At 43.9% G+C, this 60948-nt stretch overlaps 1 protein-coding gene across 1 annotated transcript; it reads left to right on the top strand.

The window, feature by feature from the left end:
- Positions 1-283: 283 nt before the first annotated feature.
- LOC132892154 (NXPE family member 3-like) lies at positions 284-37141 on the top strand. Its single transcript, XM_060930548.1, has 8 exons — positions 284-297; positions 546-840; positions 30919-31501; positions 32463-32652; positions 33843-33913; positions 35539-35662; positions 36366-36436; positions 36588-37141. Exons 1-8 carry the CDS (start codon positions 284-286, stop codon positions 37139-37141), a joined length of 1902 nt encoding a protein of 633 aa, XP_060786531.1.
- Positions 37142-60948: the final 23807 nt, after the last annotated feature.

Here is a 60948-nt window from a genome sequence, read left to right as displayed (position 1 = left end):
AAAACGTGAAAACAGCAAAAGCGGTGCTACTGGGGCGTCGTGGTTCAGGTGGCTAAGGCGCCATACCATAAATCCGGGGACCCGGGTTCGATTCCGACCTGAAGTCATTTTCCGATCCCTCCCCGTCTCTCTCTCCCGATAATTTCCTGTCCTGTCTCTACACTCTCCTATCCAATAAAAGTGAAAAAGCCCCCCCAAAAAATCTTTAAAAATGGTGCTACTGGAAGCTGTCAGAAGACGATTTGCTGACGTTGATATACAGAAGCTATATGCAATTGCAACAATGCTTGATCCAAGGTAAGAGAAACTTACTAGACCCATCACTTAGGCTATAGTCTTAGGCCTACTACCTCTTTCTTTTAAATAGGCTAATTATGCTTTGTCTATATTTGAAGGACAGCTTACAGTAACCTAAAATATTTTTTTAATCATATTTAGAAATACTGTATTTTTTTCAATGCTAACTAACCTGACAAATGGATGTGTGTGGCGTGCAAGGCAAAACAACTGATTTCACATTGTTTTCATTTTTACATCTATTTCAGGTACAAAGACAAATACTTTCCAGAGGCACTCAAACCAACTTTACGTGATCTGTTTCGGGACACTGTGGCAGCCCATAGCCACACTGAATTGCCAAGTACAAGCAGTGTGGAGGTACCCAGTTCCAGCGGGTCAACAAATAGCCCACCAGCTTGCTCTTTGCAGGCAATGTTTACTGAGCTGGTGGAGGAGGATACAGGACACAATCAACAAGAAACCACAATCATCTCGCAGATCAACCACTATCTAGCAGAACCCGTAATGCTACGCAGTGGACAGCCACTTGCCTATTGGCAGGTGAATAAAGGCCGCTTCCCAGCATATCTTTGTTCACCGTGCACAAGTGTGGATAGTGAGAGACTATTTAGCACAGCTGCAAACGTTATTGATGACAAAAGAAACCGGCTCACCTCAAAAAATGCAGAGATGCTCATAGTAATCAAGAGAAACTTGCCATTTATGATTGGAATCTAAAGGATTTTGTCCTCTGTGGTAGTAGGCCGAGCACATTTTGGTTTTAAACGTTTTGTGTTTATTTTAATTTAATCAATATATTAAAAAGGCTAAGTTTCCAAGTAGCTTGGGCCTAAATGTGACTAATCGATTAGATCAACTTGAGATGGGATCAATGTGTGTTGGTAACTATCTGCTTGGTCTTGTTATGTTCTTTATTAATATTATGAAGGATGGCATTGGCATTTATTATTTATTTTTTGGATAAACAATTGGTTGTCGGGTGGCACGGTGGTGTAGTGGTTAGCGCTGTCGTCTCACAGCAAGAAGGTCCTGGGTTCGAGCCCCGGGGCCGGCGAGGGTCCTTCTGTGTGGAGTTTGCATGTTCTCCCTGTGTCCGCGTGGGTTTCCTCCGGGTGCTCCGGTTTCCCCCACAGTCCAAAGACATGCAGGTTAGGTTAACTGGTGACTCTAAATTGACCGTAGGTGTGAGTGTGAATGGTTGTCTGTGTCTATGTGTCAGCCCTGTGATGACCTGGCGACTTGTCCAGGGTGTACCCCGCCTTTCGCCCGTAGTCAGCTGGGATAGGCTCCAGCTTGCCTGCGACCCTGTAGAAGGATAAAGCGGCTAGAGATAATGAGATGAGAATGAATTGGTTGTTCCTCAACATCAGACATTCATAATGGTAGCAGAAAAGTTTGCCATAATTTTCAGTGGCCAGTTTTGGTGTTTTACATTTTGCTGCCAATTATTTAATTGTATTCAGTGAGAGGCTACAATTTCCAAGTATGCCTTAGTGTAACTTCATCCCATCCCATTAAGCTGATCTTATGTGTGTTGGTCTTCCTGACCCCTCTTGTTTTATGTTTCTCTGCCTTATTTGGGAAAGATGGCCTAGAGTAGCCTTAAGTTGTCTAATTTTATATCAGAAAATAAAACCAGTTGGTGGTTCTTCAAGATCTTGACTGTATTTCTACTGTTGTTTTTCAAGACAGTTAATTCATAGTTTCATTTCTACACATTGTGCACACACTGCTAGATTATATATAAAAGATATGGAAGAGTCAGATTCACCTGCCATTCTATGATCGGCCGTGATCGGCAATCGGCAGATCATGATTTTGGCGATCGGTGATCGGGCCCAAAAATGGTGATCGGAGCATCACTATTCATAAGATAGCCCTGTTGCTAACTGTAGCTGGCCGATCCGCTGTGGATGTGTACAACACATTTGTGTTCACAGCAGATGAGAAAGTCAAGTTTCGTACGGTTCTGGAGAAGTTTGAAGACTACTGCACGCCCAGAAAGAATGAAACATGCGAACGGTATGTTTTCAGAAGCAGAATGCAGAAAGGCAAGTTCTCTGCATTCCTGGAGAAATTTGAAGACTACTGCACACCCAAAAAGAATGAAACATACAAACAGTATGTATTTAGAAGCAGAATGTAGAAAGACAAGTTTCCCTTGGTCCTGATGATGATGATGATGATGATGCCCTTTATTGTCACTAGTCACATGTACCAGCAAAATTAGCCATCAACCTGTCCTTACATATACAACATACAATTGACATAGGGTAGACAGGACAGGAAGACAGGGATAAAGATAAAAAGGAAACACAACATGAGGAGAGATAAGGAAAAAAAAGAACACCCCCCCCCCCCCCCCCCCCCCACTATGCTCCTGTCAGGAGTACAGTGTGGGAACATTTACAAAACCTTTGCATAAGCACACAACAACACAAGTACACTTTAAACACGGGACTTGAGGGGGGGAATCAGGGGTAAGGGGGGGAGGTAATCCAGCGCAAGCAAGCAGCCGTCCACTCCTGCAGCCATGAAGGCGCTGGTCACGCACCCGCTTGTCACACTGGGGGTAAAAATGGCGACCGCAGAGAGTTAGAGAGGAATGCGAGGAATGAGAGTGTCTCCCGGCAGTGACCTTCAGGGGGAAATGTTTCCTCAGCAATGGCCTGAACCAAGGCCGGTGCTGTCTCAGGGCGCCAAATGTCAATAAGATATGAATTGTTTGGTCTTTCCAGACGCAGTCTTTGCACGTCCATACCACTCGTCCATATCTGTCTATTCCGTCAATTCTATTCAAATTGATATCCGAAAAATGTATTCCTTGCAAAGCTGAAAGCTGCTCCGAGATAACACCATTTTGTGGTTAAAGTTCTGAATGTCCACAGTCTGAGTGCCAACAGCTTTGCCCACCACTCCAATCATATCGGGCAGCTTTGTGGGGCTTTGAACATCTGTCACCATTGTCTGATTTCCTCGATATACCAGGGCAATGCCTAATCCAATCAGCAAAAGTCCTGTAATCATGGTTCCGAATAGGTAGATATCTTCAATGTCCTCCACAGAAAGAATCGCCAGGCACACGACCCGCCACCACTCCCACGCGTCCATCGTGTAACCAGCCGCAAACGTTCCGGCAGGACAAACGGGTTCCCCCGAACCCAAACTTCTCATCGAGAAAACTGTCAATTTCATTAGGAGACCAGTTTATCAATTCCATGCGTTTTTTAGTTTAGAAAGAAATGCAGGAAGAGTCTCTTCAAAAAGTACAGCAGACGAGACAAGACACAGAAGCACAAGCAGGGAAAAAAGGAGGGAGAGGGAGAGCAGAAAATGCGACCGCCATCCGTGGAAGCACAGAGAGAAAAAAAATCAATATATTAAAAACGCTAAGTTTCCTGGAGAAATTTGAGGACTACTGCATGCCCAGAAAGAACAAAACATCAGAATGGTATGTTTTCAGAAGCAGAATGCAAAGAGAAGGTGAGTCCATGGAAAGTTATGTGACAGACCTGTGTCTCAAGAGCCAGTCCTGTAACTTCGGCACACTGTGCGATTCTATGACCTCATAAGAGACCAAATTGTCATGGGGGCGTGGGACGAGAGTAAGGCTATGCTTATTAAAGGAAACGGACCTTACTCTCGAAAAGGCAGTTCAGATTTGCTGGGCTTCTGAAAGCACAAAGCTGCAACTAAAGTCCTTTGACAATAACAGTGAAACAACGATAAAGTCTGTTGATGCAGTGCAAAAGTACAAGGAGAAATATGAAAATTCACAGTCACAGAAAATTAAATAGAAATGACATGAACAAAGGCAGGCGGCATGGTGGTGTAGTGGTTAGCGCTGTCGCCTCACAGCAAGAAGGTCCGGGTTCGAGCCCCGTGGCCGACGAGGGCCTTTCTGTGTGGAGTTTGCATGTTCTCCCCGTGTCCGCGTGGGTTTCCTCCGGGTGCTCCGGTTTCCCCCACAGTCCAAAAACATGCAGGTTAGGTTAACTGGTGACTCTAAATTGACCGTAGGTGTGAATGTGAGTGTGAATGGTTGTCTGTGTCTATGTGTCAGCCCTGTGATGACCTGGTGACTTGTCCAGGGTGTACCCCGCCTTTCGCCCGTAGTCAGCTGGGATAGGCTCCAGCTTGCCTGCGACCCTGTAGAAGGATAAAGCGGCGAGAGATAATGAGATGAGATGAACAAAGGCAATCAAAACAATATGGCAAAGACTCTGAAAGGTGTGGAAGTACACATGCGCCAAACAAGTGCCCAGCATATGGCAAAGAGTGTCAGAAATGTAAAGGTAAAAATCATTTTGCTAGGACATGTTTTGCAAAGAAAAAGGTGCATGTAGTGGGACAGACAAAAGAGGCAAGTGACAGTGATGATGATCATGTACTGTATGTAGAGACAGTATCATTCGTGGACAACGATGGCAATGCAGTTGAATGGATAGCCAACTTGGAAGTGGATAATGTAACAGTACCAATGAAGATTGATTCAGGGGCCTATGTTAAGATAAGATTAGATTAGATTAAACTTTACTGATCCCTTTGGGAGGGTTCCCTCAGGGAAATTAAGATTCCAGCAGCATCATTACAGATGAACAGAGAAAAGAAATATAGAGAACTTCTAGATAAGTTAAAATAAATTAAGTATTTACAGATACAAATATAAAAGAATAAGATATGGGGAAGAGAGGAAGGGGGGAAGGGGGGCACAGCTGGAAAGATATTGCACTTTATATTGCACATTATATTGCACATTGTCCGGTATTGCTTATTGTTAGACTAGGCTACTGCTCCTTCCCGTCCTCTGTCCTCCTGTTACCCCTCCTCCCCCCCAGAGAGGAGTTGTACTGTCTGATGGCATGAGGGACAAAGGAGTTTTTGAGTCTGTTCGTCCTGCACTTGGGAAGGAGCATTCTGTCACTGAACAGGCTCCTCTGGTTGCTGATGACGGTGTGCAGAGGGTGACTGGCATCATCCATGATGTTCAATAGTTTGTCCTTAGACCTAATCTCTGCCACCATAACCAGAGAGTCCAGCTTCATGCCAACAACAGAGCTGGCCCGCCTGATCAGTTTGTCCAGCCTGGATGTGTCCTTCTTGGATGTGCTGCCCCCCCCCAGCACACCACGGTGTAAAACAGGACACTGGTGACCACAGACTTATAGAACATCCACAGGAGTTTCCTGCAGATGTTACAGGACCGCAGCCTCCTAAGGAAGTATAGCCTGCTCTGTCCCTTCCTGTACAAGTGATTGCAAGTCCAGTCCAGCTGGCTGTCCAGCCACGGCCCGAGGTACCTGTAGGAATCCACAGCTTCCACCTCGACTCCCTCAATCAGAACTGGTCGTGACCTTGGTCTGGACCTCCCAAAGTCAATGACCAGCTCCTTGGTCTTCGAGGTGTTGAGCTGCAGATGGTTCCTGTTGCACCACACAGCAAAGTCCCTCACCAGGCTCCTATACTCCTCCTCTCTGTTGTCACTGATACACCCAATGATGGCTGTGTCATCGGCAAACTTCTGAATGTGACACAGTTCCGAGTTGTAGCAGAAGTCCGCAGTGTACAGGGTGAAGAGAAGAGGGGCCAGCACCGTGCCCTGGGGTGCTCCGGTGCTGCTAATTACAGTGTCAGACGTGATGTCCTTCAGCGTGACGTACTGCGGCCTGTCAGCGAGGTAGCTGGAGATCCAGGTGACCAGGCAGGGGTCCACTCGCATCCTGTTCAGTTTGTCCTGAAGCAATAGGGGCTGGATGGTGTTGAAGGCACTCGAGAAGTCCAAGAAGAGGATCCTCACCAGGGCTCGAAATTCGCGGTGGTCTGGTTGCCCGAGGCGACTTAATTTGTCATTTGGCGGGTAATTCCTGTCACTAGCCAGCCTGGCTGGCTAGTTGAAAATAAAAAATATATATGAAGCGAAGATTCAGACACACTGTCAACTAAAGCCGCCACATATTAAGCATGTGCCGTGTCTGTGTTAATCGATGTGTTTGTTGGCAAGACGGAAACTACCGAAGAATTCCGAATCATATCGTGTATGAGTCAGGCTGTCGTTTTTTTCACTACTGCGCATGCATATAACGTGTCTCGTTGAATATCGCGGTAATCACGTGTAGTATTGGACCAGGTGGGTGGAGCACAGAAGCACTGCAGGCCAGAATTGAGTTCTCAATAAACTATTTATTGCTAGCTTACACACGTATTCTGGTTGGGGAGAGAGCTCTCTTTCTCTGCTCTCCTCTCCTTTTAAAGGGTGCGGTCACTGGGGAAGACACACAAACACAGGTTAATCCCCATCAGGTGCAATGATTCCACCACTTACCTTCCCTGACTCCGCCCTCCATTCACAGACCGACGCTTGACCACGCCCCCGCTGCCACATTACATTATCAAATTCAATAGATGTGGCCACATTATCCCCCATTTAAACACGCGTGTTGTTTTTTTTCTGTTGTTGTTGTTTACATCTACATCTGCCAAAGCTATGTTGCAATGTGGAATTTTCTGAAAGGTGTACAGAAACCACCAGAGACGGGGACAAAGCAACCTCGGTCTGAAGAGGAGAAAAAGGCCGCCAATAAAGCATACAAGAAGGAGAAATGACAAAGGACTTATAAGCAAACGTGGGAGCAGGGTAGGCCTTGGCTGCGGTAAGATTTTTATGGAATAATTAATTTTTTTCAAGTTGATTCCTAGTCGATATGAAGCTCCTAATGCTTTCTCTCTCATAAATGGTTAAATACAGAAACCATGTTGGACATATTTTGGGTGCTATAGTCATGATAGTAAGTATATTTGTTTTCAATACTCATACACCAAGTTTTCCAATATATTATTATTATTATTGGGGCGGCACGGTGGTGTAGTGGTTAGCGCTGTCGCCTCACAGCAAGAAGGTCCTGGGTTCGAGCCCCGGGGCCGGCGAGGGCCTTTCTGTGTGGAGTTTGCATGTTCTCCCCGTGTCCGCGTGGGTTTCCTCCGGGTGCTCCGGTTTCCCCCACAGTCCAAAGACATGCAGGTTAGGTTAACTGGTGACTCTAAATTGACCGTAGGTGTGAATGTGAGTGTGAATGGTTGTCTGTGTCAGCCCTGTGATGACCTGGCGACTTGTCCAGGGTGTACCCCGCCTTTCGCCCGTAGTCAGCTGGGATAGGCTCCAGCTTGCCTGCGACCCTGTCGAAGGATAAAGCAGCTAGAGATAATGAGATGAGATGAGACAACAGTATCAAAATACTCGGGTCTTGAAATAAATGCACATTAGTCATGAACAATGATAACTACTCTCTTGTCTGTTATTTTTGACAGAAGTAAAATTCACACATGAACAAATTTTGGCGAGTTGATTTTCTGTTTGGCTAGTTACTTTGGAAGGTAACTAGTCCGGCTGGCTGGTAAAAAAATATATGAATTTCTAGGCCTGCTCACTGTGCCATTTCCCTTATCCAGATGCAAATGGGCTCGGTGTAGCAGGTAGAGGATGGCGTCTTCCACACCAACACCTGCCCGGTACGCAAACTGCAGACAGTCCTGGGCATGTTGTACCTGGGGTCTGAGGAGGCTGAGGAAGAGCCGCTCCAATGTCTTCATCAGGTGTGAAGTGAGTGCCACCGGTCGGAAGTCGTTCAGCTCGCTGGGCCGATTCTTTTTGGGAACTGGAACAATACATGATGTCTTCCAGAGGGTTGGCACTCTCCCCAGCTGCAGGCTGAGGTTGAAGACATGTTAGAGTGGTTCACCCAGTTCAGCAGCACAGGTCTTCAGTAGTTGTGAACACACCTTGTCTGGGCCTGCTGCTTTCCTGGGGTGAAGCTTCCTCAGGTGACCTCTGACCTGGTCTGCAGTAATGCATGGAGGAGTCTGTGTTGAGGAGGGGGAGGAGGGGGCTGCTGTGATACTGGGGGGAGCTGTGTTGAGGGAAGAAGGAGAGATGGCTGCAGTGAGGGAGAGGGTGGGGGGACGTGGGCTGGTTGAACCGATTGAAGATGTCATTTAACTCATTCATCCTCTCCACTTTCCCCTCAACGACTCTGGTCTTTGTATTGTGGCCTGTGATGGTTTTCACACCTTCCCAGACCTCCCTCATGCTGTTCTCCTTCAGCTTCTACTCCACCTTTCTCCTGTAGCTGTCCTTAGCTTCCCTCATGCAGCGTTTCACCTCCTGCGGTGCTGCTGTCATCGCCTCCCTATCCCTGCTCCTGAAGGCGGCCTTCTTCCTGTTGAGGACAGCTTTGACTTCCTGTGTTACCCATGGCTTGTTATTAGGGTAACACCGTACAGTCTTAGCGGGGGAGACCACGTCTGCACAGAAGTTGAGGTAATCTGTCAGACAGTGTGTCAGCCCCTCTATGTCCTCACAGTGTGGGCTAAACAGTACATCCCAGTCCGTGATGTCATAGCAGTCTCTGAGGGCATCTTCCATTTCAGGGGACCACCTCCTGATGGAGCTAGTTGTTGCAGGCTGCCTTTGAACCAGGGGGGTGTACTTCGGCTGTAGAAGAACCAGGTTGTGGTCAGACTTCCCTAGTGGGGAAAGGGGTGTGACTCTGTATGCATCCCTCACATTAGCATACAGCAAGTCAATTGTCCTGTTGTTCCTTGTTGGATAATCCACAGCCTGGTAAAAAGCAGCCAAAGTAGAGTCCAAAGTAGCATGATTAAAGTCCCCAGAAATGATCATAAATGCCTCAGGGTGCTGTGTCTGCAGCCTTGCTGTGACAGAGTGAATCCTCTCACATGCAGCGGCTGCATCTGCCTTCGGAGGGATGTAAACACAGATGGTGATCACGTGACTGATCTCTCTCGGCCGATAATATGGCCGCAGGCTAACGGCTAGCAGCTCCAAGTCCAGGCAACATAAAACTGTCTTTACGGAGATATGTCCCGGGTTACACCAGCGGTTGTTAACATAAATGATGAGTCCCCCACCTTTGCTTTTCCCGCATGTGTTAGTGTCTCTGTCGCTAAAAACTACAGAGCTACTGAAGAGGCAGCCGTCTCACACAGCGCCCATAGCTAGAAAAAAAAATATCCTACCCATGAAATACTTCAAGACACTGAAGGTAAAGCCCAAAGTGAGACCTAAGAAAATGAACTTAAGAGCATATAACGATGTGCCAATACCATCAAAGGGTGTGTTTAGGGCTACTCTGTCAAGTGAGGGGCGCTCTTTTAGTGCACTGTTTGTCCTAGTAGAGGAGGATAGACAGCCCATGTTAGGTCTGAAAGCAAGTGAAAGGCTGGGGCTTATCAAAAGGGTCTATGTCATAGATAGCACTCTAGTGACCCCCAGAAGCAGTGCAGGGGAGCACATAAACAAAAGCTCCACAGCAGAGATCGTGAGAGAGTACGAAGATATCTTTCACAGGATTGCTCGCTTACCAAATAAGTATAAAATCCAGTTAAAAGAAGGTGCTGAGCTTGTAATACATGCAGCTAGGAGAGTACCAGTAGCACTGAGAAAAGAATTGCAGTCTCTGATCGACAAAGGCATAATAAGAAAAATAGAAGAACCTACAGAATGGGTTAATTCTCTTGTTATAGAGAAGGAAAATGGTGCTTTAAGGCTATGCTTAGATCCAAAAGATCTGAATCAGTGGATCAAGAGAGAGCACTTTAACCTACCAACAAAGTCAGACATTACAAGTGCAATGGCAGGTGCACAGTTTTTCTCTAAACTCGATGCATCCTCAGGCTTCTACCAGCTTCAGCTAGATGAGGAGCGTGCAGAATTGTGCACATTTAACACACCTTTTGGTAGGCACTGTTTCCTCCGCATGCCCTTCGGTATAGCCTCCCCTCCAGAGATTTTCCACAGAAATATCCAGCAGCTGTTTGATGGCATGGAGGGAGTTAGGTGTGTTTTTGGATGACATTATCATTTGGGGAAATTCAAAGTCTGAGCATGATGAGAGGCTAAGAAAAGTGTTGGCAAAGGCAAAAGAGTCAGGACTGAAGCTGAATGAACAAAAATGGCAGTTTGGGGTGCGTGAAATAACTTGCCTGGGAGACAAGCTATCCGCAGCAGGGATACACACAGACCCTGAAAAGATAAGAGCAATTAAAGATGTGCCTCCACCAAAAGAGAAAACTGAGCTACAACGTGCCCTGTTTAGGTGTGACTGTCAGGTGTCCACAAACCTTTGGCCAGATACTGTATGTACATGAACAAATATGACAATGCTCATCCAAAACTTTGCATATAAAAAAATGTCTTTGTTTCTGAGCAGACCGCACTGTTGGAGAACTGGGCCAAAGAGGAATGGGTCCAAATCTTGGTGCCCCTGTTAACAAGAGACGGGCCTTCACTCTTTTACCCCGACATCAGCTGACTAACAGCTCCTCAAGGAGGAAAAGAAGCTTGGGACATGGATATGAAAGCTCCAGCTACCCCAGCCCAAATGGTGGCGGCTTAAGAGTGTGCCCTCACAACCAAGGGCAGTGCTTGCCTTTCCTGACACTGGGTGTGAATGATCAGAATCAGTGGAACAGTGGGTGTTCTTTTTACAGTATGTATGCAACTTTCTATTCCTAGCCTGAAGAATAACGTGCACACATTCTAAAAAAAAAAAAAAAGGTGTGGTTGTTTTTTCAAGCCAAATGCTGGGTTGAGGCTGTTTTCATAGAAGAGTTATTTCTCATCAAGTGTTCTCTACATAGATGGAGCGTAAGCACTGATCAGAGTGAGATAATTCTCATTCTGCAGATCTACAGTATGCGACATGTCATGAGTCGATCACTGACAGGAAGAGGATTAATATTCTTGAACTTATTAGACACAGCAAAACCTACACCAGTTGTTTTATCATGACCACCACTCCAGAAGATTGTATGACTTCTCTCAACAATATTGCCTGAGTATGTCCTTCTGACTGCCGTTAGCGCACATACAACCCCGATTCCAAAAAAGTTGGGACAAAGTACAAATTGTAAATAAAAACGGAATGCAATAATTTACAAATCTCAAAAACTGATATTGTATTCACAATAGAACATAGACAACATATCAAATGTCAAAAGTGAGACATTTTGAAATTTCATGCCAAATATTGGCTCATTTGAAATTTCATGACAGCAACACATCTCAAAAAACTTGGGACAGGGGCAATAAAAGGCTGGAAAAGTTAAAGGTACAAAAAAGGAACAGCTGGAGGACCAAATTCCAACTCATTAGGTCAATTGGCAATAGGTCATTAACGTGACTGGGTATAAAAAGAGCATCTTGGAGTGGCAGCAGCTCTCAGAAGTAAAGATGGGAAGAGGATCACCAATCCCCCTAATTCTGCACTGACAAATAGTGGAGCAATATCAGAAAGGAGTTCGACAGTGTAAAATTGCAAAGAGTTTGAACATATCATCTACAGTGCATAATATCATCAAAAGACTCAGAGAATCTGGAAGAATCTCTGTGCATAAGGGTCAAGGCCGGAAAACCATACTGGGTGCCCGTGATCTTCGGGCCCTTAGACGGCACTGCATCACATATAGGCATGCTTCTGTATTGGAAATCACAAAATGGGCTCAGGAATATTTCCAGAGAACATTATCTGTGAGCACAATTCACCATGCCATCCGCCGTTGCCAGCTAAAACTCTATAGTTCAAAGAAGAAGCCGTATCTAAACATGATCCAGAAGCGCAGACGTCTTCTCTGGGCCAAGGCTCATTTAAAATGGACTGTGGCAAAGTGGAAAACTGTTCTGTGGTCAGACAAATCAAAATTTGAAGTTCTTTATGGAAATCGGGGACGCCGTGTCATTCGGACTAAAGAGGGGAAGGACGACCCAAGTTGTTATCAGCGCTCAGTTCAGAAGCCTGCATCTCTGATGGTATGGGGTTGCATTAGTGCGTGTGGCATGGGCGGCTTACACATCTGGAAAGACACCATCAATGCTGAAAGATATATTCAGGTTCTAGAGCAACATATGCTCCCATCCAGATGACATCTCTTTCAGGGAAGACCTTGCATTTTCCAACATGGCAATGCCAAACCACATACTGCATCAATTACATGGCTGCGTAGAAGAAGGGTCCGGGTACTGAACTGGCCAGCCTGCAGTCCAGATCTTTCACCCATAGAAAACATTTGGCGCATCATAAAACGGAAGATACGACAAAAAAGACCTAAGACAGTTGAGCAACTAGAATCCTACATTAGACAAGAATGGGTTAACATTCCTATCCCTAAACTTGAGCAACTTGTCTCCTCAGTCCCCAGACGTTTACAGACTGTTGTAAAGAGAAAAGGGGATGTCTCACAGTGGTAAACATGGCCTTGTCCCAACGTTTTTGAGATGTGGTGTTGTCATGAAATTTAAAATCACCTAATTTTTCTCTTTAAATGATACATTTTTTCAGTTTAAACATTTGATATGTCATCTATGTTCTATTCTGAATAAAATATGGAATTTTGAAACTTCCACATCATTGCATTCCGTTTTTATTTACATTTTGTACTTTGTCCCAACTTTTTTGGAATCGGGGTTGTATATCTATTTCTGCTTTCTCAAGTTACACTTTTCCAATGTCCACTGTGAGCCATATTTATCTATCCAAGATGGCACCTCGGACAGTTGCCTCTGTACTTCGCTCTCTTGTACTTTCTACATTTTTGTGTATTTGTTGTGTTTCTTGCGTTTCTTCGCTTGTCACATACTCTAGAGAAGAACTCATAAACATTGGATTAACCACCAGTAAAGTTCTTTCATCAGCTTTCCTCAATCTGGAAAGTTTTTCAGATTTACTTGTCGGGGGAGCAGCAGCTCTCTATGGATTACGCCGAGGTCGCTGGAGACACCAGGGGAAGCGAGCCGGCGCACTCGTCAGACTGAGGCAGCGGGGTTTTCGCACTGCGCTCCCATCTATTCACCTGGCTAATGTCCGCTCTCTGGCCAATAAGATGGACAAGCTGCTGCTCCTCAACACAATCAACACAGATTTTAACAGATCTGCTGCCTTGTGCTTCACCAAAACCTGGCTTGGTGAGCACATCCCGGATACTTCTCTCCACCTGCCTGGATTTCACCTGCACCAAGCGGACCGCGAAACGGAGCTCACGGGGAAAACGAGGGGAGGCGGAGTCTGCTTTTATATTCACGAAGGTTGGTGTACTGATGTCACAGTTCTAAATAAATCATGCAGTCCTCATCTGAAGACATTATTCATAAACTGCAAACCGTTTCATGCTCCGCGATAGTTTTCCTCGTTTATTCTGGTTGGAGTTTACATTCCCCCTCAGGTGTGTATTAATGAGGCATTACAACACCTGGCTGACCAGATAAACAATGTGGAGAAAAACCACCCGGACTCTTTGCTCATTGTTTTGGGGGACTTTAACAGAGCAAACCTCAGCCACGAACTGCCAAAATATAAACAGCACATTAAGTGTCCCACCAGGGACTCCAACACTCTGGACCACTGTTACACTGTTTTAAAGGACTCATACCACTCTGTCCCCTGTGCAGCCTTGGGACTATCTGATCACTGTATGGTTCATCTTATCCTGTCCTACAGGCAGAAGCTGAAATCTGCTAAGCCTGTAGTTAAGACGGTGAGGAGGTCTGATGAGGCCAAAGTGGAACTACAAGCCTGCTTTGACTGCACTGATTGGAGTGTTTTTGAGGCTGCAGCTTCAGACCTGCATGAACAGACTGATACTGTGACATCTTACATCAGTTTTTGTGAGGATATGTGTGTGCCCACCAAGACCTTCCGCGCATACAATAACAAACCCTGGTTCACCACAAAACTCAGACAGCTTCGCCAGGCCAAGGAGGAGGCCTACAGAAGTGGGGACAGAGTCCTGTACAAACAGGCCAGAAACACACTGACGAAAGAGATGAAATCAGCTAAGAGGAGCTACAGTGGGGCAAAAAAGTATTTAGTCAGTCACCAATTGTGCAAGTTCTCCCACTTAAAAAGATGAGAGAGGCCTGTAATTTTCATCATAGGTATACCTCAACTATGAGACAAAATGAGAAAAAAATCCAGAAAATCAAATTGTCTGTCTGATTTTTAAAGAATTTATTTGCAAATTATGGTGGAAAATAAGTATTTGGTCAATAACAAAAGTTCATCTTAATACTTTGTTATATACCCTTTGTTGGCAATGACAGAAGTCAAACGTTTTCTGTAAGTCTTCACAAGGTGAAGTTACACACTGTTGCTGGTATTTTGGCCCATTCCTCCATGCAGATCTCCTCTAGAGCAGTGATGTTTTGGGGCTGTTGCTGGGCAACACGGACTTTCAACTCCCTCCAAAGATTTTCTATGGGGTTGAGATCTGGAGACTGGCTAGGCCACTCCAGGACCTTGAAATGCAATATACAATGACCATTGAAATTCTAAGTTGAAGCTTGTAGTACAAGACATTGAGTCTCTCTGTGCAAAATTTTAGGTTTCTATCTTGCATAATAAAGATTATATTGCACTTTGAAATATGTATGTTTTGAGCAAAAAACAAAAAAATTGAAAAATTCAAATATCTGTATCTCTGAAACTATTGGTGATAGGAAGCTCAAGTTTTGGGGATTAACTTCTTTTAATAGTATCTCTGAGCCCTCCAAATTTCATTGAAATCTGAGATGGTCGAGCATAACCTCTTGTTGATTTGGCATGGAATGACCCATAAAAGCATTACTGTAAGTGTCCAGAGCATTTTCCAAGTGTGACTTTCAACTGTCCATATGGGGCCATCCTCCACGCAAGCGATGTGATGAGACTCCAGCCAGACATAGGGCTTCAGGATGGATCAGGCAGGTCCGAGGAGCAGAAGAGGTCAGTATCTCGATCTCAGGATTGACCTGTAACTCAGAGGGATGGGGGGGGGGAGAAAGAGAGAGAAAATAGGTTGTTAGGTATGCCCAATGTCACCTGATGAGAAGGAACAGTATACATTTTGTACTGAGTGCAAGCAGGGACTCTGGCAAAACTAACTATGACAGCATAACTAAAAGGGGAGAGCCAGAAGGTAACACAGACATGAAGGCGCCCCGAGACATAAAGCAGCCAGCCGCTACACCATCAACAAACTCGAGTGAGTGAGGGACTGACAGCATCCATACATCCCAGCTTACCAAAACACTCTATGCCTGAGGACCCTCCAGATCAACTCCTTTACCTAATAAAGTTAACAAAAGGCTTGACTAAATAGAAATGTTTTCAGCCTAGACTTAAATGCTGAGACTGTGTCTGAGTCCTGAACACTACTTGGAAGGCTGTTCCATAACTGTGGGGCTTTGTAAGAAAAGGCTCTGCCCCCTGATGTAGCCTTCACTATACGAGGTACCAGCAGATAGCCTGCATCTTTTGATCTAAGTTGGTGTGGTGGGTCATAAAGGACCAGAGGTTCACTCAGGTACTGTGGCGCGAGACCATTCAGTGCTTTTAAAGGAACAGTCCACCGTATTTCCATAATGAAATATGCTCTTATCTGAATTGAGACGAGCTGCTCCGTACCTATCCGAGCTTTGCGCGACCTCCCAGTCAGTCAGATGCAGTCAGACGCGCTGTCACTCCTGTTAGCAATGTAGCTAGGCTCAGTATGGCCAACGGTATTTTTGGGGCTGTAGTTAGATGCGACCAAACTCTTCCGCGTTTTTCCTGTTTACATAGGTTTATATGACCAGTGATATGAAACAAGTTCAGTTACACAAATTGAAACATAGCAATTTTCTATGCTATGGAAAGTCCGCACTATAATGACAGGCGTACTAACACCTTCTGCGCGCTTCGCTCGCCTTGATACGGAGCTCAGATATCAATGCGCTGCCGAAGCGCGCAGAAGGTGTTAGTATGCCTGTCATTATAGTGCGGACTTTCCATAGCATAGAAAATCGCTATGTTTCAATTTGTGTAACTGAACTTGTTTCATATCACTGGTCATATAAACCTATGTAAACAGGAAAAACGCGGAAGAGTTTGGTCGCATCTAACTACAGCCCCAAAAATACCGTTGGCCATACTGAGCCTAGCTACATTGCTAACAGGAGTGACAGCGCGTCTGACTGCGTCTGACTGACTGGGAGGTCGCGCCTGTACAACAAGGGTACGCGCCTCAGGGAGTTTGCACCGGGAGATAAAGTGCTCGTACTGTTGCCCACATCGAGCTCCAAATTAGTCGCCAAGTGGCAAGAACCCTTTGAGGTCACACGGCGAGTCGGGGACGTTGACTATGAGGTGAGGCGAATGGACAGGGGTGGGGCATTACAAGTTTATCACCTCAATCTGCTCAAACTCTGGAACGAGGAGGTCCCCGTGGCATTGGTGTCGGTGGTTCCGGAGAAGGCGGAGCTGGGGCCAGAGGTTCAAAAGGGAACATTGGCATCGCGTACCTCTCCGGTCCCCTGTGGAGACCACCTCTCCCCGACCCAACTCGCGGAGGTTGCCCAGTTGCAGACCGAGTTTTCGGATGTATTCTCGCCCCTGCCCAGCCGCACCAACCTCATAGAACACCACATTGAGACGCCCCCGGGGGTGGTAGTGCGTAGCCTCCCTTACAGGCTATCTGAACACAAGAAAAAAGTGGTTCGGGAAGAACTCGAGGCCATGCTCGAAATGGGCATCGTTGAGGAGTCCCACAGTGACTGGAGCAGCCCGGTGGTCTTGGTACCCAAGGCTGACGGGTTGGTCCGGTTCTGTGTAGACTATAGGAAAGTCAACGTGGTGTCTAAATTCGATGCGTACCCAATGCCTCGTATTGATGAGTTGCTCGATCGGCTAGGCACAGCTCGCTTTTACTCGACACTGGATTTAACAAAGGGTTATTGGCAGATCCCCTTGACTCCATTATCCTGAGAAAAAATGGCCTTTTCCACACTGTTTGGCTTACACCAGTTCGTCACACTTCCTTTTGGGGCGCCCGCGACGTTTCAGCAGCTGATGGATAGGGTCCTCCGCCCCCACGCCACCTATGCTGCTGCGTACCTTGATGACATCATTATTTATAGTAATGACTGGCCGTGGCACCTACAACACCTGAGGGCCGTCCTTAGGTCACTGAGGCGGGCGGGTCTCACAGCCAACCCGAAGAAGTGTGCGATTGGGCGGGTGGAAGTACGGTATCTGGGCTTCCACTTGGGCAATGGGCAAGTGTGTCCCCAAATCAACAAGACTGCAGCGATTGCGGCCTGCCCGAGGCCCAAGACCAAAAAGGGGGTGAGACAGTTCCTGGGGCTGGCTGGCTATTATCGTAGGTTTATACCTAATTATTCGGACATCACCAGCCCGCTGACTGATCTCACTAAAAAGGGGGCACCAGATCCGGTCCAGTGGACGGAGCAATGCCAGCGGGCTTTTTCTGGGGTAAAGGCTGCACTGTGTGGGGGGCCACTGTTACACTCCCCTGACTTTTCTCTCCCTTTTATTTTGCAGACGGACGTGTCGGACAGAGGGCTGGGGGCTGTTTTGTCCCAGGAGGTGGAAGGGGAGGATCACCCAGTGCTGTATATTAGTCGGAAGCTGTCAGTGTGTGAGGGGCGCTACAGCAGCATAGAGAAGGAGTGCCTGGCCATCAAGTGGGCGGTCCTCGCCCTCCGTTACTACCTGCTGGGGCGCCCTTTCACCCTCTGTTCAGACCACACGCCCCTCCAGTGGCTCCACCGCATGAAGGATGCGAACACGCGGATCACCCATTGGTATCTGGCACTCCAACCCTTTAACTTCAAGGTGGTCCACAGGCCGGGGCGCAGATGGTTGTGGCGGACTTCCTCTCCCGTCAAGGGGGGGGGGGGGGGAGTCGGCTGCGGGCCGGACGGCTGCCCGGCCTGAGTCGGGCGGTGGGGGTATGTGGCAGTGGGGGCATGTGGCAGTGGGGGCGTGGCCAAGCGTCGGTCTGTGACCGGAGGGTGGAGTCGGGGAAGGTAAGTGGCAGAATCACTACACCTGAGGTTGATTAATGTGTTTGTGTGTCTTCCCCAGTGACGGCGCCCTATTTAAGGAAGAGAGCGAGAGCAGAAAGGGTTCGCTCCCCAACCAGACGACTGGTGTGTGTGTGTGTGTGTGTGTATGTCCAAGTATAGTTAAGGCTGAAAAGCTATAATAAACGTGTTTGTGAACTCAGTTCTCGCCTGCCGTCCTTCTGTGCTCCACCCACCCATCCGAGTTGCTACAGTAGTATTTTATAAACAAGTTTCTAGTTCTAGTAAGGACTCTTGCTGCTGCATTTTGAACTAACTGGAGCTTGTTTACGTACTTATTGGAACATCCAGACAGTAAGGCATTACAGTAATCCAACCTGGAGATAACAAAAGCATGAAATAGGTTTTTCTGTGTCGTGTAGTGACATTACATTTTTTATCTTAGTAATATTTCTGAGATGAAAGAAAGCTTTCCGGGTAATGTTATCGATATGAGTTTCAAATGAAAGACTGGGGTCAATAATCACCCCGAGGTCTTTTACTGCTGCACGTGAAGAAACAGAAAGGCCATCCAGAGTTACTGTGTAATCAGAACACCTACTTCTAGCTGCATGCGGTCCGAGTACAACTACTTCTGTCTTATCAGAGTTAAGCAGAAGGAAGTTAATATGCATCCAGTGTCTAATGTCCTTTACACATTCCTCAATTCTATTAAGCTGGTGTCTCATCTGATTTTGCAGAAATGTACAACTGTGTATCATCAGGATAACAGTGAAAATAAAATACCATGCTTATGAATAATATCACCAAGAGGTAACATATATAAAGAAAAAACTAGTGTGCTCAAGACAGAAGCTTGTGGAACAACAAACTTTACTTCAGTATGTCTAGAAAAATCACCATTTATATCAACATACTGATAGTGGTCAGTTAAATAAGAGCTGAGCCAGGAGAGGGCCATTCCCTTAACTCCCACAACATTTTTCTAGTCTATCCAAAAGAATGGAATGATCAATGGTATCAAATGCTACACTAAGATCAAGCAACACAAGCAGCGAGACATAGCCCTGATCAGATGCCAACAGTCAGTCATTTACTACTTTCACCAGTGCTGTCTAAGTGCTATGATGAGGTCTAAATCTTGACCGATGCATTTCATGGATGTTATTCCTATGTAAATATGAGCATAACTGCTGTGCCACAGCTTTTTCTAGGATCTTGGAAATAAAGGGGAGGTTTGATATTGGCCGATAATTGGACAGCTGACAGGGATCAAGGTCAGGATTTTTAATCAGGGGTTTCATCACTGCAAGTTTAAAGGATTTGGGTACATGGCCGATCCTAAGAGAAGAATTTATTATTTTTAGAAGTGGTTCAATTACTTCAGGTATTATCTGTTTGATTTGACATGTAGGTAAGGGATCTAGTACACAAGTTGAGGATTTTGATGTGGAGATTAATGAAAGTAGTTCAATTTCTCTAAGTGGAGTAAAACATTCTAATTGCTGATCTGATACATTTATATTGTTAACTACAGGGTCACTTAAATTGTCACTCAAGTTGTCTGACCTTAAATTAGTAGTTTGAATTTTTTTGTCAGATATTTTCAATCTTGTCATTGAAAAAAATTCATGAAGTCGTTGCTCCTGCACACTGCAGGTGTGCATGTGTCTATAGTGGTCTTATTCCTGGTTAATTTTCCAACAGTATTAAATAGGAATCTAGGATTATTTTTGTTATCTTCTATTAGGGAGGACAGAGATGTTGATCTAGCAGCACTAAGAGATTTTCTATGCTTCAGGAAGCTCTCCTTCCAAGCTAATTTGAACGCTACAAATTTTGTTTGACGCCATTTACGCTCCAATTTTCAAGTGGTCTGTTTTAAAGTGCGAGTGTCATCATTATACCAGGGTGCTACTTTTTTCTCTCATCATTTTTCCTTTTAAGAGGAGCTACATTATCTAAAGTATAGCGGAATGTTGACTCTAAGCATTCAGTTGCCTGATCAAGTTCTGCGGGGGCTGAAAGTGACCCAATCAAAGTTGATAACTCTGGGAGATCATTTTATAAAACTGTGCAGTAGCTGACATGAATGTATGTTTAAGACAGTAGCGTGGTGAGGCGCATATATTATTACTCATGCATATTTTGAATGAGATGAGATAATGATCTGAGAACTTCAGATTGTGGAAGTGTGACTGACTATATTTTCTATGTTTAACCCGAATATTAGTATTAGATCGAGAGTGTGACCACCATTATGGGTCGGTCCTAGGACACTCTGATTAACCCCTACTGAAACTAAAATGGACACAAACGCTGTTTTCAAAGGGTCTTCTGGGTAATCGAAGTCAATATTAAAATCTCCGACAACTAAAGATTTGTCTAAGGAAATAACCAGGTCTGAGATAAAATCTGCAAATTCAGAAAGAATCTCAGAATATGGCCCCGGAGGCCTGTAAAAAAATAATTAACGGAATTAACTGGGTAGACTTGTTTTTCGAGGCTACATACATTATATTAGTATGAAGAACTTCAAAAGTATTAAATTTATAACCAGGTTTTTGTGTTACACCTAGGTAATCTTTATAAAGAAACGTGACGTCTCTTCCTCTGCCAGTTAGACGAGGCTGGTGTATATAACTGTATCCAGGAGGACTAGCTTCATTGAAACCTATATATTCATTTGGCTTAATCCAGGTTTCTGTTAAACACAGTACATTAAACTCCTGATCAGTAATAAATTCATTAACAATTAGCGCTTTAGATGTAAGAGATCTAATATTTAATAGCCCTACCTTTAGATCAAAGGTGCTGGCAGCGGCTGTACAGTCAGTATGATCTAATTTTATATAGATAGTTTTCACTGACATCACAGCATTCCGGGGAACGCCCCCCAGCCACCATCTTGTGGGGCAAACAAAATGGACCATTGCCATTACCGGCTACGTTATCTCGGACAAAATTTATGAAGTTATATAGTCAGTTTTCTAAAATAAAGATCAATGTCGGCAAAATCAAGCAAACGGAAGTATATAGATACATTGGACAACATCTCACGACAACGGTATGCAGCCAAACTGGCCTTGATTGGGGGAATTGACCCCTATGAAGTGGACAAAGATGCATTTTCAAGTGACTATGCAGGGCTGCCATCCATATCGTACCCTGATATTGTGAACTATTTCGTGAATAGTAAAAGTGCCTACACACTTGACGACCTCAAAGCATACAAGTCGCTGGAGCCATACAATTATTTTGTCTGTGGCTGGGTCCGTGAAATCCACCATATACAGTGGGGCAAAAAAGTATTTAGTCAGCCACCAATTGTGCAAGTTCTCCCACTTAAAAAGATGAGAGAGGCCTGTAATTTTCATCATAGGTACACTTCAACTATGAGAGACAGAATGGGGGGAAAGAATCCAGGAAATCACATTGTAGGATTTTTAATGAATTAATTGGTAAATTCCTTGGTAAAATAAGTATTTGGTCACCTACAAAAAAGCAAGATTTCTGGCTCTCACAGACCTGTAACAACTTCTTTAAGAGGCTCCTCTGTCCTCCACTCGTTACCTGTATTAATGGCACCTGTTTGAACTCGTTATCGGTATAAAAGACACCTGTCCACAACCTCAAACAGTCACACTCCAAACTCCACTATGGCCAAGACTAAAGAGCTGTCAAAGGACACCAGAAACACAATTGTAGACCTGCACCAGGCTGGGAAGACTGAATCTGCAATAGGTAAGAGGCTTGGTGTGAAGAAATCAACTGTGGGAGCAATTATTAGCAAATGGAAGACATACAAGACCACTGATAATCTCCCTCGATCTGGGGCTCCACACAAGATCTCACCCCGTGGGGTCAAAATGATCACAAGAACGGTGAGCAAAAATCCCAGAACCACACGGGGGGACCTAGTGAATGACCTGCAGAGAGCTGGGACCAAAGTAACAAAGGCTACCATCAGTAACACACTATGCCGCCAGCGACTCAAATCCTGCAGTGCCAGACGTGTCCCCCTGCTTAAGCCAGTGCATGTCCAGGCCCATCTGAAGTTTGCTAGAGAGCATTTGGATGATCCAGAAGAGGATTGGGAGAATGTCATATGGTCAGATGAAATCAAAATAGAACTTTTTGGTAAAAACTCAACTTGTCGTGTTTGGAGGAGAAAGAATGCTGAGTTGCATCCAAAGAGCACCATACCTACTGTGAAGCATGGGGGTGGAAACATCATGCTTTGGGGCTGTTTTTCTGCAAAGGGACCAGGACGACTGATCTGTGTAAAGGAAAGAATGAATGGGGCCATGTATCGTGAGATTTTGAGTGAAAACCTCCTTCCATCAGCAAGGGCATTGAAGATGAAACGTGGCTGGGTCTTTCAGCATGACAATGATCCCAAACACACTGCCTGGGCAACGAAGGAGTGGCTTCGTAAGAAGCATTTCAAGTTCCTGGAGTGGCCTAGCCAGTCTCCAGATCTCAACCCCATAGAAAATCTTTGGAGGGAGTTGAAAGTCCGTGTTGCCCAGCGACAGCGCCAAAACATCACTGCTCTAGAGGAGATCTGCATGGAGGAATGGGTCAAAATACCAGCAACAGTGTGTGAAAACCTTGTGAAGACTTACAGAAAACGTTTGACCTCTGTCATTGCCAACAAAGGGTATATAACAAAGTATTGAGATGAACTTTTGTTATTGACCAAATACTTATTTTTCACCATAATTTGCAAATAAATTCTTTAAAAATCAGACAGACAATGTGATTTTCTGGATTTTTTTTCTCATTTTGTCTCTCATAGTTGAGGTATACCGATGATAATTACAGGCCTCTCTCATCTTTTTAAGTGGGAGAACTTGTACAATTGGTGACTGACTAAATACTTTTTTGTCCCACTGTAAAAACAAGTGACAGTCGTGTCCTAATTACAGCCAAGGTATGTAAACATTGGAATTTTAGAGCTCTCAACACTGCATATACTGTAAATATGTGTGTATAATATCGAGTTGATTTAAGACAAATTTTACATCCATTAGTGGTATTACAGTACCATGTCAGTGTACAATGTAAACGTACACTCAGCGGTTCCAGTTAGGCATTCTCCAGAGATTGTTTCCACGATGTTTTGGTTTCCAAAAACAAACTTAAACACAATTGATTGTTTATTTAAAGAACTTACTGTACCACTTATAAAATGATCAGAGCAGACTTTGCTGTGTTTGGAAGGCTGATAATCCTTGCGGTTGATTCTCACAAGCCATAAATTTCTCCTTTGTATGCTGAGTTTCTTTGTTTGCTCACCTTCGTGCTCCCGTACAGTGGGAATTCCATAAAAGCTCTGCTTGACGTCATCATCTTACCTATTACGACAGCCGTGAATACAACAGGTGTGCACCATTGCTAGCTTTAAATAGTAATAATGTAATTATAAATGTAAATAATATATAAATAAATGTAACTCGCGCGTTACAATGTGTGCTCAGTGACCCGTACGGTAAGCTTGCCCCACAAGATGGCCGCCACTAGGGAATCCCCGACTCTGTGACGTCATGTGAAAACTATCTATTGATTAGGTTACTGAAACAAACTCTGAGTATTTCTACTTTGTTGTTTAGCTCGGAGAAAAGACACAGTCTAGATGTAGTGGACCCTGAGTGACAACTCTGTGCAGCTAGCAGACCATCTGTTTAGCCTGTTTGTCTACTCCCTGGCCTTGGCTCTGGATTGTCAGAAGTTAACTAGGCCTGTTCTGAGACTATGCTGCAAGAAATGAGAGCAGCACCTTCCCGAGTGGGATGGATACCGTCCCGCCCTAACAGACCAGCAGTGTCCTCAAAATTAGTCCAAATTATTAGAGATGCACCGATACCACATTTGTGAAAACCGATACGAGTATGAGTACTATCATTTCAGTACTTGCCGATACCGAGTACTACCGATACCGATACTGTTGATGTTATTAAAATATAGGCTACCTACATATCTATAATCTAACACCCGCGGGCCGCCGCAATGCGAAAAAAATTAACGAAAAATAAATCATATTTATGAACTCACGTTTCTGTCATGTGTGATGTACGAACCCCTGATGCCCGAGTTGGCTTAGCCTGGGTCTCTCCTTCTACGGGCGTGCCCTCCGTAGGTGGCTGGTGTAGCCTAGTGGTGCTAAGTCTCCACTCTGGAAATTTTGGAATTTGAATTGAACACATATTTATAAACACACGCAGGCCATTTACGATATAGGGTTTGTTAAAAAAAACATTTTTTCAAAAATTGCAGCATTTGAATATTTAATAGGCCTACTTTATCTATTTCCCGTGAATGTTGTTTTCTAACTGGAGTGATCATGCACACGGGTTCACATTGACAATCTCCGCTGCTCCAGAAGCGCAGAGTAGCCTTGAGTCCATGTCACACAGCCAGACAGCGCCTCTTCACGGTAGCGCTTATCTTTTGCAACATTGTTACAATAATGTTGCAAAACCTAAGCGCTGCTGCGCTAGGCCTACTAGGCCTACATAATGTTGCAAAAGAAGCGCTACCGTGAAATGAAGAGGCGCTGTCTGCTGGCAGTGTAACGTGGACTACAAGGCTATCTGCGCTTCCGTGTGCAACCTCTCTCGATTGTCACGCAACATTCACTCCCAGAAAACTACACTCATTGCAAATAGCCTACACAAAGAATTAAATATTTAGCTGCTGCAATTTCTGAAAAAGGCTGCTATTTATTTGGATTAGATTACAATGTCCAACTTTCGAAGTCAAGAAAGACTTGCACTCTTGCAACATGTAAGACCGATTGTTGATGAAGGGAGGAGAGAGCAGTGAGTTACCACATGCAGCGTGATCATTTCACTCCGCTGGTCACTTACCCCCTCTATCATCGGCCTTCCGCAACATTGCGGTCTTGGTTGACTTAAGGGTTGTTCTGGTGGTGCGCTTAAACTACTCCAATTACATTTAGCAACAAGACAAGGGCGTGAAAGGGAGGAGCAGTGACCATCGCAACATCACAGAGAGCACACAAGATAACAGTGGCGGCTGGCGACGATGTATTATTTAATTTCCATCGCCAGTAATGCAGACTAAAATATGCCCCCCCCCCCCTCCTCTCATGTGCATGTGCGCACATCCTGCTGTGTGCTGCAGGAGAGTTGAATGCCTCGAGCACGCTCTTGTTCAGTCGCAGAACTTGTTAGGCAGACACTGTTGCTGTCCATTCGCAACATCGCGTCCCGTGCTCGTGGAGCTCCATACCTGTAGATGGGATGTCAATTTCCTTGGTCTTAGCGTTGCCCTCAACTGAAACAAGTTGGAAAACTCAATCAGCCATTTCTTAAAGCTCTCTCTCTCACTCTTCACTCTTAAACTCTCCCGGTTGGACTCGTACTTAAAAACTCTGCTGGTTGGATTCACCTATACAAAAATCCGATTTTCATTTGTTTGTTAGTGAGTAGCCTGTCCTACAAAACCCTTACCTAGGCGAATAGCCAACATTAAAAAAGGACAACGTTGGGGATCTTAGCGTAGGCCTATCTGCGTATGGCAGCGAAAGGGAGTGGAGTGTGGAGAGATGTTTAAAATGACAGTGTTGGGGAAAGATGTTGTGACGGCACTGTTTCATGACTACGCAAACACATCTTCGTCATGGAAAAATGGGTTGTTGTCGAACAATTTTTTTTGTCTTCTGACGAAATTAGCCTACGCTCAATGCTTGAGATTTACAATTTTTTTCCTGGGAGAGGCTTTTTTTTCCTCGAACGGACGCTGGCAAAAGGCGCTTCACGGAACACTATCGGCGCATGGTATAGCCTATCATATTATGCTCAAGCCTGAGCTCAACAATGCTTCAGTTTTTTTTTCTCTCTCGAATGGAACAAAAAGCGCTGCGGGGAACATTGGTATCGGCGCATGGGATCGGCACTGGTATCGGTTCATGGTATCGGCAACTATTTGACAAGTATGAGTATGAGTATATTAGTGGAGTATCGGGGCCGATGCCGATGCCAGTATCGGTATCGGTGCATGCTTACAAATTATCTATAAAGCCCACACTGTTTTCAGAGCACCACCTGGACAACCAGCAGTTCAGCAACCATAACTTGCTGTAAGCTACCAGTATATCGCCACATCACATTGGGATGGGGCCAGAGCATATTACAGCATTGGACATCGCCTTCACTAATTTAAACATCCCTACAAAGTTACTCTTAGTAACCTCAGACTGGGGAAGGCGTATATCATTAGCTCCTACATGAATAACTATTTTTGAGAACCTGTGCCTGGCTAGGACCCTAAGCTTACCTACTATGTCCGGCGCCCTGGCTCCCAGTATACACCTGAATAAAACTGCTGGTGCCCCTAAAGGCCTAGCTAATTTCACGTGCTGTATGATAGAGTCCCCTATAGCCAGAGCTCTTTCAGGTGTAATGGAAACTTCTAATAAACACTTCAGAACACTTAGCAGTTGTCTTTTCAGTTATTTATTATAGTAGATCATATAAAACAGGAAAGGAAAAAAGAAGAAGAAGAGAAGAAGACACCACCTCCGGTGATGCTGAGAGTACGCAGTCCGAGTTGTGTCTTAGTGGCTGTTATCTATTATACTCTAAAGCTGTTCGCTCACTGCTCGCGTCTTCATGTGATTGGCTCAAGACTTTCTATGAAGCTTTGTTAAAGCGTGCACCTGGCGTGCTCTGGGATGTGCAGGTGGATGCATGGTTAGGGAGAACTCAGACACCCTGCTCATCACCAGCCAAGGGCACAAAAAGGCGATTACAGCATGTGGAAAAACAACTTTTCTCAGTACACTAGGCCACTTGAGCTCAACACACAGAAACACAGAGAATAGGAATGTTCATTCACTAAATTTCCTTCACACAGGTTTCTCAGCAGGTGTATCACTGAGGAGGGCAAAACTGCTTGACACGTGAAGCAGAGAGGAGTGATGCTCCTATGGGTGAGCCTCAGCGGTAGCTTTGGCTCTATGCTTATGCCGCCGAATCATCACCCATTCGCCCCGCTGTGAGGGCTCTTATGCCGGAGTTGGGGGATTACTAACTCCACCCAGGGCATCCAGACTTTCCCCTGCAGAAACTACACTGCTCTCATTCTCACTAGCCCTCTTTAAAGTCTGGATACACACTTCTAAACCTGCAATCTTCTCCGTCAGAGAGCTAACTAATCTGCACTTATCACAAATAAAGCTATCACTAGCGACAGAGGAAGAATGACTAACATCCTGCACTCAGCACACTGAACAAGCCAAAGGTGTGCCATGATGAAAGGATTCACGTACCTTAATTGAGGATCTGTTAATGTTAAAGCAGATCTGATGTGGATGGCCTCTGCTTGTGGTTTTTACACAGGAGGAGAAAAACCAGAAAGCTTCCGGTCTTGGCATTCTTCTGAAATTTTTTTTTAAATGTGGAAAAAGGAAAGCGAAAGTGAAAGTACAATAAAAAATAAAAAGGATACTGGAAAATTATTTGTCGAGAAAATAAAAAAAGATTAGTGATTAATGCCAACACTCATGGAAAAAAGACTCATCGCAAACAACTCGGAAACCTGGAAGTACATCGCACAGAATGCGCATGCACCAACTCTCGACACATTCTCAAAAATTGACCTCACATTCTCTTTTGGGGACAGAGGAGACAGGCACCCTCTTCTTCCATAGTCATGCCTTTGCGTGTGCAGAATGTGGTTTTGCATTGTCTTGTTGAAATATCCCTGGAAAAGATGCCGGCTTGAAGGCAGCACATGCTCTTCCAAAATCTCAATGTAGTTTTCTGCATTAATGCTGCCTTTCAAAGAATTATAAGTTACCTTTGCCAAGGCTACTGACAAAACCCCAGACCATAACAGACCCTGGCTTTTGGACTTGTTGCTGGCAACAGTCTGGATGGTCCTTTTTGTCTTTGATCCGGATCACACAGCATCCATTTATTCCAAAATTGACCTGGAATACTGATTTGTCTGACTACAATACACATTTCCACTGTGTGATGGTCCATCCCAGATGCCTCATAGGCCAAAGAAATTGATGGTTCTTCTGGACATAGCAAACATAAGGCTACCTTTGTGCACTGTAAAGTTTTAACTGGCATTTGTGGATGTAACTCCATATTGTACTGCTTGACAAAGGTTTGGCAGAGTAATCCTGAGCGCATGTGGTTATATCAGCAATAGAGGGATGACGGATCTTGATGCAGTGCTGTATGAGGGATCATGGGTGCTCAACTTGGGCTTGTGCCCTTGCCCTTTATACATCAACATTCCTCCAGGTTCCTTGAATCATTTAATATTATGCAACACAGAGTGAAATATTCAAATACCTTCCTGTTTTTCTTTGAGGAACATTATATTTGATCATTTCAATAACTTTCTTCCATGTTTGTTAACAAACTGGAGATCCCCTACCCACCTTTGCTCCTCACAGACCAGGCCTTTCCTGGACACTGCTTTTGTACCAAATCATGATTCCAATCACCTGTTGACATCACCTGTTTCAAATCAGATTATTATTTAATTGTTTTCCCTCATTACTAGCTCTAATTTGTCCCTGTCTATTTATTTATTTATTTATTTAGTAACATGTTGCAGGCTTGACACACAGGAATGGATGTATATTAGCAAATGAAATGAAGTTGACCAGACAAAACATGAAGTATCTTGGCTTCATACTGTCAGCAATGAACTATAAATCAAAGTAAATTTTAAAATAAATTGCTTTCCATTTTTTAATTTGCATTTTCCATATCATCCCAACTTTTTCTGATTTGGGGTTGGAGTATGTTGTAGTTTAGTATATTCATTAAGTTGTGGACACAAATTTAGTCTTCTGTGCATGATATAAAATTTAATAAATACAACTGGAAATTATGGGATATGCTGGATTGGCATGGTGGAAATGTAGCAGTGCCATTATACTAAATATCAGCGCTCTTGGAATGCTACTTGACCAATCAATTTGGTGAACGAGAAGTAAGTGTTGTATAAACTGTATTATACAATAAAATTACAATCACTGTGGTACAAGTAGAATTCTGCACTTCCTTCCATGCTGTTATACAAAAATAATAATGCACTTCAGGGTGGTAAGACTGCAACGGGCCATAGCACATCACCCTGGCCTTACATATTGCATTTTTCATGACCAAGATACCACAGCTATTTAGCAAAGCATTCTGAAATATATGGGTTTTTTAAAAACAGATTTTTAATGCTAACATTCTCATTAACCATATAAAATATATTAGCACATCTCAAAAATGAGAATATTGTGAAAATGTTCATTTTTTTCCATCATTTAATTAAAACGGTAAATTTTCCTATATTCTAAATTCATTACACATAAAGTGAAATATTTCAAGACTTTTTGATTTTGATGATTATGGCTTATAGCTCATGAAAATCAGAAATCCAGCATCTCAACATATTAGAATATTTCATTTCGAGTTTGAGTAAAACAGTATAAATTACAGTGTACCTCTCAGTCTGGTTCAGTACATGCAACCGCAATCATGGGGAAGACTGGTGACTTGTCCAGAAAACAACCATCATCAGCCTAAGAAGGTCATTGCTGAAAAGGCTGGTTGGAAAAGGTGCACAAGCAACAGGGATGACTGCAGCCTTGAGAAAATTGAAAAGAAAAGTCAATTCAAGAACTTGGGGGGAAAACTTCACAAAGAGAGGACTGATGCTGATGTCAGTGCATCAAAAGCCACCATGCACAGACATCTTCAGGAAAGGGACTACAACTGTCACATTCCTAATATCAAGCCACTTACCTAATATCAAGTCAGAAGCAGCTTACCTAGGCTAAAGAGAGAAAGAACTGGACTATTGCTCAGTGGTCCAAAGTCCTCTTTTCAGATGACAGTAAATTTTGCAATGCATTTGGAAATCAAGGTCCTGGAGTCTGGAGGAAGAGTGGAAAGGCACAGAATCCAAGGTGTTGCAAATCCAGTGTGGTTTCCACAGTCTGTGATGATTCGGGGTGCCATCTGTTGGTATTGGTCCGCTGTGTTTTATCAAGTCCAAAGTCAACACAATGTCTACCAGGAAATTTTAGAGCACTTCATGCTTCCATCTGCTGGCAAGCTTTATGGAGTTGCCAATTTTCTTTTCCAACAGGACTTGGCACCTACCCACAGTGCCAAAACTACTACGTACCACATGGTTTGCTGACCATGATATCACTGTGCTTGATTGGCCTCCACCATCCAAAGACATGCAGTTAGATTAATTGGCTACTCTAAATTGCCAATAGGTTTAAATGTGTGTGAATGGTCGAGACAAGGAAACCTCTATAATAATCCAGTAGAAACCAATGGGAAACCACTACTGTAATTTTTCCCTCAAAACTTTGTTGGCTTGAGTCGTCAAAGCAGTCACGTCACTGTAGTGATATGCCAGATCGATAAATGAGCCTTAATCATCAGAACAAACAAAAAAGCCTTGAAATATTTCAATTTACATGTAATGAATAGAGAATATATGAAAGTTTACCTTCTTGATTTGCATATATCAAAAAAATAACTTTTTTTCATAATATTCTAATTTTTTGAGATGCACTAGTCCATACCCAAGTAAATCTTCCTCATAAACAGTGGTACTAGCCTGTGTTTAAAAATAATTTATATAAAGTTGATTATTAAAAATTTGGAGCCTACAATTAGAGCAGAGAAGATCTCAGATTTGTGATGACTGCTTTGTGTGCTGGACTGAAAAAAATGCTCTCTTTTTTTTTCTTTTTTTTTTAGACTGTCATATTTGATCAGGGAATTTTCAAAGTCCAGCAAATACAGAGCAGTAACCACACAGTCTTTAAGCCTACTGAAACCTTGAGGCCGCTGGACATAAACAACACTTATTGTGCACGCTTTGGCCAGAAGCCCACGGCAGAAGAGGCCAAAGAAGAGCGAGATGTGCTCAACTCCATAGCATGGCCAGGTCCCTTGGTGCAAGGCCTTCCTATGGAGCTCAGCAGCGACCCTGCCAAGAGTTACTTTGTGATTCAGGGCTCATCAAAACAACGATTAGGTGGTCAGCTTCTAGTCAATGTCCATGTGCAGAACTTCTTGGGTCTGCCTAAGGATCATGGAGGAGATTTCCTGATAGCCTGGCTGCATTCACCTGAGCTGGGCGCCGGTGTTGGAGGGAAAGTGCATGACCACCAAAATGGCACCTATACAGTGCTGTTCCCACTGCTGTGGGCTGGTGTAGCACGGGTGAAAATCACCATGATGCACCCAAGTGAGGCAGTGGTGGTGCTTAAGAGATTGCAGGAGGAGCAATCTGACAGAATGGTTTTTAAAAGCCTGTTCAAATCTGGTGCTGTCTCAAGCCCTGTCCACACGGCAACGGATTCAGGTGACTCTGATACAATTGCTTATCGTTTAGGCCTGGCGTTCACACGGCACCGGCGTTTTGGGTGCCCAAAACGCAATCTTTTTGAGAACGGGTTCCAGAGTGGAAAGATCTGGCAACGTTGCCGTTGTGAAGTTGTCTGGATGAGTAGAACGGATTTGTTTACGATGATGTCACAACCACATGACTGTCAGTGCTTCACGCTGGGTAGAAGTGTAATGAACTCGATGCGAGTTGTCAACAAATCCTATAACTTGGTTCATGAAACGCGCTTACAAAATATTTTCACTGTGAATATTTATTGTGTAATGGTGCAAAGTGAGAGAGAGCGAGAGAGAGAGAGAGAGACTCTGCCCTTAGGGCAGAGTCAATCCCGCCAGCAAAAACAGGGAAAAAAAAAGGAGCGATCTCACCACTTCAGATGTGGGTTTAAGTCCTACAATACATTCCTCAAAAAGGGCGTAAAAGAGCAAATTAATCCATCAACGTGTATCATTCAATTTATTCTGGACCATTAAAGACGCCACCTTCCGCATAGAATCATACGTCATCCTCGCCGCCATATTGGACAGGTCAAAGCGGAGAATAAAGATTCATGTGCTGCGTTTAACTGTACCAACAGGTTTGCCATCCAAACGAGATCACGTGGGATTACCTTTCACAGGTGAGACTGGAAAAATACTTTTCATTGTATTTGGTCATTATAATGTAATTTTACGAACAGATTTTCCTGACTTTGTGGCTAATATGAAGTCTCGCGCATAATAGTTTATGCGCATGCATCCTTACTTCTTCTATTGTTCTGGTGTCTCCGAAGGGACCGTCTTACAGCGCCCCTAGAGGTGTGGCATGTGTATTGCATCGTTTTCAGCAAGCGTTGCGTTGCCATATGGACCTGATATTTTACTGATCGTTGCCCATTTGGACGCGATATCAGAGACCACTGTGTGCAACCTGTGTCTGCTGCTCAACCAGAAACCACTCTGCAACTACGCTGACCCTTTAACTGGAGAACCCTGGTACTGCTACAAACCTGAAAAGCTTGGATGTGACAAACGAATAAATCACTATAAAGGGGGCTGCAAGAATGATCTTCTCAGTGCATATGAAGCCCAGTTCTTCCAGAGGTGAGGTGGTACCTGGTGTCTATTTGGGCAAATCTTTTTAGATAACTACTTCTTGTGTGTGTGTGTGTGTGTGTGTGTGTGTGTGTGTGTGTGTGTGTGTGTGTGTGCGCGCGCACATCCAAATTGGGAGAATGCTGTAGGAGATACAGCAAGTTTTATGTGGTCCTACACTATTTAATGGACCAAAAGGGATTAAATTAAATTATTTTTGATACTTGGTTGCAAATCCATTTTAAGGACTCTTTCAAGAATTTACAAGAGAATTTCCAAGCTCAGGCTGATTAAAATAAAATGTCTGTCAGGATGATTTCTCTGCCCTCACAACCACTGAAATTTATTTATTTATTTACTTATTTATTTATTGTATTGAACATCTCATCTCATTATCTCTAGCCACTTTATCCTGTTCCACAGGGTCGCAGGCAAGCTGGAGCCTATCCCAGCTGACAATGGGCGAAAGGCGGGGTACACCCTGGACAAGTTGCCAGGTCATCACAGGGCTGACACATAGACACAGACAACCATTCACACTCACATTCACACCTACGGTCAATTTAGAGTCACCAGTTAACCTAACCTGCATGTCTTTGGACTGTGGGGGAAACCGGAGCACCCGGAGGAAACCCACACAGACACGGGGAGAACATGCAAACTCCGCACAGAAAGGCCCTCGCCGGCCACAGGGCTCGAACCCGGACCTTCTTGCTGTGAGGCGACAGCGCTAACCACTACACCACCGTCCCACCCCTGTATTGAACATTTCTTTCATAATATCTCATGATAGTAAATTACTTAATAACTGCAACAGTCTCTTGATGTACAAAGCACATGCATTTGCTATGGCTGTTGAAAAAGCATTCTTGTTTCCAGCTCTTTTGAAATTGCTCCTTCTCACGATTAATTTTGCATTTTTTGTCTGTAGCTATGACTAAATATCCTTCAATAAATTGATTTGCAGGTGTAGTCAGAGGAAAAAATACAGTTATTAACCTGGATTTCAGCTAACTGTGTTAACAGTCTGCTGCCACTAACGGTTGAAAGGAAAAATTGCAACCTGCTGTTTGACTGGTCACCTATCACAGTTTAAAAGAGATAAAATAATGCTATGAAGCAAAAACAAGATCAAATTGTTCAGTAGCTACTAAACAATGTTTTGAGGATAGTCATGCATTTCTACATATTTTTTTCAGTGATGTAAATATCAAAATTCCTATACCTGCATCAGCGATGGACAAAGTGATTGTATTACCTACAGAAGAAGGTAAGTTTTATATTATAGTTCATTCAGTGCTTTAAATTTCAGCCCTACATTGCTCTTTAGAATTTTTTTTCAAATATAGTTATGAAATCTAAAGTTATTTGTGAAAACACTGGAAAATATGTGCTGCAGCCTAGTGAATAGTTATTAAATGTATTAAAGCCGATGTAAATCCTTGCAACTTGGCTTACTGAAAATGTAGCCACTTCATTTGTGTGTTTTACTGTGAAAATATTTGAAAATTTTTGATGCATTTTCCTTTATTCTATAAAGAGTATACCAAGGCCCTCATTTATCATTGCTGTACAAAAGATTCACAGTTGTTTCTTGTGCATAAAGGTCTTGTTAAAAAAAATAGTTTATGGATAAAAATTTGAATATCTACAATAAAATAGCCTACGTCATCTGCACACATGATGATTTCATGATCGCGACTTCATATCTCGTGACTATATTAAGTTGTTCACATAATGAACTTTCAGTGCAGGCTATATTTATTCATTAATTTATCTTGTGTAGCCACTTTGTCTGCTCAGAGTTGCAGTGAATCTGTAGCCTATTACAAGAACACTGGGTGCAAGGCGGGAATAAACCATGGATTGTACGCAAGTCCATTGCAGGGCACAATGGACACACTGTGTTAATGTCATTTGCACCTAATTCCGGGTAATTAATCCACCTACCAGAAGAGGAAGGATACAAGAGAAACCTTTGTACAGCTACTTGGATGCAAAGAGAACATGCAAAACTCCATACAATCATAAACCTGAGGTCATCAAGTCTACTCACTGTACCACTGTACACAATATAAAAATAAAATGCTGTACAATAAGATGAGTTGGATCAACTGTATTTTATAAGCTGCAGCAATATACTGGCTCATATCTGAAATGTCTCTGAATGCTTGCCATCATCTTGAGTCTTGGAAACCTGTACTCAAAATCTTATTAACGTCACAGTAGTGGGGCGGCACGGTGGCGCAGTGGTTAGCACTGTCGCCTCACCCCAAGGAGGTTCCGTGTTTGAACATCTCGGCCGATGGGGGCCTTCCTGTGTGGAGTGTCCATCTTCTCCCCGTGTTTGCATGGATTTCCTCCGAGTGCTCTGGTTTCCCCCACAGTTCAAAGACATGCAGATTAGGTAAAATACCCAGCCACTGGGGTTGCACAAGCTAGTGCATACGTAGTGCCTGTCCCAAGCCCGTATAGATTGGAGAGAATTGCATCAGGAAGGGCATCCGGTGTAAAACCTAGGCCAAATCAAATATGCAGAACAGATCTGCCGTGGCAACTCTTAATGGGAGCAGCTGAAAGAAAAAGAAGAAACATGAACTACACACATTACTTATATACACAGCTCTGAATATAAGTAACTTTCCCAGCATAACAAAATGTAGGCATTGCTTCAAACAGTACTTAAAACAGTCTCCAACTTTATGGGCTAATCATGACTATGAACACAAATTGAAACAAACTCTGATCAATCCCTCGCATCATTGTAAAATATTCATACATGGGTTTTTGCGCACAAATACTATTGACAAATGAGGACCTGTACTGAGTTCTGACCAACAAAGTCAAACAGTATATTCTGTTATGATGAGGATTGTTAATTTTTCTCCCTCAAAGGACAAGCCAAAGTAAAAAATAGTTACATTCCTGCTGGCTACTACTTTCATGATACCTGGATGCCTTTGAATGGTGCAGTTATTCAGCAGTTTAATGATTCTTCAGCCATAACACATTGTCTTAGGCCAAGTTTACATTAGACCATATCAGCAGATCATCAGATTAACGTTTTTAAAACGATTAGTGTGCACACAGCAACGCCAATACACGATTCGCGTGCACATAGCAACGCCAATACACGGATATGCTCGGCTCCGCAGGCATCCTGCGCTCCAAATCACTCCGCCCTGAACAGCGAGTGCCCTCTGGAGGGTGCGCACTCCGGCCATGCGCAGCTCACAGAGCGCGCGAGTGAAGTGCACAAGCAGTTATTCGGGACTGAGCCGCTGTGTGTGTGATCCCAGCGCATATCACTTACCACTTGCAAGTGGAAGGATGGCAAGCCTAAAGACAATCATAACTACACAATGGGCAGTATTTGCATCAGTATTTGCAATATTTTCATACTTTTATACTCTTTAATGAAAGGTGATACAAGGCGGAAGTCCGCGCCGTTTTTCAGCAGTCGCGTCACATGACCAACGCCAGCGAATCAGGAAGGTGGATGTCACAGTGACGTTGTCCAATGACGACGCCAGCTAGAGCTCAGCACAGCGTATCCGCGTATCTCAATGTTTACACAGCACCGGACCAGACACGATCTGGATTGAATACGTGGACGCTGGCGGATTCCTGTTTCCCGGCGTTTGCAGGCGTTTTAATGTAAACGGACAGTGCATCCGCGAAGAAAACGAGACAGATACAGTCTAATGTAAACTTGGCCTTAGAGGGAAGGCTGTCTACATGTTTGGAGACTCCACTGTACGGCAATGGTTTGAGTACCTCGCTGATGTTCCGAGTAAGAGCAAGTCATTGGACTATTGATGATCTCTTTTTGAGCAACCTTTCTCATTTATTTTGTGCATTACTTTTATTTTTAAGCTAAATTGCTCATTCATTCATGTTTTATACCTTTTTCTCACATCATGCCCATTTTCTGTGTTCTAAAGACCTCCGACAGTTAATTCCTTATCGTCCAAAAAATCCGGGGCCGTTCATGGCTGTGGACAAGAGGAACAACATTCTGGTAAGCTACCGCTGCCATGGGCCGCCGATCCGCTTCAGACCAGTGCTTTCCTCTCAGCTACGCTATGTAGCAAATGAGCTAGACAAGATCCAGGGTGGGCCAGACACAGTCGTTCTTGTGAGTGTGTGGGCTCACTTCAGCACCTACCCTGTTGAAATATATATACGGCGCCTCCGACACATCCGCAGGGCTGTGGTACGGCTGCTGAACTGTGAGCCAGCTACATTGGTGGTAATCCGTACTGCCAACCTACAGAAGCTTAGCTCAGAGAACAGCATGGTCAACAGCGACTGGTTCTCTGTGCGGAGGGATGCTGTGCTACGTACCATGTTCAGAGGACTCCGTGTGCAACTGCTGGATGCCTGGGAAATGACGCTGGCCCACCACCTGCCACATGACATACACCCACCCCCTTCCATCATCAAAAACACAATTGATCTGATCCTCTCCTATGTCTGTCCAGTTGGGAAAATATAGTGTGAAAATTTTTTGTGAAACTAATGGGAATGAATTAGCATTGACTTTTGAAAGTAATTTGTAGGATAAATTCTCATAACATTATTATCCAGTTGAAGTTAAAAGAATTAATTTAAAGGGCTGATGACACGAACATGACTCTATGCAATTTCTTAAATAAACTATACAACATGGCAAACATGTTAGATTTCTGTTATAATTATGTGAAAAGAAGCTGTTGTTACGCAAATATCCAACTTTTAATTGCACAGCGCAAGAAAACTGGGTCCGTGGCTCGCGGCCATGTTGTGACGTCAACGGAAGAACACGCTGCGGTTCACTGGCTGTTCTACTCTGGTTCTACTCAATGGAAATGGCGCATGAAAATGCCGGTGAACTCTCTAGTGCTAGCTCTTCCTCTTCTGGGAGTCTAGAATTGTGTTGATCTCTTCCGAATAGGATCTATGATAGCCTACCCTCTTTACCCTTTGCCTCTCATTGCTAGGTGGCAGTTACATGAAAGCCGCAAGCTTTCACAAGCAAATACATGACTGATATCACGCCGACTTTATGATTACATTTATGATTATCATGTAAAATCTATAGCTCTACGTACCTTTATCTTATGTCGTTTCACAACACATGTTCTGACAGGAGGACTGTCTTTGGATCCGGCATAGCTACTAGTAGACCCCCTCCGGAATACTGGCAGTGTTGCCAGATTGGGAGGTGTCCCGCCCAGTTGGGCGGGTTCAAGTGCATTTTGGTGGGTTTTGAACATATTTTGGGCTGGAAAACGTCAGCAGTATCTGGCAACAGATACTGCTGACGTTTTCCAGCCCAAAATATGTTCAAAACCCACCAAAATGCACTTGAAACCGCTCAACTGGGCGGGAAACCTCCCAATCTGGCAACACTGTGTAGGCACTGCTGATGGTAGTAACACACGTTTGTGATGAACTGAACACCCAAGAGATTCGTTTAAGCTGGGAAGGGTGTCAAAACAATCCAAATCAAAGTGTTCAGAGCACAGGATGGATGTTGATGAGGGCTCCCACTTGTCATGAGTGCGCCTGACTTGCTTCACCCACTTCGCATGCAGCGGGATCTCTGGGAAACTTGAATAAACTTACCCCATCCTTGTAGGTTTTGGAGCAAAAGCCGGCAACACAACATGAAGGCATAATAACTAATATTAATATATATATATATATATATATATATATATATATATATATATATATATAAAATGTATAATAATAATAATGACAAACTGAACACCTGTCGCATCAACAACAAACTGGTAAGTTAGGAGGAAGGTTCTTTCGCTGACGTCATATAGCTCCTCCTCCTCTTTCGTCTCCTGGGTGCTGCAGCCCCGTCAAATTTGCCCAAATAGCCGCGTTTTTTATCATAACTTGTAAAATAGGCGCCTTCGTGAATTAATATATGGATCATCGGGAATTACTTTTTATGTTATAAAACATCACCAAAGATGTCAAAAACGTGTCATCAGCACTTTAAGCAAATGTTTAAAATTTGGTCCTGTGCTTAACAAGACTGTGTGTGATGTGAATGTATCCATTTATGACTAATGAATTTGTCTCATCTCATCTCATTATCTCTAGCCGCTTTATCCTGTTCTACAGGGTCGCAGGCGAGCTGGAGCCTATCCCAGCTGACTACGGGTGAAAGGCGGGGTACAAGTCGCCAGGTCATCACAGGGCTGACACACAGACACAGACAACCATTCACACTCACATTCACACCTACGGTCAATTTAGAGCCACCAGTTAACCTAACCTGCATGTCTTTGGACTGTGGGGGAAACCAGAGCACCCGGAGGAAACCCACACGGACACGGGGAGAACATGCAAACTCCACACAGAAAGGCCCTCGCCGGCCACGGGGCTCGAACCCAGGACCTTCTTGCTGTGAGGCGACAGCGCTAACCACTACACCACCGTGCCGCCCCTAATGAATTTGTATTTGTAGAAAATCATACATTGTTTTTTTTTTTGTAAAAGAGAAATCTCTATTGATGCACCTGAATATTGTATGGGTTTCCTAGAGTCTAGGCATCTTCCTGGTTTGTCAGCATCAAGTTTCCTAGAACCCATCAGGGGAGTAATTAACATATGCTCGATTTGTTGGATGGATTTAATTGTTGCTTAGACAAAGATTTGAATTTTAATCACTTTAATGTGGATAAAATGAGGATTATTTTGGAAACATTCTCTGTGTGCGTGTGTGCGCACGCATGTGCTGAGTAAGTGGACGGAGCCGGAGCACTGTGAGAGAGTGTGGAACTGTGATTGGCTGCTGCACCAGGAACAAGTGTTCTTTTCTCTAACTTTTCTATCTGAAGATTAAATGCTCCATTCCTAGTGTTTGAATATCTGCTTTGCTTGTTTTAGTGAAGTTAACACTAAGGCTGGGATAGTTGGAGTAGTTTCCCAGGGCATCAACTCCCAGCATTATTCTTGGACTATGGACCCAGGCAGGGAGTTATTGGAACAACTTCCACAGCATCATGCTGTTAAAATAGCATCAAATGCTAGTGTTGACGATTATAGTTTGGCTGTTTAGGGAAATTGTAAGCCATGATAATGTTTTATCAGTGGCCTGCATGAACAATGCCATTGTTTTGTTTTTAAAGAAGGCCAAAATAACAAATGAATTAGTTGAAAATGGGGTTGTGATTGGCGGGGGTTTCCCCCTATCCTTCCTCTTTCCACCCCGACAAAGAATGTTACTCTGTCAAATGTACCACCGTTTATCACAGATGAGGTTTTGGCACAAACCCTATCATGTTACAGTAAATTAGTTTCACCAATCAAAAAGATTCCAATCACAAGTAAAGTGTCGGTGCTTTAGGTGTGGTCAGACGAGGCATATTATATGGGCTTGTCCCGAAAAAGTGGAGATATTAGAAAATGTAACTGGACAAAATGATACTGTCGATAGGTCTAGCAGTAACTCAGAGAGGAGCAGTCTGCTGAGGGCGCTGTGCCTAGTGCTGGTGACGTGGCAACTGCTTCACCCAGTGCTGGAGAAACATCTGAGATAATTACACCTCAGAAAACATTAGAAGTAAATGTAACAAATCTGCAAAATGAGAAGTTCTGGAGCGGGAGACAATGCTGAACTTGAACATACAGCTAATTCCCAAAAGAGTAACAACAACAACAACATTATTATTATTATTATTATTATTATTATTATTCACTTATATTGCACTTTTCTCACACCCAAGGTTGCTTTACAATTACAAAAACAAAAAGGAAAAAATAAGTAAAAAAGTCCACCAAAAGAGGTCGGGATGTTACTCCAGTGGCGTAGCTGCCCACATTCCCACCAAAAGGTGCATGAGGGTAAATCCCACACAATTCTGCCCAAAGAACAACGAACTCACTGCAATCCATTGTGAACAGAACACACATCACCCATGGCGGACCAAGGCCTGAGGAAACCGAAACTCAAAATTAGGTCTGGAGCTATGCCACAGCCGACGGACAAAACAATCAAACAAAGAACAAACATCAAACCATACAAGAAGAACTAAAGGAAGAAAGAAGGGGGGAGAAAAATCTCCAACAAGAAGCAACAGCCAAAATAAGCACAGAATATTCTTTCAGCTTCACAAGAGACATAACCCATTCCATGGAAACATCAGAGAAGGAAATTACGAGGCTCCAGGAGTCAGCTGAAAATACTGGCAATCAGATTTATTGTGAAAATCTTAGGTTCAAGAAGAACTTATCAATAAGCTATAGGTTCAAGAAGATCTCTCTCTCTCTCTCTCTCTCTCTCTCTCTCTCTCTCTCTCACAAAACACACAAGACAGAGAAGACTTTAAGCCTGAGCACAGAAGAGAGGATGCATTTATTTAGATTTGTTGTTGTTGTTGTTGATTTTTCCTTTTCCCTAATTTTATTCAATGTAAGAAAACTTTTAAAAATGGAAAAAAAGCACCTCCATAATATCACCATGGTCACAAACTTACAACTGTTAGCATATTAAAGCTTAATTAAAGGGTGTAATGTAACTATGTTAAGTATTCAAAGTCTAAGTTCTGTGTATTACTGTACCTTGAGTATGAAGGATGCCCAATGGTTACCTGGAACCTCTGTAGAGTGCTGGAGCAATTCGTCACTCAGCTGCTGGAAGGGATGGCAGAGTGGGTCCAGTGCCACCATCTGAAATGGCTACAAGAAGCGATCCGGCTGGAGGTGTTTCTGGGGCCAGGCAAGCCTCTGCCCCCTCTCTCTCTCTTGTTCTTCCCCTGTTTTTCGCTGCACTTCCCTGTCCCTGCATCATGGAAAGAGTGGCCAATTTCCCCCAAACCACCAGCTCCCAAACCTCTGTCCCTCCCCATACTCACCAAGACCAAGGAAAAGCCCAGGCAACTCTGTAGGCATGGCGGGAAAGCCAGTAAGTTCCAGGATCAGTGTCCCCTCACAGACTTGGGGAAAATTATCTGGATTTCTGACGTGGCTCAGGCCTCCCCAATCAACCAGGAACATACTGTGTTGCTGTGAGTATTCAAGGGAGTACACATCAGGGCTTGGTCAGTGGGTGTAACCCCACCATGGTCCATCAAAGCCTAATTCAATGCGAGGCATTAGAAAATGCATGACTGGTGAACGTGAGGTGTGTGCATGGGGATGTTCATGATTACATTACATCACATTACATTCCTGGCATTTAGCAGAGGCTCTTATCCAGAGTGACATACAACATAGCAGCCTGGGGAGCATTTGGGGGTTAGGTGTCTTGCTCAAGGGCACTTCAGTCATTCCTGCTAGTCCAGGGAATCAACTCGGTGACCTTTTGGTCCCAAAGCCACTTCTCTAACCATTAGGTCATGGCTTCCCCCAGAACTGATTATCCACTGGTGCCCATTCTAATTAAATTCCAGGAAAAAAGCATAGTATAGTGGCATTGGTTAGTTCTTGCCTCACCCATCGACTAATTCTTGGGACAAACTGGCCAGTGTTTCAGTCATAAGTGAGGGAAGTGCTTGTGGATGGTTCCTGGCACTTGTTGGGGAGGTGGTCCCAGGACTATCTACATTAGGACAGGATGAAATGCTGAACTTTCTCATGGGCAGTTTCTGTTGGCCAGGCATTCGTGGCCATGTTCATGGGTGGGGTGCAGCATTTTGCAAGTGTCTGCTGGTGAATCTGCCAGCCACCCTGAAAGTGTCATTACGTCCTTTTCCACTGATTGAGATATCCTTTGAAAGAACTGACCTGGATCTCATTGGGCCAGTAGACAGGACTGTGTTAGAGCATGGTTTTGTATTAGTCCTAATACATTATGCAACCCACTACCTGGAAGCAGTGCCTCTACGCAATATTTCTGCATGCAGTGCTGTGGAGGCACTCTTCTGTGTTATCTCCTGAGTCTGGATCCCGATAGAGATATTGACTGATCAAAGCACTACATTTATTTCACACACTCTTCACAAACTGTATGAATTATTGGGGAATAAATCAATCCATACGAGTGTTTGCTATTCGTAGACGGATGGACTTCGTGAACTGTTTAATCAAACATTTAAAAACATGATTTATAAGTTGTCGGCATGGTGGTGTAGTGGTTAGCGCTGCCGCCTCACAGTAAGAAGGTCCGGGTTCGAGCCCCATGGCCGGTGAGGGCCTTTCTGTGCGGAGTTTGCATGTTCTCCCCATGTCCACATGGGTTTCCTCTGGGTGCTCTGGTTTCCCCCACAGTCCAAAGACATGCAGGTTAGGTTAACTGGTGACTCTAAATTGACCGTAGATGTGAATGTGAGTGTGAATGGTTGTCTGTGTCCTATGTGTCAGCCCTGTGATGACCTGGCGACTTGTCCAGGGTGTACCCCGCCTTTCACCCGTAGTCAGCTGCGATAGGCTCCAGCTTGCCTGCGACCCTGTAGAACAGGATAAAGCGGCTAGAGATAATGAGATGAGATGAGATGAGATTGATCATGGGGATATCCAGAATTGGGATAAATGGCTTGAACCCCTTTTATTTGCAGTTTGAGAAGGCCTGCAAGCCTCTGTGGGGTTCTCCCCATTTGAATTACTGTATGGACATAAGTCTCGTGGCATCTTGGACATCATTAAAGAAAACTAGGAGGAGGGACCTTCTACGAGTAAAAATCAGATTCACTGTGCTCTTGATCTGAAAGCAAAAGTCCACATGTTGAGGCATCTGACCGAGGAGTTTGCTACAGGCACAAAAATGGCAGTCCCGGCTGTACTAAATAATAGATAAATATGATCGATAATTGTCTCCATTGACATAAGTAATCCTTTAAGTTTATTAATGCTCAATGATTTGATTACTTTATCCCACAATAATTGACCCTTATTCCCAATGAAAGTAGGTTGTAACTGTCACCTTTTGTGATATCCACATTGTGCTATTGGTGAAAAGTCTTCAGTATTGTTGTGCCAAGAGAATAGTGTGAGATTTTCCTTTGTTGTCTGTAGTCGTGTTAAAGAAATGGAACATACCAGGAAAAGAACAGTTCCCTTCCTCTTCTTCTTCTTCTTTTGGCTGCTCCTGATTAGGGGTCACCACAGTGGATCTTTCATTTTCATTGCTCCCTGTCTTCCGCATCCTTCTCTACCACACCTGCCACTTTCAGGTCCTCTCTCACCACATCCATGTATCTCCTCTTTGGCCTTCCTCGTTTTTGTGTGCCTGGCAGTTCCATCCTCAACATTCTCCTTCCAACATGCTCTGCATCTCTTCTCAGGATGTGCCCATACCATCTCAGTCTCCTCTGTCTTAGCTTAATTCCCAAGCTCTCCACATGTGCTGCCCCTCTGATGTGCTCATTCCTTATCCTGTCCAACCTTGTCACTCCCATCGCAAACCTTAACATCCTCAACTCCACCACCTCCAACTTTGCCTCCTGTCTCTTTGTTAAGGGTGCAGTCTCCAATCCATACATCATAGCTGGTCTCACTACTGTCTTATACATCTTACCTTTCACTTTCGCTGGGACTTTCCTATCACAAATGACTCCTGAAATCCTCCTCCAACTACTCCACCCTGCCTGCACTCTCTTTCTCACCTCACTATCGCAGCCCCCATTTTCCTGCACAGTTGACCCCAGGTACTTGAATTCACCAACTTTCTTTACGTCTACTCCTTGCATCTTCACTACACTCTCATCCCCATTCTCATTGATGCACATGTATTCTGTTTTGCTACTGCTCACCTTCATTCCTCATTTTCTCATTCTCTAGGGTCTTATTAAACAATCTCATTAGGAACTCCACAGCCGTCTCACCCAAACATCCCCAAGCCTCAATCGGGATACCATCCAGTCCAACTGCTTTCCCAGTCTTCATTCTTTTCATGGCTGCCCTCACCTCATCCTTACTAACCAACTCTGCTTCCTGATTTGCTGTCTCCAACGAATCTGACCTTTTTTCTCTTGGATTCTCCTCATTTAATAAATCCTCAAAGTACTCTTTCCACCTTCTTAATACACTCTTTGTTTGTCAGCACATTTCCATTTACATCTTTCATCACTCTTACCTGCTGTACATCTCTCGCATCCCTGTTTCACTGCCTAGCTAGTCTGTACAGGTCTTTCTCTCCTTCTTTGGTCTCCAGTCTTTTGTACAACTCCTGGTATGTATCTGCTTTCACTGCTGCTCTTTTTGCCTTCTGTCTTGTCTCTCTGTAAAACCCCCTGCTTTCCTCATCTCTCTGATCGTCCCAATTCTTCTTTGCTAGCCTCTTCTCTTTTATAATTTCCTGCACTTCTTTGTTCCACCAGCATGTCTCCTTGTCTTCCTTCCTCCTTCCCGATGACCACCCTAGCACCTTCCTTGCTGCCTCTCTTACTAGTATAGCAGTAGTATTCCAATCTTCTGGCAGACTTCCATTACCACTCACTGCTCATCTCATTTCTTCCCTAAACTCCTTCTGATATTCAACCTCTTTTTTTTTTAGTTTCCACCACTTAATCTTCGTCTCCACTATTTCCTGCTTCCTCTTTTTCACTTTCAAGCTCATCCTGCACACGACCACTCAATGTTATCTAGCTACAGTCTTCCCTGCCATCACTTTACAGTCTACAATCTCCTTCAGGTTACCCCTTCTGCAGAGTATGTAGTCCACCTGTGTAGATCTTCCTCCACTCTTAAACGTCACCCTGTGCTGCTCTTTCTTCTCAAAGTATGCATTGACTATTGCCAAATTCATCCTTTTTGAAAAATCAACCACCATTTGCCCTTCCACATTTCTTTGTCTTACACCATATCTGCCCATCACATCCTCAGCTCCTCTGTTTCCCTCGCCAACATGTCCGTTGAAGTCTGCTCATATCAGCACGTGCTCCTCCCTCGGTATACTTTCTACCACTTCATCCATCTCTTCCCAGAAATACTCTCTCTTCATTCTCACATCCAACCTGTGGGGCATACGCACACACAACATTGATGACCACTCCTTGAATCTCCAACTTCATGCGTATCACTCTGACACCCTCTTCACATCAATCACACTGTTGACCAACTCTCCCCTCAAAACAATACCAACACCATTTCTCTTTCCAACGACTCCATAATAAAACAACTTTCATCCACCTCCAATGTTCTTGGCCTTGCTTCCTTTTCACCTCGTCTCCTGCACACACAAAATGTCCAACTTCCTTCTTTCCATCATATCTGCTCACGCTCTCACTCTGCCAGTCAGTGTTCCCACATTCAGTGTTCCTACCCTCAATTCTAAGCTCCTTCCCTTCCATCTTTCATACTCTCTCTTAACACGCCTCCCCCCTCTCTTTCTCCTTCTCCGTTTTGGTGCAACAGTAGCACACTTTCCACCGGCACCCTGTTGACCAACAGTACTGGAGGCGGCCGTTGTTAACCCGGGCCCCAATCGATTCGGCATGGTATTCTTTTCAATCCGCATGTTAGATTTGGCACAGTTTTATGCCAGATGCCCTTCCTGATGCAACCCTCTCCAATTTATCTGGGCTTGGGACCAGTACCAAAAGTACGCTTATGCACCCCTGGTGGCTGGATTAAACAGCCACTAAAAAGAACAGTTATAATTAAAAGAACAGTTCCCTTATTTGGGACTATTTTGAAATGATATCGTCCAGTACAGGGAAGAAGTATTATTTGTAAAGAACACCAAATTCCCATACCAGTGTGTGTACATCGAAATATATTTCTTTACCCTTCAATATGCACAATATCAACATGTTAGATATCCATATTTTCAGTTAAAAATTAAACTCCTAGAAACATACAACCTTATTTCAGCACTTTTAATCAATAACCGCATTCATTAGTTTATACCTCGTGTAGGTCTTTTATCCATAGGTTTAAAAAATTGTTTGCTATTACCGCTATTATGCACTAGATGTCGGTGTTACATGACAGCGACATGCCGAGACTTTGGTGCTTCAGGACGCTCCATCTGCCCAGTTAAAGGATACCGGTACAGCATTTAAACATGATCGATATCGATAGTACAAGCCCTAATTATAATAAAGCACAAGTGGAGCCACCTGATTATCATAAGTAGCTTTAAGTGCTTAAAAGTATGTTTTCGACTATGCTATGTCATGCTGACCTTTGACACTACCCACAAAATAGCAAGATGGCTGCACCCTTTGAGTGAGCAGAAATATCAAAGAATTTCAAAGCACTGTGTACTGATATTGTGTAGCCTATAGATGGCGCTGATGCTATGACAGTGCATAGTGTTGTATAGGCTGTGAAGAATAATAATATAAAATTAGGTACTACCTAATAGCGGAGCTTCCATTCAAATGAAAACAAACATGCAACAGATGATGTACTTTGATGTGTTTCAGTTTTATCACGAAGATAAATTTCTCCAAACTCACATGTATATTCTTTTTATTACTATAAACTACAGTGTGCTTTAGGGATTTATAGCAAAATGTTTTGAAAACAAAATTTTATTTTATTATTATTATTCCTTTATTTAGCCAGGATTGTCCCATTGAGACTAAGTGTCTCTTCTGCCAGGGAGTCAAAATGGCAGCCAACAAAAAGTTCCAGATGCAGACAAACACATAATAAAAAAAATAAACTTACATAAAACACAGTGGCAGCTAAAAATTTTGTGAAGTAACTCTAAAAGCAATGACATTCCTCAGTGTATACAGTATTAATTGCTCTCCTAAAAATATCTAATGAAGGTAGAGAGTCCATACTCAATGTATTCTGCAACTCATTCCAGAGATGTGGAGCAAAAAAAGAAAAGCCTGTTTTCCCTAATTCAGTATGAGGGGTGAAAAACTGTAATAATAACTTGTACTATATGAAGAAGTGCAAAGAGTCAAAAGATTACAGATATAATGGGGAAGTTTGCCCAACAATGCCTTATCAATAAAAAGTAACGTGCAATATCCGTCTTAAATACAAAGATGGCCATTGAACTTTAAAGTATAGATCACAGTGGTGAGTTCTTGAGGGGGCCCCTGTTACAAACCGCAATGCAGAATGATAAACTGCATCCAGCTTCTTGAGGAAACATAAAGGTGCATGCATATAAATTGTATCACCATAGTCCAACACTGAGAGAAAAGTACTCTGGACCAGCCTTTTTCTTATTAAAAATGAAAAGTATTTTTTTAAACGAAAATAAAAACTGACCTTGGGTCTTAGCGTTCTTAAAAGATTATTGATATGTACTTCAAATGTGAGCTTTTGGTCAAACCAAATGCCAAGATATTTGTAGGACGTAACCCTCTCCAAGAAGGTACCATCAAGTGTTGTTAAGTTACCATCAGGACATGATCTTGACCATGTGAAAATCATATACTTAGTTTTATTTGTGTTTAATGCTAATTTTAACTGCAACAATGCATTTTGAATGGATATAAAGGCAGTTTGTAAAGAATCCAGGGCGTCTTGCACTGAGGAACCAACAGTATATAAGATGGTATCATCAGCATACAGATGTACTTTGGCTGGATTTAGGCCTTTATCTATATCATTAATATACAAAGAAAACAGGATTGGGCCGAGAACTGACCCTTGAGGGACACCTGCTTTTATGGTAAGTAAGGGTGACTGATAGTTCTCTAAGGCAACACACTGTGTCCTGCCTACTAAATAATTAGAAAACCATTGTAACACTGGATTACTAAAACCTACTGCCTTTAGCCTATGCAACAGTATTTTAAAGTCAACTGTATCAAACGCCTTGGATAGGTCAACAAAAAGTACACAACAGGATTTTTTAGTGTCTAAGGCAGAAATAAAATCATTTAAAACAGATGTTACAGCAGTTATAGTGCTATGACCTTGTCTGAAGCCTGATTGAGTTGAACTTAATATATTATTTTCAGCTAAATAGTGTTTTATTTGATCACTGACAAGAGATTCAAACACTTTAGCTAAAGTTGACAACCTAGAAATGGGCCGATAGTTATCTAAGATATACGGGTCACCCCCTTTTAAAAGTGGTAGTACTTGAGCCGACTTCCAAGATTCTGGGATAGACCCACTTGTTAAACTAAGGTCAAAAATAGCAGCAATGGCATCAGAAATTAAAAGTGCAGCAGTTTTATAAAAGAATGGTTCAATTTGATCAGGACCTGCTGATTTTTTACAATCCAAGCTTGTCAATGCCTTGCATACCTGTGAGGTGGAGATATGAGTAAAATGAAAAGGACAAATGTTAGATGAAGTACATATGTGGTCAGTGTTTGTTACAGCAGTACTGGTCTGAGTCATAACCCCTGCATTTATAAAATGTTCATTAAAAGCATTCACAATGTTTTGTTTCCCTATAATTTCCCCCTTGCTACATGTAAGAGAGTTTGGAAGGGTATTTGAAGGCGCTATTTGGCATAATAAGTTTTACTGCCGACAATTCAAAAAATCTTGGTCTTGTGATTGACTCGATGAGGGAGCAGTCCAGTGATGTTTTGGTGTAGATTGCAACGCCCCCTCCTCTTTTCAAGCAATCCAACCGGAAGATGGTGTAACCATCAATGTATATCATTTGATTTGTGATTGAAGAATTTAGCCATGTCTCTGATAAAACCATAATGTCACAGTCAGTAAACTTTGCCCATAGATGCACAGGCTCTATTTTGTTAATTAGACTGTGCACGTTTGTGTGAATAACACGCAGCCCATTGGAGATTTGAGGTCGATTGGAGTCTCAAGTTCAGTTTGACCAGGGCCTGGGTTAGGGTGGATATTACCTGACAGCAGTAGCAGAATAAACATCCAGGCTTTCACAGCCAGCGGGCGATCCTGCCGGGATTTTCGAGCCGCAGGTGTTGTCAACCGCAGGAGAGAAAGTCCGGGCACCCGTACTCCCTGCGATATTTGAGCCTCGCACTCCGAAAAAGTCCATCGGAGAGGTGAAAGATGAAAACTGACCATGTACGGCATCGTAATAGTCCTTGCAGGAGTATTCCAAAAGTCCAGGCCATCATCAGCGCTGATGTCAGCCCCTGATTTGAAAGTCGGGACGAACGCCAACAGGTAGAACAGACTAACCTACATAGTTATATTGCTGGTTTACAATAGACTCTTCAGTGAATTCTGTGCGTCAACTGTAACAGAATGGTTTAAAGTAGCGAGCGAGCGCGAGCAAACACAAGTTATTTAACACATTATACACATTGAGGTAACTGAGACAGGGACAAGACAAACACCTGTGCCGCCATCTTGAGGCAACCTCATCTTGAGGCAAAAGATACACGAGTCATGAAAACACTGACTGGATTCAGGTCAATTTGTCAGATCCCGAAGGATTTCGCAGTGATTTCAAAATCAACATTACTGTTTAGAATTAAATTCCTACAACTCATCATTTCTATGAATTCATTTTTTTTACACATTTTCTTTCTCTTCCAGCTTGTCGCTTTTCTTGTGAAAGATTTCTTCGCCTTTCTCTCGCTCTTTCACGTCTTCTTTCCTTTTCTTCCTCTGTCAAAACTCTCTCTCTTTCCGGTTTTGACTTCATCTTTCTCTCCTTGCTTAACTTGTCCTGACATCTTTTTAAAGTTTGTATTAAAGTTTGTAAAAATTATGATTATGTTGTTGCGCTGTTTGAGTTGTTCTCGGTGGAAAAACCCGATAAATATGAAATTATCTGGAGACAAAAATAAGTTATGTAGGCATGCTCGCGCTTCTAGTTCTCGCCAAAATCAAACAGCCAATCAGAATCGTGAGGGGCGGGGACGGACGTACACGGCTGGGATCCCTGTGTGTCCAAGGAAAAATCAACTCGATAGGTTACCATATTTTCTTAAGTATGGAGCTCCGCCTTCGGCCCGTGCGAAAGCTCCGCTAAAACCTGAGTTCTTGAGAATGGCACCTGACACAGAAGCAGTCATTACGTGGTACTAGGAGTGAATCCAAAGTAAAAACAAAAAAAGGAATAACATACGTCTGCCTAATGAGTTAACGTTAACGGGCAATGTCCATGAGAACTGGAAAACCTTCAGGCAGAGTTTTGAGTTTTACTTGCTGGCAGTAGGGATAGACGAAGATGACGACCTTCGTAAGTAGAGATGCTCGGATTGATCGGACGCCAATCATGATTGGCTGATATTGCCTAAAAATTGTTTGATCGGAGGACCCTAAAAGCGCTGATCAAAAAAGTCGATTAAACCACGTGACATACCGTAGGCTACTCGTGCGACGTTTTTTTTTTCGACTGCGCATCGCATGGACTCAGCAGAGTGGAGCTCTTACAAATGGCAGCATGAGTTCTCCTGTCTGGAAGCTCTTCAAAGTGTCTGACAAAGACATAAAATTTGCAGTTTGCAATGTATGCCATGATGAAATCCCTCGAGGTGGAAGCAACCCTCGAAATTTCAATACCACTAACCTCATTAGGCATCTTAGAACACGCCATTATACAACTGAATATGCCGAGTATGAGAAGCTAAACCAGCCGAAGCCAGCGTTGAGCTCATCCCCCAATCAGCCGACTGTGAGTGAGACACTTCAACGACGTGAACCATACAGCAGGGATAGTAAAAGGTGGAAAGACATCACATTTAAAATTATGGAATTCATTTGCCTTGACGAACAGCCTCTATCCATTGTGGAGGATACAGGGTTCCGTCGCCTGCTAACCTGTCTTGATCCACGATACGACCCCCCCAGGCAGGAAATACCTAACAGACGTGTGTCTCCCTCAGTTGTACCAAACAGTGTTTACATACATTGACTCGCTTCTGAAAGATAATATATATTTCAGCTTCACAAGCAATATTTGGAGTGCAGATGCTTATCCAATGTCCCTGCTAAGCCTAACGGTGCACTTTATTGACTCCGACTTTGTCAGACACAACATTGTGCTCCACTGTCAGGATTTCACAGGGACACATTCTGCAGCGGCTTTGGTGGAATCGTTTAGCAGCATGTTTCAGTCGTGGGGGATCTCAAGAGAAAAAATCCACTCAATTTTAACAGACAATGCCAAAAACATGCAAAAAGCAATGAGAGACGCAGATTTCCCTGGCCTGCCGTGTATGGCACACACTCTCCAGCTTTCTGTGAGTGAGGGAATATTGTCCCAGCTAAGTATTTTGGATATCACAGCCTCAGGGAGACACATTGTTGGGCACTTTAAACATTCTCCATTGGCATACACCCGGCTGGAACATTTTCAAAGGCAACTCGGCCAACCAATTAAAAAACTCCGCCAGGATGTTCACACGTGATGGAACAGTACATTGTACATGCTCCAGAGTCTGTTAGAACAAAAACTTGCGCTCGCCTCCTATGCAGCAGAATATGAATTGCCATGCATGTTCACAATCCACCAGTGGAAATTAATTGAAAATACGATCTCCATCCTTGCCCCGTTTGAAGAGCTCACACAACAGATCAGCTCATCAACTGCGTCAGCTGCGGATGTGATTCCGTGTATCAGAGCTCTCACCCGTCTCTTGGAGAAGACGGTGGAGTCTGACCATGGCGTGAAAACAGCAAAAACGGTGCTACTGGAAGCTGTCAGAAGACGATTTGCTGACGTTGATACACAGAAGCTATATGCAATTGCAACAATGCTTGATCCAAGGCAAGAGAAACTTACTAGACCTATCACTTAGGCTATAGTCTTAGGCCTACTACCTCTTTCTTTTAAATAGGCTAATAATGCTTTACCTATGTCTTAATGTAAGGATTTATTCTTAATCTCAGTTTAACCAAGACTGACATGTGCAAATATTTTGTGTTTAATCTTATGTGGAACATTCCATTGCCCTGTGCTATCTCTGACCTAAGGCTGTGCGTAAGAAATGGCCTTTGATATCTGTCTGAACATTGCTATCATATCATATCATATCATATCATAAGAACAGGCTATGCATCAAATATTTTGTGTTCTATCTTAAGAACAGGCTGTACATCAGAAATGTCTGAATATTTTTGCATACCATCGCCAAGGTCTTCACACACACACACAGCCGCAGTGATGTCACACTCACTCACTCATTCACACACATACACACACTCACACCCACCCACCCACACACACACACACACACACACACTCACTCACACCCACCCACACATACTCACTTACACACACACACACACACACACACACACACATACATACTCACACACACACATACACACACACAGACATATAAAAGCTCTCTGTATTTTTTCATCTTTGGGGACTTGTAAATAAAGATTGTGAACTTATGGGGTTCCTGTCTTTCTTCGCGACTCACCCCAGAGCTCTGGGTGACACGAAGGGACTGATCTGCGAGAGGGTAATCGCTCCGGTTGGGGGCAAGAGGAAGAGACGGTAAATCTCTGACCTAACACTATATTTGAAGGACAGCTTACAGTAATCTAAAATATTTTTTATCATATTTAGAAATACTGTATTTTTTTCAATGCTAACTAACCTGACACAAATGGATGTGTGTGGCCTGCAAGGCAAAACAACTGATTTCACATTGTTTTCATTTTTACATCTATTTCAGGTACAAAGACAGATACTTTCCAGAGGCACTCAAACCAACTTTACGTGATCTGTTTCGGGACACTGTGGCAGCCCATAGCCACACTGAATTGCCAAGTACAAGCAGTGTGGAGGTACCCAGTTCCAGCGGGTCAACAAATAGCCCACCAGCTTGCTCTTTGCAGGCAATGTTTGCTTAGCTGGTGGACGAGGATGCAGGACACAATCAACAAGAAATCACAATCATCTCGCAGATCAACCACTATCTAGCAGAACCCGTAATGCTACGCAGTGGACAGCCACTTGCCTATTGGCAGGTGAATAAAGGCCACTTCCCAGCATATCTTTGTTCACCGTGCACAAGTGTGGATAGTGAGAGACTATTTAGCACAGCTGCAAACGTTATTGATGACAAAAGAAACCGGCTCACCTCAAAAAATGCAGAGATGCTCATAGTAATCAAGAGAAACTTGCCATTTATGATTGGAATCTAAAGGATTTTGTCCTCTGTGGTAGTAGGCTGAGCACATTTTGGTTTTAAACGTTTTGTGTTTATTTTAATTTAATCAATATATTAAAAAGGCTAAGTTTCCAAGTAGCCTGGGCCTAAATGTGACTAATTGATTAGATCAACTTGGGATGGGATCAATGTGTGTTGGTAACTATCTGCTTGGCCTTGTTATGTTCTTTATTAATATTATGAAGGATGGCATTGGCATTTATTATTTATTTTTTGGATAAACAATTGGTTGTTCCTCAATATCAGACATTCATAATGATAGCAGAAAAGTTTGCCATAATTTTCAGTGGCCAGTTTTGGTGTTTTACATTTTGCTGCCAATTATTTAATTGTATTCAGTGAGAGGCTACAATTTCCAAGTATGCCTTAGTGTAACTTCATCCCATCCCATTAAGCTGATCTTATGTGTGTTGGTCTTCCTGACCCCTCTTGTTTTATGTTTCTCTGCCTTATTTGGGAAAGATGGCCTAGAGTAGCCTTAAGTTGTCTAATTTTATATAAGAAAATAAAAGTAGTTGGTGGTTCTTCAAGATCTTGACTGTATTTCTACTGTTGTTTTTTTTTAATACAGTTAATTCATAGTTTCATTATTTCTACCGTACCGCATAAGCTGGTCAAGCTTGCGTTGCACCTCCATCATGTTCCCATTAAGATCAAGGACCTCGTCTTGGATTACTACAACAATTTCAGGATGAGGGTCACTTCTTGGTCAGAAACATCAGACTGGCATCGCATTGGGAAAGGAATAATAACAGGCTGTACCATCTCTGTTATCCTTTTCGCGCTAGCCATGAACATGGTGGTCAAGTCAGTTGAGGTGGAATGCAGAGGGCCCCTGACTAAGTCAGGTGTACGGCAGCCCCCGATAAGGGCCTACATGGATGACCTGACCATCACTACAACATCAGTCCCAGGGTGCAGGTGGATCCTACAAGGGCTCGAAAGACTCATTACCTGGGCAAGGATGAGTTTCAAGCCCTCCAAGTCAAGATCGATGGTGCTGAAGAAGGGGAAAGTGATTGACAAGGTCCGGTTTTCCATCTCAGGAACTGTCATTCCAACCATCACAGAGCAACCTGTCAAGAGTTTGGGGAAACTCTTTGACTCCAGCCTGAAAGACTCAGCTGCCATCCAGAAGTCCAGCGTGGAACTTGGAACCTGGCTTACCAAGGTTGACAAGTCTGGTTTGCCTGGTAGATTTAAAGCCTGGATCTATCAGCATTCTATTTTGCCACGAATCCTCTGGCCCATGCTAATCTATGCAGTCCCAATGACAACAGTTGAGTCCCTAGAAAGGAAGATCAGTGGCTTTCTTCGAAAGTGGCTAGGCCTCCCATGCAGTCTCACCAGTGCGGCACTGTATGGGGCGAGTAACACTCTGCAGCTTCCTTTCAGTGGCCTCACCGAGGAGTTCATGGTGGTACGCACCAGAGAAGCCTTACAGTACAGGGACTCAAGGGACTGCAAGGTGTCAGCAGCTGGCATCGAGGTGAGGACAGGAAGGAAGTGGAAGGCTGGGAGAGCAGTGGAGGTGGCAGAGTCTCGCCTAAGACAGAAGGCACTGGTGGGCACCGTGGCAACAGGAAGAGCAGGCCTGGGTTACTACCCAAAGACTCTGATCAGCCAGACCCATGGTAAGGAGAGACACCACCTGATCCAGGAGGAGGTCCGAGCAGGCATGGAGGAAGAGCGTGTGAGCAGGGCAGTGGGACTCCGGCAACAGGGAGCATGGACAAGGTGGGAGAGCGCACTACAGCGCAGGATCACCTGGACAAACATCTTGTAGGCAGACTTCCATCAGGTCCGTTTCCTAGTGCAAGCTGTCTATGATGTCCTGCCTAGCCCAGCAAACCTCCATGTCTGGGGAAAGAGTGAGACACCCTCCTGCCTTCTGTGCTCTGGTAGAGGCTCCTTAGAACATCTTCTCAGCTGCTGCCCAAAGGCCCTGGCTGATGGCCGCTACCGGTGGCGCCATGACCAGGTGCTTAAGCCAGTTGCTGAAAGCTTAACCTCTGCCATCAGCTCCTGCAAGCACCATCATGCCCCAAAGAACGCAGTCTCCTTCGTAAAAGCTGGAGGGAAACCCCGAGCACACCAACATATAACAACAGGCCTCCTCTACACGGCAAATGACTGGCAGCTGCAGGCCGACCTGGGAATGACTGCCAGCTGAGGTTTCGCCAACATGTGGCAGCAACAACTCTCCGTCCAGACGTGGTGATAACATATGAGGCTTCAAAACACCTCATCATTCTGGAACTAACAGTTCCCTGGGAAGAGCATCTTGAGGAGGCCAATGAGAGGAAAAGAGCCAAGTACCAGGAGCTGGTGGAGGAGTGCAGGGAGAGAGGTTGTAGAACCTTCTACAAGCCCATAGAAGTCGGCTGTAGGGGTTTTGCAGGGTGCTCCCTCTGCAAAGTCCTGAGTCGCTTGGGCATTGTAGGAGCAGCTACGAAGAGGGCCATTGCATCCGCAAGCGAAGCCACAAAGAAAGCCACACGGTGGCTTTGGATTAAAAGGGGTGATCCGTGGACTGCTACTGAGACGCAAGTCAGGGCTTGATCAACCCCGGCTGGGTCGCCTGGGTGAGGGTGTATGATGTTGCGAGACCCGAAACACCCGAGGACCCCAGGATACATCACTGAGGATGCATCCCAGTGCATCCATGAGGTGTTTCTAGCATAATAATTCATAGTTTCATTTCTACACATTGTGCATACACTGCTAGATTATATATAAAAGATATGGAAGAGTCAGATTTGCCTGCCATTCTATGATTGGCAATTGGCAGATCATGATTTTGGCGATCGGTGATCGGGCCCAAAAATGGTGATCGGAGCATCACTATTCGTAAGATAGCCCTGTTGCTAACTGTAGCTGGCCGATCCGCGTTGGATGTGTACAACACGTTTGTGTTCACGGCGGATGAGAAAGTCAAGTTTCGTACGGTTCTGGAGAAATTTGAAGACTACTGCACGCCCAGAAAGAATGAAACGTGCGAACGGTATATTTTCAGAAGCAGAATGCAGAAAGGAAAGTTCTCTGCAGTCCTGGAGAAATTAGATTAGATTAGATTACTTTATTTGTACCCAAAGGTAGATTTGGTGTGCAGCCAAGTTATTTCCACTCATACAAAACATTTAAAACAAAGGACACAATTAACATACAAACATTTGAAATATTACAGAAATGTTTAAAAACAGTAAACAAAGACAGTACCAAACATTAGACAGTACCTAGAGTGACATAGTGTCACATTGTGTAAAAAAAAAAAAAATTTGAAGACTACTGCACACCCAAAAAGAATGAAACGTACAAACAGTATGTATTTAGAAGCAGAATGCAGAAAGACAGGTTTCCCATGAACAAAACATCAGAACGGTATGTTTTCAGAAGCAGAATGCAAAAAGAAGGTGAGTCCATAGAAAGTTACCAGTATGTGACAGACCTGTGTCTCGAGAGCCAGTCCTGTAACTTCGGCACACTGTGTGATTCTATGATCTCATAAGAGACCAAATTGTCATGGGTGTGTAGGACGAGAGTAAGGCTATGCTTATTAAAGGGAATGGACCTTACTCTCGAAAAGGTAGTTCAGATTTGCCGAGCTTCCGAAAGCACAAAGCTGCAACTAAAGAACTTTGACAATGACAGTGAAACAACGATAAAGTCTGTTGAGGCAGTGCAAAAGTACAAGGAGAAATATGAAAAATCACAATCACAGAAAATTAAATAGAAACGACATGAACAAAGGCAATCAAAACAATATGGCAAAGACTCTGAAAGGTGTGGAAGTACACATGCGCCAAACAAGTGCCCAGCATATGGCAAAGAGTGTCAGAAATGTAAAGGTAAAAATCATTTTGCTAGGATATGTTTTGCAAAGAAAAAGGTGCATGTAGTGGGACAGACAAAAGAGGCAAATGACAGTGATTATGATCATGTACTGTATGGAGAGACAGTATCATTCGTGGACAACGATAGCAATGCAGTTGAATGGATAGCCAACTTGGAAGTGGATAATGTAACAGTCCCAATGAAGATTGATTCAGGGGCATATGTTAAGATAAGATTAGATTAGATAAAACTTTACTGATCCCTTTGGGAGGGTTCCCTCAGGGAAATTAAGATTCCAGCAGCATCATTACAGACGAACAGAGAAAAGAAATAGAGAAAACTTCTAGATAAATTAAAATTAAAATAAATTAAGTATTTACATACACAAATATAAAAGAATAAGATATGGGGAGGGGGGGCACAGCAGGAAAGATATTGCACTTTATATTGCACATTATATTGCACATTGTCCGGTATTGCTTATTGTTAAGCTAGGCTACTGCTCCTTCCCGTCCTCTGTCCTCCTGTTACCCCTCTTCCCCCCCCCCCCCCCCCCAGAGAGGAGTTGTACTGTCTGATGGCATGAGGGATAAAGGAGTTTTTGAGTCTGTTCGTCCTACACTTGGAAAGGAGCATTCTGTCACTGAACAGGCTCCTCTGGTTGCTGATGACGGTGTGCAGAGGGTGACTGGCATCATCCATGATGTTCAATAGTTTGTCCTTCGACCTCTTCTCTGCCACCATCACCAGAGAGTCCAGCTTCATGCTGACCACAGAGCCGGCCTGCCTGATCAGTTTTTCCAGCCTGGATGTGTCTTTCTTGGATGTGCTGCCCCCCCAGCACACCACAGTGTAAAACAGGACACTGGCGACCACAGACTGATAGAACATCCACAGGAGTTTCCTGCAGATGTTAAAGGACTGCAGCCTCCTAAGGAAGTATAGCCTGCTCTGTCCCTTCCTGTACAAGTGATTGGTGTTGCAAGTCCAGTCCAGCTTGCTTTCCAGCCACAGCCCGAGGTACCTGTAGGAATCCACAGCCTCCACCTTGACTCCCTCGATCAGAACTGGTCGTGACCTTGGTCTGGACCTCCCAAAGTCAATGACCAGCTCCTTGGTCTTTGAGGTGTTGAGCTGCAGATGGTTCCTGTTGCACCACACAGCAAAGTCCCTCACCAGGCTCCTATACTCCTCCTCTCTGTCATCACTGATACACCCAACGATGGCTGTGTCATTGGCAAACTTCTGAATGTGACACAGCTCCGAGTTGTAGCAGAAGTCCGCGGTGTACAGGGTGAAGAGAAGAGAAGCCAGCACCGTGCCCTGGGGTGCTCCGGTGCTGCTAATTACAGTGTCAGATGTGATGTCCTTCAGCCTGACGTACTGTGGCCTGTCAGCGAGTTAGCTGGAGATCCAGGTGACCAGGCAGGGGTCCACTCGCATCCTGTTCAGTTTGTCCTGAAGCAATAGGGGCTGGATGGTGTTGAAGGCACTCGAGAAGTCCAAGAAGAGGATCCTCACCAGGGCTCAAAATTCGCGGTGGTCTGGTTGCCCGAGGTGACTTAATTTGTCATTTGGCGGGTAATTCCTGTCACTAGCCAGCCCAGCTGGCTAATTGAAAATAAAAAATATATATGAAGCGAAGATTCAGACACACTGTCAACTAAAGCCACCACATATTAAGCGTGTGCTGTGTCTGTGTTAATCAATGTGTTTATCGGCAGGACGGAAACTACCGAAGAATTCCGAATCATATCGTGTATGAGTCAGGCTGTCGTTTTTTTCACTACTGCGCATGCATATAACACATCTCATTGAATATTGCGGTAATCACGTGTAGTATTGGACCAGGTGGGTGGAGCACAGAAGCACTGCAGGCCAGAACTGAGTTCTCAATGAACTATTTATTGCTAGCTTACACACGTGTTCTGGTTGGGGAGAGAGCTCCCTTTCTCTGCTCTCCTCTCTTTTTAAAGGGTGCGGTCACTGGGGAAGACACACAAACACAGGTTAATCCCCATCAGGTGCAATGATTCCACCACTTACCTTCCCTGACTCCGCCCTCCATTCACAGACCGCCGCTTGGCCACGCCCCCGCTGCCACATCACATTATCAAATTAAATAGATGTGGCCACATTATCGCCCATTTAAACGTGTGTTGTTTTTTTTGTTGTTGTTGTTTACATCTACATCTGCCAAAGCTACGTTGCAATGTGGAATTTTCTGAAAGGTGTACAGAAACCGCCAGAGATGGGGACAAAGCGACCTCGGTCTGAAGAGGAGAATAAGGCCGCCGATAAAGCATACGAGAAGGAGAAACGACAAAGGACTTATAAGCAAACGTGGGAGCAGGGTAGGCCTTGGCTGCGATATGATTTTTATGGAATAATTAATTTTTTTCAAGTTGATTCCTAGTCAATATGAAGCTCCTAATGCTTTCTCTCTCATAAATGGTTAAATACAGATAGCATGTTGGACATTTTTTGGGTGCTGTAGTCATGATAGTAAGTATATTTGTTTTCAATACTCATACACCAAGTTGCCATGTTTTCCAATATATTATTATTATTTGTTGATATTATATTATGGTGCTCTGTGTTGTTCTCATTTATGTATTTAACAACAGTATCAAAACACTCGGGTCTTGAAATAAATGCACATTAGTCATGAACAATGGTAACTACTCTCTTGTGTGTTATTTTTGACAGAAGTAAAATTCACACATGAACAAATTTTGGCGAGTTGATTTTCTGTTTGGCTAGTTACTTTGGAAGGTAACTAGTCTGGCTGGCTGGTGAAAAAATATATTAATTTCTAGGCCTGCTCACTGTGCCATTTCCCTTATCCAGATGCAAATGGGCTCGGTGTAGCAGGTAGAGGATGGCGTCTTCCACACCAACACCTGCTCGGTACGCAAACTGCAGGCAGTCCTGGGCATGTTGTACCTGGGGTCTGAGGAGGCTTAGGAAGAACCGCTCCAACGTCTTCATCAGATGTGAAGTGAGTGCCACCGGTCGGAAGTCGTTCAGCTCGCTGGGCCAATTCTTTTTGGGAACTGGAACGATACATGGTGTCTTCCAGAGGGTTGGCACTCTCCCCAGCTGCAGGCTGAGGTTGAAGACATGTTGGAGTGGTTCACCCAGTTCAGCAGCGCAGGGCTTCAGTAGTTGTGAATACACCTTGTCCGGGCCTGCTGCTTTCCTGGGGTGAAGCTTCCTCAGGTGACCTCTGACCTGGTCTGCAGTAATGCATGGAGGAGTCTGTGTTGAGGAGGGGGAGGAGGAGGCTGCTGTGATGAATGGGGGGAGGTGTGTTGAGGGAAGAAGGAGAGATGGCTGTAGTGAGGGAGAGGGTGGGGGGGACGTGGGCTGGTTGAACCGATTGAAGAAGTCATTCAACTCGTTCATCCTCTCCACTGTCCCCTCAATGACTCTGGTCTTTGTATTGTGGCCTATGATGGTTTTCACACCTTCCCAGACCTCGATCATGCTGTTCTCCTTCAGCTTCTGCTCCACCTTTCTCCTGTAG

The sequence above is a fragment of the Neoarius graeffei genome, chromosome 9 (assembly GCF_027579695.1).
Source record: "Neoarius graeffei isolate fNeoGra1 chromosome 9, fNeoGra1.pri, whole genome shotgun sequence".
Lineage (NCBI taxonomy): Eukaryota > Metazoa > Chordata > Actinopteri > Siluriformes > Ariidae > Neoarius > Neoarius graeffei.
The sequence above is the reverse complement of the archived record's forward strand: the minus strand, read 5'-3'. Positions and strand labels throughout refer to the sequence as shown.

What these genes read in the sequence shown, in the direction of transcription:
- LOC132892154 (XM_060930548.1), top strand. An exon ending in AGCCACTTGCCTATTGGCAG is followed by an intron (nt 841 to 30,918) that starts GTGAATAAAGGC and finishes TTTTTTTTTTAG; the next exon opens with ACTGTCATATTTGATCAGGG. An exon ending in CAAATCTGGTGCTGTCTCAA is followed by an intron (nt 31,502 to 32,462) that starts GCCCTGTCCACA and finishes ACGCGATATCAG; the next exon opens with AGACCACTGTGTGCAACCTG.